This window comes from Geotrypetes seraphini, chromosome 2 (genome assembly GCF_902459505.1).
Source record: "Geotrypetes seraphini chromosome 2, aGeoSer1.1, whole genome shotgun sequence".
NCBI lineage: Eukaryota > Metazoa > Chordata > Amphibia > Gymnophiona > Dermophiidae > Geotrypetes > Geotrypetes seraphini.
In genome coordinates, this window is record NC_047085.1 from 403,175,181 (window position 1) to 403,247,269 (window position 72,089).

At 43.2% G+C, this 72,089-nt stretch overlaps 1 protein-coding gene and 1 long non-coding RNA gene across 2 annotated transcripts; one reads left to right on the top strand and one right to left on the bottom strand.

Moving 5' to 3' along the window:
- Positions 1 to 8,011: 8,011 nt before the first annotated feature.
- Positions 8,012 to 56,297, top strand: AGR3 (anterior gradient 3, protein disulphide isomerase family member). Its single transcript, XM_033930958.1, has 8 exons — positions 8,012 to 8,160; positions 21,853 to 21,996; positions 26,127 to 26,190; positions 28,164 to 28,216; positions 43,051 to 43,127; positions 47,688 to 47,751; positions 48,768 to 48,851; positions 53,935 to 56,297. The coding sequence occupies exons 2-8, from the start codon at positions 21,891 to 21,893 to the stop codon at positions 53,982 to 53,984; spliced, it is 498 nt and encodes a 165-aa protein (XP_033786849.1). The 5' UTR covers positions 8,012 to 8,160; positions 21,853 to 21,890; the 3' UTR covers positions 53,985 to 56,297.
- LOC117354096 lies at positions 12,517 to 28,059 on the bottom strand. The gene is made up of 3 exons (XR_004538115.1): positions 28,008 to 28,059; positions 20,471 to 20,525; positions 12,517 to 12,922 (listed from the first exon to the last, which is right to left on the bottom strand). It is a non-coding gene; the product is annotated as an uncharacterized LOC117354096 (long non-coding RNA).
- Positions 56,298 to 72,089: the final 15,792 nt, after the last annotated feature.

Genomic DNA, 72,089 nt, shown 5'->3' on the forward strand with positions numbered 1-72,089 from the left:
ATAGTTGAAAAAGGAGTGTGATTTATTGCAGATAAGTGCAGTGGCGTAGTAAGGGTGAGTTTGGTGCCCGGGGCACCCTCCCCGCCCTCTTCCCAGCCCCCCCTGGTACATGTGTGTCCCCCTTCCTTTCTCTTGTACCTTTTTAATTACTCTGGTGTGAGTAGCATGTCCACATCAGTGTTGACTCGCCCTCTGACATCACTTCCTAGGTGTGGGTCCTGGAAGTGTCATCCGAGAGAGTGCTGATGCCAACATGGGCAATAACCTCATGGTTGGGAAGTAAAAAAGGTACAGGGGAAGGCAAAGGGCATGCACACGTGGCAAAGAGAGGAGCGGGGGAAGCAGAGGAGGAGGGATGGCACACCCTTAGGAAGACTGCACCTGGGGCAGACTGCACCCCCCCAGACACCCCTTTTTTAAAAATTCTTTATTGATTTTTCAAACTACAAATGCGCAATAAATGATTCACATATTTTCACATTACATAATAAGCGCAACAAAACTTATAAATACTACTGCATAATGAAATTTCCCCCATCCTCCCAGCTAATAAACAAATATAATAAAACCTTCCTGAAATTATTCATAAAATCCTTGAATCAATTCCAATTCTATTCCCTTCCAATACCCCCCCCCCCCAGGATGTGTATATTTACTTGACTATATAATTAAATTACAGTGGTACCTCGGAATCCAAATGCCCCAGAACTTGAACAACTTGGAATCTGAACTAATTTTTAGAGTAAATTTTGCCCCAGAATCCGAACGCTGCTTTGGAATCCGAACATACGCCCCGGACAAAGAGGAAAAAGACTGGAAAATTTAACGTGCCAAGCACCCCTCTTCACATGTATTTGGGGGCCGGTCCCATTCCCTCCCCTGTGATCCCTGCCATCTCTTCAGCCCTCCCCAGCCCGGTGTTATCTCCCTTCACTTCCGCGATACGGTACCACTTACTCACACTCCTTCTTCCGTCCTACTTTCATGCTCTTGTGTGTAGTCATCTGCCACTGGCGTCCCGCCCCCTTTGACACGACTTCTTTCTCAGCCACGTTCACTTCTGCCGGAAACAGGAAATGTGTCAGGTTCATGCATACGCAAGAGAAGGCGACTTTATGAGTGAAAGATGCTGGATGGTGGCTGGATCTTTGGACTCATTCGTTATCAAGGTTCACTTTACCTTTCTTTTACAGTACTGTATTTGAGAGTGTTCTGAATTAAAAAAAAAAATCCAGTGTATTTAGTATTAAAATTATTTGAAAATCTGAGTTTGTGGGACCAAGGAACGGATTAATCCTGTTTCTATTATTTTCAATGGGAAAAAATTTCTTGGAATTCAAATGTTTTGGAACTCGAACGGGGTTCTGGAATGGATTAATTTTAGATTCCAAGGTATCACTGTAATTATTCCTCTTTACAGTATTTAGCCAATGGCTCCCAAACATCCATAAAATGCTTAAAACATCCCTGTTGTATGGCCATGCAATGTTCCATTTTATAAGTATAACACAGGGATTCCCACCAGAATGTGTAGTTCAACCTATCCCAGTTTTTCCAATTTCTTAAAATAAGCTGCATGGTAACCCTTGTCATTACAAAAAGTACACTGAAAAGGTTCTGGTTCCAATACTGCCTCACACGCTCTGTCATTTGTAAGTCAGATGCATCTGGGGGCAGTCTCTTTAGGAAGAAAGGACGCACAGGCTCAGGTTTGTCCCAAAGAAATTGTCCATTTATGAGTCCTTCATTCATTTATATAGCATTATACATGGGTCAGTTTTCTTAGCATTTGACTGTAAGAAAGACCATATTTGGTAACAGGATACATTAGAAAGAGGTAGCAAACATAAGGGGGGATTTTAGTGAGAAGTTTCCATCTAAGATCTAGCAATGTTTCTTATCTCTCTAAAGCACAAGATGTAAGACCACAGCGCTCAGAACACAAAGAGAAAATAGCCTTGTGATTTCTTGGCACATACAACCTGTTTTCAGCAGTTCAAATACAAAACTTACAAGGAATATATGTGCCCCTTCATACACCACTGGTGGTTGAATAGAAATGGACTGAATTTTCCTGTGCACTCCTTGTGGTTGCTTGTTTGCTTGCATGGATACATTGTTAAATGAGTATTTAGTAGAATTTAGTTTAGTAGATTTCATTTTTTTATGCCGATGATTATGCTTGAAGCAGTGGAAATTCAATTTAGATAACTGCCACTTTAGGCTGAGGTTTATTTTCTTCATCTTTCCAGATTTCAGGGTGTACTTACTCTAATGTTCCATGCAAGAAACAAGACACACTAGCTATATGATTTATTTAATTAACAGCAGTGATATTTGTGGAGGTTTTTTTCTATAATTGTCTGCTGTGACCCATAATTTTGGATTAAGCGAGGCAGACGGGGTGGACCATGTGGGTCTTTATCTGCCATCATATACTATGTTACTATGTTGATTGAACATACGAGGGGCCGCTGGAAAGTTCTCAGCCCAACCAAGAAGAGAATGTTGTGGAACCATGAAACATTCAAGTTATTCCACACTTTCTGCTTCAATGATATGAAATGAAATGAAAAGTGTCAAGAAAAATATGGAATAACTTATATGTTTCATGGTTCCACATTATTCTCTTCTTGGTTAGACTAAGAATTTTTCAGCAGCCCCTCATATGCACATGTAATTGATGCTTATACAGTGGTACCTTGGTTTACGAGCATAATTCATTCCAGAAGCATGCTCGTAAACCAAAATACTCGTATATCAAAGCGAGTTTCCCCACAGGAAATAATGAAAACTCGCTTTGATACGTTCCCACCCCCCGAGGCCAGTGGCGCTGCTCTATCCCCCCCCTCACGAGAACCGGCATTGCTCCCCCTGAAGGCCCTCCTGTGATCCGGCACCCTCCCCCCTGCGATCCGGCACTCCCCTCCCTCCGCGATTCGGCCCCCCCCCCCCCCGCCACAATCTGAAGTCCCCCAGACCCACCCGAACCCGCTTCTTACTGTCATCTTGGCCTCAGCATCGGCGCTGGCATGTCCTGTGCATTGGTGCCGGTGCCCGAAGATCGGCCTCCTCTTCTTGCTGGGCCTTGAGCATCTGCGCATGCTCAAGGCCTGCGAGTTCATGCTCTCTCCGAGGACATGCCGGTGCCGAGGCCCAGATGACAGTAAGAAGCGGGTTCGGGTGGGTCTGGGGGACTTCAGATTGCGGCGGGGGGGGTGCCGAATCGCGGGGGGGGATGCTCACAAATCGAGGCACACTCGGTTTCCGAGGCACCGATTTTGCGAATGTTTTGCTCTTCTTGCAAAACACTCGCAAATGGTGCACCAGTAAACCGAGGTACCACTGTATATGCATATCCTTATACTGTAAAATGTGCACATAATCTGTTCAGTGAGTCTGATACATGTCACAGTAAAGGAGAGCTTGTCTGAGGAAAGCCATTTTCAGCCAAGGTGATGAAGAGACACTATGATGCACTACATGGGGCTGCTAGGGCCAAAGACAGGGCAAAGCACAAGATATCTATCTGAAGTGGCATATGCCAGTGCCTCAACACCATTTGCTAACAAAACTGCAATGTTGAGTCCCTGAATTAACAATGAAGAGCCCTGCTTGGCCATGCCCACAAGAAGCAGGCTGCTTGACATCAAAAAGGCATGGGGCCTTCTCCCTGTACCCATGGCGACCTTTTTTTTGCCACTGTTTCAGCAGGTTACCCGCGATTAGCCACTGGTAACAGCCACCATGTCATTCTCTAATGCATATCCCTCCCCTCCCAGATACAAAATATGTACTTGTATATAACATGTAAACTGCTTTGATTGTAACCACAGAAAGACAATATATCAAATCTTATCCCTTTTCCCTTTAGAGCTTCTTCCAATCTTTAAAGACTCTTGATTTTCTTATACTCCCACTGGCAATAGATCACAGCTTATGCAAGATCACCAGGCATGTAGAGCTAATATCTAGGGTTCCCAGGAATGGACAGCTATGACGAAAGCTCTAAAACAGATACAAAGAACAAAGAGAAACAAAGAAATGCCACTTTGTCTAAAATCATTTCGTCAGGGCATCTGGAACATTATGTTGTTGAACAAGTCAAACTGGAGCTGAAAGTTATACTCTAGCTCTTCTTTAGGGAATATCTTCAAAATGGTTTAGATGAGTTGGAGTGAGCTTTGAACGAGACTCCAGAAGATGCACAATACTGGGCAGAGCTCTGGGTTTCTGGCCCATAAATATCTAAGAAAAAGAACAATTTAAATTAAATCATTAAATTATACAGAGTGTATGTTTGGGTAGACAGGATGGACCATTCAGGTCTTTATCTGCTTTCATTTACTATGTTACTATGCCAGAGAATGTTTGGATGAAACTTGTGCACTATATGTCAATCTAAGTAGCACTTCATTTTCATTGTAGTATTTTCTCTGAGCGCCTGACAATCCATATATACTTCTCCTTCCTTATTTGCAGTTTCGGCACCCGTGGTTTCGACTATTCACGGTTTTTGGTGCCAGGACCCCCTCCCCTCCCCTAGTGAATCGATCTTACCTTGTGGTCTAGCGGTGACACGGGGCAGGATCTCACGAGACTACAACAGGAAACTCATGGCAGCCATTTTTGATGATGGCTCAGCACGGGGAGGAGTGTAGGAAGATCGCTCCTGCCCTGCATCACTGCAAGGTGGTTTTATGGTTATAGTATGTGTTTTAATTAATTTTTTTCTTTATCATATTTACTGATGAATTCTTATTAATATTAGAGTATGTTTAGATTAATAATTAATACATTTATTATACATATATGATTTTATCTGTCTTCTGATGAATTCTTATTGATATTGAAGTATGTTTTAGTTTTACAATTAATGCATTTATAATACATATATGATTATATTTGTCTTCTAGTTTATGAATATATATTTTGTCTCAATGTTTTATGTATTTATTAAATTTGATGTTATTTATTCTTTCTGTATATGTTTTTATATGTACTTATAGACTCCTGGGGCAGGCCTGTGGGCCGAAACATGTACATGTCGAGTCATTGAGTCGTTGGATGTATTATTGTGTTATTGGAGTAATAAAGATTTCCATATTCTCAGATGAGTTGGAGGACACTTTGATTAGTGCACATCATTCTGATCTGGACAATTCCATTCTGTTTTTTGCATCTTCTTTCACTATTACATCCCACTCAAAGGAAATTGTGGCAGAGGAAAGGACTTTGTGGGGACAGCCAGAGGAAGCTTGTTTTCATCATTGCTGTGAAACACCATGAGTTTGGAAGACCATAGTTGGCTGGAGGGGGGGGAGGGTTGAAAGTGATGCTGGACCTGCAGAAGGAGCAGAGAGGAAGGGAGAAATGTCAGTACTGCATGGGAGCAGGAGATAGAGAGACAGCAGACCTGTGAGATATGTTCCCTCTAACGTGAGTAATTGTTCATAGTTATTGTGAGCATTGCTCACAGATTTCAAATTTTTGGTCATATGCGGGGCTGCTCTGCTCTTGTACCTTTCAGCTCTGCTTGTCCTCTGCTGTAGCTACTGCTAATGTTTCTTTCAAAATGGCTGCCCAGACTTCATGCAGCAGCCTTGCAAGATTTGCAGAAGTATTGCAAGGCTGCTGTAAGAAGTCTCAGCAGCCATTTTGAAAGCAACATTAGCATTGGATAAAACAGAGGACCGAAGGGTAGAGCGGGCACTTACCACCAAGGGGTCAGGGAGAAAGAGCAGGGTCAGACACTGATGGATGGGAGGAGAGAGAGGGACAGATTCACTAGAAGCAGAGAGAAGGGAGAGGGAGGCAGATGCTGATGGAGGTGAGGAGAAGAGAAAAGAAAGAGGCAGATGCTGATGGAGGTGGGGAGAATAAAGAGGGGGCAGACTCACTGAAAGCAGAGAGAAGAGAGAGGGAGACAGGGAGAAGAGGCAAGGAGAAGAGAGAGAGGGACAGAAGCACTGGAAGTAGAAAGAAGAGAGAGGGAGGCAAGTGCTGATGGAGGTGATGAGAAGAGAGAGGGGGGGGTAGACACACTGGAAGCAGAAAGAAGAGAGAGGGAAGCAGATGCTGATGGAAGTGAGGAGAAAAGAGAGAAGGAGGCCGATGCTGATAGAAATAGGGATAAAAGAGAGAGGGAGGTATGTATAGCATATATAGAATACACATCTGTAAACTCTCTCATGTGAAAACCTTCAACAGTCTTCCATATTCAAAAAATATATATAATGAACAGACTTAGCTTGAAATTGCTTCAGGGTTCTGACATGGACAACGTTTTGATTCCTGCGTCAGGGAACTTGAATCGAGATTTGAATGTATTCAATCTGTAGGTCTCTGTAAGTCATAAATAGTCTTTTCAAAAAGTTGCAGCAAATGAAAAATATCTCATCAATGATCATTTGTACTGACTTGAGGCTAAACTGGGGTACCTGTTTATTTTAGGTATCTTCATTGCTTGAATTCTAAGTTGGAAAAACAAACAACTCCATGGTGTCTACTATTAAATAACCTCTGTCATCACATAAAAAACGCGATGATGTCAAACCTGTCAAAAAAAGGGCCAATGAGAACCGAACTAAAAAATATGCACTACGCCAAAAATGCCCTCCATTCGGTTTCACTGTTGAAACCATACGGATGAACTGTCTTCAGCTTGTATATCCAACACTGTTCTCTTTTCCATAATAGTTCTGCCACGTTGCCATCTTGAGAGAATGTAGGTGCCTCCAATACCGAGAAACACAAATCCTCCATCACATGTTGATGTTCAGTCCAAGGTTGAACTAGGGGGGCATCCAACGTACAGGTGTTAATTTTACTCAAATGTTCCACAACACGTATCATAATGGTTCTAGATGTGTATTCTACATATAGTAAAGGGCATGGACACTGTACTATGTCCACCACTCCACACTTATTACAATGAGTATCTGCCAATTCACTTCTTTACCCAATTAGTTCAGAGTGATACAAAACTGACAATCCCTGCAATTACTAAAACCTTAGCAGAGATTAAAGGCTACACTATTGTCTAAACTGACTTTGCTAAATAAGCAGAGTAATTAAACAAACAAACAAACAAAAAGACAGATTATCTACTGAACCCCAAGTTTACCTTTTCCCAAGTCTGAATGCCAGCAAGTAATGATACTCCAATTAAGTTTTCTTTTCCTCAGTAGGTCCTCACTCATAACCTCTTCAGGACTCCAGAAGTTTGTTTTTTTTAAAGGCAAGTAAGTACATATGTTACCTTCATACACTAGATACAGCATATGTGCCTAGGTGCCTTCATAGCTTAGGTAGCCTATTATAAAAATAATCAGATATTTTTTAGGGAGGGGGTTAAGGCATATAGGGGTCATTTTATTAAGGCGCGCTAACCGATTTAGCGCATTATATTCTATGGGAGCCTTAGCATTTATCGCGCCCAATCTTTAGCATGCACTAAATCAGTTAGCGCACCTTAATAAAAGGACCCCATAGATTTTTTTTTCTTACACTGTTATTTTCATGTGTGGTTATTCCAACATTTCTCTTTTAATTACTAGATTAAAACGGTGTATAAGACTCCGAGTTGTTTTCTGTTTGCTTTATTTTATTTAGTTGTATTCAAATAGCATTTTTGTTCTTTGTGTTTATTTTTTGAGGAAAAATTACAACTCTGTTAATGACATATTTCCCCTAAAAATAAATACAAAGTAATCTTTATGCTTTTCTATCAATCTGAATTCAGGCATAGATGTGAAACAAGAAGAGTACACAATTCCAATTTCCAGTGGAGGTTTCACTTTTCACTGAACATAAACCAGGCCTAAACTCCCTGAAAAAACGCATGCACAGGCCATGCCCCCTCCCTTTCCAGTGACTTTTCCCTTCTTAATTCAATGACATCTGATACAAGTGAAGATGGAGAGAAAGAAGAGCATTCAATGGGAACTTGGCTCTTGTGATTATGGGAATTCAATAAGGGCTGACTAAAAAAGGGGGGAAAAAAGTTGGTCTGTGACTGCTTCTCACAGGTGACTAATTCCTTGTTGCCATGGAGACAGAGATAGGCAGGTCGAGTGTTTTGTGTGACTATATATCACGCCTTTTTCAACTAACAACTTTCAGAACAGGAAGGACAGTTTCAACAAAGCCCCATCTCATGTGAGTACAAGATTTTAAACTTTTTAAATGTTTGAGTGAAATAAAAGCCAAATCAGTCTTTTCACAATAAGATCAGTCCCTTGGAAACTGTGCTTGAAAGAATTATCTAAAATGTTTACAGGTTTATCTAGATTAATTTCTATTTACTTAATATAATGTTGATTATAATGTTTTGTACTAACAATACATATATTGTAGGACTTATATTCCTAAATTATACATAGCACCACAAATTTTTATGGTCTGATTCACAAATGCTGATGATAAGAAATGTACATACAACAGGGTGTTACTAGGTTGTAAAGGAATGAAACTTGAACACTTTTAGAGTTAAAGGTCTGTGTAATTGCAGCTGTGGTGTTTCCTGAAGGCATGTTATTTCTGCTATAATACCTATTAGATTTTACTTTCTCTCTTTTTCTATTCATTTGTGGCGTAGTGATTAAAGTTACAGCCTCAGCACCCTTAGGTTGTGGGTTCAAACCCACGTTGCTCCTTGTGACCCTGAGCAAGTCACTTAATCCCCCCATTGCCCCAGGTACACTAGATAGATTGTGAGCCCTCCAGGAAAGACAGGGAAAAATGCATGAGTACCTGAATATATTCATGTAAACTGATCTAAGCTTCCTTGTGAGAACAGTATAAAAAAATAAATAAATTTCTTATTGAAATTATTTTTAGCATTTTATAAAGTATGGAAAAATGCAATTACCAATTTGTTGACTAGAGCATACATGTCCTAGGAATGTGCAGCTCCTTAATGTTTATTTGGTTTAATGTTGTGTCCTTTACAAGAATTTTCTTCTTTTTTTTTTGGTAATTATTTTCATTTCCAGAGCAATATTGTTAGTGGTGTGCATTGTTCCAAAAGTATGTTCTCTCTTTACCAATAATGTACATGCATGCAGAAGATTCTGCACTACTTATGACACGGGGAAAAAGAATGAAATTTCAGGCTGGACCAAAAAAAAAAAAATCATAAAATACCATTTTCCAATATCTAGGAATATTTTTAAGAGGGGGTGCTGAAAAGTTCTCAGCCCAACCAAGAAGAGAATGATTTGGATATTGTTCAATCGGCGAACTGAAACAATGTCAAAACATAGAATTTCATTTCTACATATTAGCACATAACAAAATAAGATAGCACTCTTTTCAGCTGCACTGGCAAAATAACACTCAGAATTTAGGAACTTTTTAGCAGCCCCTTGTAGAGTGTGAACTGTTATTCAGTATAGCTTGTAAATAATTTTCCTACACAATATAAATAAAATCTGTTAACAATTCGGCTAAAAGACCATTCCCCCCCCCCACCTTCTTTTTTTACAAAAAATATGCTAGCGTTTTTAGTGCGGGTCACAGCGATTACAGCGCCGATGCTCATATAATTCCTACGAGTGCTTAGTATATCCAACCAAAAAGGTATCGTGCTGCCACTCAGTGAGGGAGTGTTACATTTTTTTAACAGAAACTTTTAAAACTATACATAAGGGGATTACATTATGTCCATTTATCAGATTGGTAAAGCTTTTTTTGGAAAGAGGACCCATATATGGATTATTCTAAACAAAAAAACACATTGTTTCCTAGTACATTAGGTACCAAGTATAAGAAGGCTGTTTTCAAAGGAACAATGGGTTCCTTTCAACCAATCCAACCATACAATAGCAATAATGAAATATGTTCATATTATGTAATAATATTGGATTATTGTAACTTGAGTGCTGAAACCTTTATAATTTTTACTGAAAATTCATAAACCCAATCATTTAATCTGACGTCACTTTCAAGCATTCAAACAGCAATCGTTAAAAAAATCACAAGAATACAGGAATCCAGATATTCCAAATATCCCTATTTAGAGATGTAATTTAAGATGGATTATTTTAACTGCATATAAGTCACACTGTTTTATTATAGGTTCCATTTATGTAATGAGATATAGTTACTAATAACGGGGCTAACAGTAAAAAAAAAAACTCCACATTTTAGCAGTAGCCCATATTGATAACTTCCCCCTTAATGCTGTTTGAGACAACTCAGAATGCATGGCATTCTAAAAACCCAAGAACAAATATATTTAATTTAAAAAATTTTAAGTGGTGTATATATCAGTGTTTTGTTGTTGGTTTTTTTTTTATTATTATTATTTATTAGTCTCCTTGAAAAGTGATAGTATTGTGAACTTTCACTATATTAAAAGTCCTTAATTCAGTGAAGACTCTTCTGGTTTTTATTTTCATTCAGAAATTGTATAGTGCAATTTTCTCTGCCCACGCCCTGTGCATTTGTTTGATCTGTTTTTGAAACTTGGCATTTGTTTCCTCAGTCTACTCTGACATGTTATTCCCCACCAACAATTTAATTGTGCGGTTCACAACTTAAGAGTCTGAGACAATCTCAGGAATTACAACAGAATGAAAGATTGTTAAATCCTAGTCTTGTATTACAAAAATTTATCGAATAGATAAGTTTTCTGAAATGTTTATATGATACAGCATTGTATATTAACCAACTATGGCCTAGATTCACTAAACGGATCTACCGATCCGATCCGGATCTGATACAGGTTCGGGGGGCTGATTCACGACACATCCTCATGCAAATGAGGATGCTCGGAATCACACCCTCAACCGACTGCAGGGATCGCTGAATAGCGATCCCCATGCATGCGCAGACCATCTGTAGATGGTCTGCGGATGCTTACAGAGCAGTGACCTTTTATTTTTTACTTTTTTTTACTTTTCTTTTTCTTCATGAGCCCGTGGTTTTAACCTGTTTTAACCCCACAGGTTAAAACTACGGGCTCGCAGTGCGGGGAAAGGAAGGAGAGTCGGATTGGCGAAAGGAAGAGATATGGGGCGGCAGGAGAGATTCGGGGTAAGAGCAGGTGGCAGGAGAGATTCGGGGCAGCAGGAGAGATTCGGGGCGGCAGGAGAGATTCGGGGTAAGAGCAGGTGGCAGGAGAGATTCGGGGCAGCAGGAGAGATTCAGGGCGGCAGGAGAGATTCGGGGTAAGAGCAGGTGGCAGGAGAGATTCGGGGCAGCAGGAGAGATTCGGGGCAGCAGGAGAGATTCGGGGTAAGAGCAGGTGGCAGGAGAGATTCGGGGCAGCAGGAGAGATTCGGGGCGGCAGGAGAGATTCGGGGTAAGAGCAGGTGGTAGGAGAGATTCGGGGCAGCAGGAGAGATTCGGGGCGGCAGGAGAGATTTGGGGTAAGAGCAGGTGGCAGGAGAGATTCGGGGCAGCAGGAGAGATTCGGGGCGGCAGGAGAGATTCGGGGTAAGAGCAGGTGGCAGGAGAGATTCGGGGCAGCAGGAGAGATTCGGGGCGGCAGGAGAGATTTGGGGCAAAAGCAGGGCGTCAGAAGAGATTCAGGGCAGAGAGGAGGGCGGCAAGAGGAGAGTCGGGGCAAGAGAGCAGGAGAATCCAGGCAGAGAACAGGAGATGCAGTCAGAAAGCAGTCAGCGACTGGTCCTCAGCAGTCGCTTCTTTTGTTGATCGGCCAGCCCAGTCAGTGTTCCAGATTTGTTTAGTAAATCGCTGCCTGCCTACATTTGAATGCCATTCCCTCTCATTTGCATGCGCAGATCGGAGGATGATCGGGACACAGGTTAGTGAATCGGGTCGGAGGAAAATCGGGTCGCAAAGGGATCGCTAAGTGGGCGGGGCTTGATTGGTGGACTTAGTGAATCCAGCCCTAAATTCCTTGTATCTGATTGGGTCACCTGGCCAAGTTCTGTGTGATTAATGAGCTTAATTGGTGTGATAATTATTAAAAAATTAAAAAAAAAATTAAAGAGTTCTGCATGGAACTTGGAGCAGTGCCTACTAGCCCTAACAATACCTACCTTAAAGTGGACATGGTTAGGAGCAGCGAACAGGTGTGATTTGACTTAGGCACTCGTATGTGCCTGTGATAAGTGCTGGCAAATTAGGCCAGGAAACTCCTGGCCTAATATACTTTCGCCTAACATTATGACACCTAGTGCTGCCTAGGCAGACACAATTCTGTAAACGGCACCTAGTGGCTGATTGAAAGCCACGTCAAGAAGTGCCTAGAAGATAGGTGCTGCTAGGTACCATTTATAGAATGAACCCCTGAGTGTCCACCACAAGTCAAGTTATGATCCTTAAATTATGGTACAAAAAACAGCAAAGGGGTAAAAACCACCACAAGAGAAAATAGTCCAAAACAAAATAGTGGTGAATGTGCAGAATAAGGATGACCCAGGAAGTAAAAGTATAAAACTATAAAAGTTTAATAAAAATCTAATCTAATCAGTATTTCTTAATCAAACATATCCAGTACAGGTTCAAGGTGATTTACAAGAATTAGAAACCCTTGCAGTATCAAAGGGAAAAGGCATTACATTGTAGAGGAAGACTAGTAGTACACTAGTGAGTAGACTACACAAGTACAGTAAGGGAAAAAGTTACAACATATTGTAGAGGAAGGTACATTTTTGCAAGTGAGGAAAGTAAATACTACATGTTAAGGATGACTGCTACATTGTCATGAAGAGAGGGTGGAGTCACTGAGCTGAAAGGAATTTATCAAATAGGAGCATTTTCAGTCTTTTTCTGAAGGTGTGGTAGTTCTGTTCTGTTCATTGGAAGAGCGCTCCAGGTTCTTGCTGCGCCGTACGTGAAAAGGGTGTTGAATATTCGCTTATACTTCACTCCCTTGGATGAGGGGATGATCAGTTGGTAGGTGTTGGTAGGCGAAGATAGAGTTGGATTTGGAGAACAGGTGGATTATCTGCTGAGGTGAGTTGGTGCTTAGTGCATGGTGTACAATGCAGGAGATTTTAAACATGATTCCGGCATTTATAAGCAGCTAGTGTAGTATGAGGTAGTATGCAGAGACATGGCAGTACCTTTTTAGGCCGAAAACCAGCCTGATTGCAGTGTTCTGAATCAATTGGAGTTTGTAAATTTGGGAAGAGGTTATGCCCACGTAGAGGGAATTGCAATAGTCAAGTTGCGCTAGGACTAGCATTTGAAACCAGAATTGCAAAGTGGTTGTTGTAGAAAATAGTCTAAAACAAAACAGTGGTGAATGTGCATTATAAGGATGACCCAGGAAATTAATATACTGTATATATCTATATATTGTCACAAGGCTGCCCCTCTTTCTAGCGAGGAAGCCTTGCCAGAAAAGGGAAATAAGGTTAAAACCCTTGAAAGTATTCCTAAGCCTGCTAAGGAGAGTCTCAAAGCAGCTTCTAGGAATACTTACAAACCAAGTCTTCCAGCAAAGAAACCTCCTAAAGCCCTGTCTAAAGCAGGCAGATCTGGTTTAGCTTTACCTAAGCCAGTTATAAGAAAACCAATGGAAAGACTACAGGAGGCATAGATCCAGGGAACGGAAAGAGCAGGGCTGGAATACAAGCCACTGCCAAACAGGCTCAAACTGGTTTGAGCCAGGTGAGAAGCTCTCTGAGAGTAGGTTACCCTAACACACCTGCAGGGAGGACTAATCAGATTCCTGCAGTGAAAGAAGAGGGAGTAGTTTTCTCAAAGGAGTGGAACCAGCTCCAGAAGCAGTTGGAGGGCCAGCCTCAGAGTACACACCTGCTCCCAGCCCAGCAAGCCAGTTAGCCAGTTGCAAGCCCAGAGAATCAGGAAGCCACAATCTACCTCCTGGCTACCAGCCAAGGCAGAGGTTAGTGAGATAGAAGCCCCAGAGAACGGTGAGTCTTTGTTTGGGCAAGACAATGAGATGGCTGAGGACCTTGCTTATAATATGGAGATAGAAGAAACAGAGTTGCCCATTATAGAAGGAATGGACATAAGCTAATCTTTTCCTGTTAAAAAAGAGCTGGGATAAAATTTGGACTGTTTACTAGATTAAGAGAAGGCTGAAAATTTTGTTTGAAGAAAACTTTACAGTTGGGACAAGGTTTTTTTTTTCTCTCTTTTGAGCAATTGTTTGTGTTTGAATGCTGCAATGATATACCAGGTGATACAAACCTGGAAAAGCCTGTTTGAAAGTTTGCTTTTGATCAATAAATTATACCAGGAAATTGCACCTCTGTCATTGGACATGTTTTTTTTTATTATTCCAATACCAAGCTACCAACAGAACCTCACATAACCGCTCAGCTGAGGTTTTGTGTGCACTGGGTAAGGCCACTTGTTGAGCCCAGCTTGGCCATGCCCGGTCACAATATATACCAGGACTCGACAAGGTCCGTGTTTCAGCAAATAATGCCTTCATCAAGAGTTGAGTTGTCCTCACTGCATCATATAAATAAATTGCTACTTTAAAAAAACTGAAGGGTGAAGACATAGAAACATGATAGCAGATAAAGGCCAAATTGCCCATCCAGTCTACCCATCCACAGTAACCATTATCTCTTCCTCTCTCTAGAGATCTCACTGACTATCCCAGGCTTTCTTGACTATCCCAGGCTTTCTTGAAATCAGACACAATCTGAATCTCCTAGCAGCTACAAGTGAATGAGTGCAAAAGAGCATTGGGTTGCTAAGCTATGGTCTGATGCTTATGGGATATCTCTTAAAGGGTCAGCACCTGTATTAATAGCCCCCACACCCTCTAATAATGCCCAGGTGTGCCTTCCTATTACAAAAAGTGCCCCAAAAATCAGAAAGACTTCATACCTTCCCATGACCCTCCCATACCTGTACCATAAAATATCTATGGTGATCTAGGGCAGTGGTTCCCAGTCCTGGAGGACCACCAGCCAGTTGGGTTTTTGGGATAGCCCTAATGAATTATCATGAGAGAGATTTGCAGATAATGGAGGTGACAGACATGCAAATTTGCTCCATGCATATTCATTAGGGCTAACCTGAAAACCTGACTGGCTGGTGTTCCTCCAGGACAGGGTTGGGAACCACTGATCTAGGGGGCAGGAAGTAGCAATCCCCAGTCACTCCTGCCCTGCCAATGCTGGAATCCAAAATGGCACTGGTTACCCCTAGTGTTTCTTGCAGTACTACAGGTAGGGGATAATTTTTTCATTTAAGGACTTCTTTGGAAAGATGACTTCTAGAGGTATTGCCATGACACTGCTGCTAGGGGCCATTGGCACCATTTTGTATGATAGCACCAACCCAGGCAGCAGCAAAGGGAATTGATGTTGCCCAGGATCCCGTTGTTACTCGTTGATCACCAAGTAAGTTACAGAGGTGAAGGAGTAGCCTAATGGTTAGTGTAGTGGACTGAGGTTCTGGGGAACCAGGTTCAATCCCTACTGCAGCTCTTTCTGATTCTGGGCAAGTCACCTAAGCCTCCTGTAATATGCTAGCCCAGTGGTTCCCAACCCTGTCCTGGAGGACCACCAGCCAGTCAGGTTTTCAGGGTAGCCCTAATGAATATGTATAGAGCAGATTTGCATGCCTGTCACCTCCATTATATGCAAATCTCTCTCATGCATATTCATTAGGGTTATCCCAAAAACCCGACTGGCTGGTGGTCCTCCAGGACAGGGTTGGGAACCACTGTACTAGCCTGTACACTCAGGAAAGGTTGGGGCCAAACACCAGTTCATAACAAAACACTTTTTATTCTTTTAGTTTGCCTCACACTTTACAAACAGTTAGCTTGGCTTATCTCAGCCAAGCAGTTACAGGCATCAGTCCTTTCCCCTCAGCTCTGCTCTCAGCTAATGTCTAGGGAAAAATCAGGAGTTCTTCTCCCTCACTCAGGGACCTCCCTGAACTGATCCCAGGTTCAGGTATACTGTATATTCTCCTCCCTGCCTGAGGACTGCCCCAGTGACTCAGCAAGACTGCTGACCCAGTGCATGCTGGGATCTGTAGTTTCTGCACCACTGGGCCAGCACCCTCTGTTGCCCAGTGATATAATGACATCATTACTGAGGGAGAATCCCTAACTCTTTTATACCTCCATTGCTCCAGGTACAAAACTTAAATTGTGAGCCTATGAGGGAGAGAGAAAGTAGAGTACCTACATATAATATGTACAGTACTGCATACATCTAAAGTGATTTCTTCTTTTTTTATCTCTTCGTCAAATTCGTTCTATTCTTTCATTTCTCCAACCTTTTTCCATCCAAATTATTATTCATTCCTTAGTTCTTTCAAAGCTTGACTATTGCAATTCTATTTTAATTGGTTTATCATATCATCAACTTCATCAGTTACAGTTAGTTCAAAATACTGCAGATCAGTTACTCTATCATTGTTCAAAATTTGATCATGTTACTCCTTTCTTAAAGGCTGAGCACATTCTTCCTGTCTCTTATCGGATTGCATTTAAGTACAATATTCTTACTTTTCAAATTCTTTACAGTGGTCTTCTTTCTTTTTTTTAATTTGGTTATTTAGTTCAATACTCTCTCCAGAGAACCCTTTGGGGTCCTTTTTACTATGCTGCGATCGCAGAATTGCCCCACGCGCTAAACCCACGCTAAGTAGCTAGAACTAATGTCAGCTCAATGCTGGCGTTAGCGTCTAGCACATGTGGTGATTCTGCGTGCGCTAAGCGCGCACTAAAAACGCTATTGCAGCTTAGTAAAAGGAGCCCTTTGTTCTTCATCTCAATCATTACTGAATGTTACATCATTTAGGCTGTTCACAGAAACTCTGCCTTTTCAGTTATGGCTCCTACTCTTTGCAATTCCCTTCCCCTATACCTCCATATCAGTGGTCTCAAACGCGCGGCCCGCCAGATACTATTTTGCAGCCCGCAGTCTGTACTAGAGCTGCCCGCTCTTTGCAGCATCCTCCAGCTTCCCCCTGGCCTCCTGCTCTTACCTTCAGATAATTACCACAGCCTGCAGAGAGGATTGCCGATGCTGTAGCGATCCTTACAGGCTGCTATCGTCCTCAGCAGAACATTCCCTCTACCGTGATCCTGCCCCTGACATCAGAAGAGGGGCGGGACCGCATCAGAGGGAACATGCTATGGAGGTCGATGGCAGCCTGCAAGGAATTCTACAGCACCGACGATCCTCTCTGCAGGCTGCGGTAATTAGCTGAAACTAAGACCGGGAAGCTAGGGGGAAGCTGGAGGACGCTGCAAAGAAGGGGGGAACATGCAGGCCTTTGGGGGGGAGGGGGAGGCTTATAAACTATAAAGAGTTTTACCTCGTGCAAAATTGTCATTTCTGTAATAAGACATTAACTTTTTTTTTCTGCGGCCCTCCATGTACCTACAAATCCAAAATGTGGCCCTGCAAAGGGTTTGAGTTTGAGACCACTGCTCCATATGGAAAGGTCTTTTAAAAGCTCTGCTAAAAGCCTACTATTTCTCACAAGCCTTTAATATATACAGTAGTTTGTTTTTTTTCTGATGAAGATTATTATTTTATCCCGTAACCTCAAGTTACTGCATTTCTCTTTTCTCTTTCAAAAATTATAATTTTTACACTTTGCTTTGTTCCTTATGTTTCCAGTCTTGCTTGATAGTATTTTGATTTTTTTAGTTTGTGTTTTTCCTCCCTTGCCTCAATTTTTATTGCTTAGATTTTAACCTTGGTGGTACATCAAATAAATTGAACTTGAACTAGTAGTGCTATAGAAATTAGTAGGGGGAGGGCCGAGCACTGGCAGGGGGGCAGGGTGGTATAGTGTAAGAGATAGAGTTTAAGGAAAAAGGCTGGCTTTATTGGTGCCCAATTTGATCAGGGATCAGCCTGTCAAGCAGGAGGATCGGGTGCTGCATTAGGGGGTGATGTTGATTTAGGGTTGGGAGGAGGATTGAGTGCCACATTAGGGATCTGGAGGCTGTTGGGGAATGAAGGGATTTTGTCAGGGAGATAAGTTGGTGTTGGGAGGAGGATCAGGTGCTGCATGGGGGGAACAAAATATGGTTTTGCCACCCCCAACTAGCTGTGACAGTTAGGCACTGATTCTGCAAAATGCCTAAGTTCCGGAAGAACATCCAAAGAGTGCCTAAGTTCATTCCATAGAACTCCGACCTATTTGAAGCCCAAACTAAGCTCAAAGCTAGATCTGGTTTTCATTCACCTACAATATAGGCATGATATGGACAATCTAGATCACTCAGTTTTATGTAAATGAATTAAAGGTTGCCCAATCTGAGTCATTGCCCAAACCCACACCCATTCCACACCCATGCTTGTTGAGTGTAGGAATCCCTACTGTTGAGTTAGGCGCGAGTTTTAAACATGGGCGTCTATGAAATTGTGGCTGCATCTACAAAGTAGCATCTCTGTCCTTTGGACAAAGTACCAATTATAGCTTGTTAGACACTTAATTGGCTCATTAACTACTTAGATTGGACACCTAAAGCATATCTAACTTTAGGCATGACATAGGCGCCCTTTATAGAATCGGGGCCTTAGTGCCTAGAACTGCATTACATGCTTAGACCCATATTGTGGAGGGTCTATGCTAAGGGTCCAAGCATATAACGCACTGTCCATACACTAATTGTGCCCTGTGTGGTAAATGCAGGTAAATTGGTGAATGGGAGGTGAAAGATTGATATGCACAGATGGGGAGAGGGTCCTTTGGGTTATAGTATCTGAGGGTTTGAAGACAACAAAACAGTGTGGCAAGGTGGTGGCTGTAGCCAGAAGGATGCTAGGCTGTATAGAGAGAGGCATAATAGCAGAAAAAAGGAGGTGTTGATGCCCCTGTACAGGTCATTGGTGAAGCCCCACTTGGAGTATTGTGTTCAGTTTTGGAGGCCATTATCTGGCTAAAGATATAAGAAGACTTGAAGCAGTCCAGAGGAAAGCAACAAAAATGGTAGGTGTTTGCGCCAAAAGACATACAAGAAGAGACTGGAAGACCTGAATAGGTATACTCTAGAAGACGGGAAAGACAGGGGAGATATGATAAAGACATTTAAATACTTGAAATGCATTAATATAGAAACAAACCTTTTCCAGAGAAAGGAAAATGGTAAAACTAGAGGGCATAAATAGAGGTTATAGAATGGTAGACTTAGGAGTAACGTTAGGAAATTATTTTTCACCAAGAGCGTAGATGCTTGGAATGCTCTCCCAAGGGAGACGGTAGAGAGGCAAATGATGACGAAATTCCAAAAAAGTGCGGGATGAACATAGAGGATCTCTAATTAGAAAACGAATGGTACAAACTGAAGAACTAAGGACGCTAATGGGCAGACTTGCACGGTCTGCAGTGGCATTGTAAGGGAGGTAGTGCCCGGGACAGTGGCACCCTGCATCGCTGCACTGAGACCCAACTCTTCCCTACCACATGAGCACCCCCCACACTCTTCCCATGTTGAGCACTCCCCACCCTGCGTATCTCATGAAATATTTGCAGGTGCGAGCAGCATCTTCCACATGCTGCTCGCACCGGCCTTGGCTCCCTTCTGATGTCACATCCTGTTCTGTGACCAGGAAGTAACATCAGAATGGAGCTGAGGCCGGGTGCAAGCAGCAAGTGGAAGATGCTGCTCGTGCTGGTGAACATTTAAAGAGGTACGCGGGGGCAGAGAGTAGGAGAGGTGCCAGTATCCGCTGTAAAGATGAAGACTGTGGCAGTCCGGCCCCCTCCCCTTACTATGCCAGTGATGGTCTGTGTCCTATATATGGAAATTCAATTTAGGATGGACTGGGGAGGGCTTTGACAGGAACTCCAGTAATTTGGAAATGAGAATGGTACTAGGGTAAACTTTTACGGTCTGTATCCCACAAACAACGAGATGGATTTGGATAGGCTGGAGTGAGCTTCAACAGCAGCCCCAATAGTTGGAACCTAAGGCTAATAACAGGCAGACTTTACGGCCCAGAAATATCAAAGAAAAAAACAATTTAATTTAATAATGAATTTATAAAGTGTGTAACTATTGGGCAGACTGGATAGACTGTTTAGGTCTTTATCTGCTGTCATTTACTATGTTACTATATGGGCATGTCCTACTACTACTATGTACTACTATTTATCATTTCTATAGCGCTGAAAAGTGTACGCAGTGCTGTACATTTAATATTCAATAGACAGTCCCTACTCAGAAGAGCTTACAATCGAATTTGAACAGACAGACAGGACATCTCAGGGTTGGGGAATTTCTGGCAGAAGGAATGATGCAATGGGTATAGGTATCTGAGAGTGAGTGGGAGATAAGAGTTGAAAGCAGATTCAAAGGATGCCCTCTGCATTTACCACACAAGTTTTGCACTTATCACATGTTAATTTTTGCAGTACATGTGAGGCAAGTGCAAAACTTAAGGCACTTTTGAAAAAAAAAAAAAAGAAGCTTTAAGTAATCGCCATTATCCTAACCTGTATCTCATCACCTGCCAAATGTTTTCCTCTACAAACCTCTAGGGAATCATTCATCCTGCAGTACTCCAAGAAATCTTAGAAATAAACCTACCTTACCAGCTGAGGAACATTTTCAATTCTGTGTCTCCCAGGAAAACAATCTTGCCCTGCAGGTTACCAGTAAGGACAAGGGGGGGGGGGGGGAGAACAAATAAATTTTAATTTTGGAACAGAAATTCCAAACCCAACTAAACTAAAAAATATCCTGTTTAAGTTTAGACAGATTTACAGAATCTAGACTGTTGAATAGCAATGACCAACTCAGTCTTCTAGAGAATATTTATTTATTTCCAACATTTAATATACCGTATCATCTGCAATGCTCAGTGGTTTACAATCAAAAACATACAAAGTCATTTCATACAATAAACAACAAACAAATATTATTACAACTTCATTCTTAATAGTTCCAGCAGGTCTTTCCTTCCCTCTTTCAGGGCTGTGATGTTTCTTTTTGTATATGTTAAGGCACCAGATCAGGGGTAGGAAATTCCAGTCCTCGAGCCAATCTATTTTACAGCCATAATTAGTGCCACCCAGTCTCAAACTGGAACCTCATTTAATTTTCATTGGGATTCTTATTTTGATTAATTTCACACAATCATGAATGGAAAGTGATTGCTTCTGTGTTAATTCATAGGCTAATAGACATTAAATCAATTTTGCACAAATTAGGGTATCGTTTTATTAAGCTGTAGTAAACGGTCATACACAAGGGATGGGAGGAAGGGAACTGCCGGCGAATCCTGGGACTAGGGCTTATTTTTGGAGTAGGGCTTATATTAAGATATCATGATATGGCCCTGCTCTGGTGGAAAGTTTCCTGTGGATAGTCGGAAGTTAACCCACATTAACATGTTGGCTTTGAAGTATCGGGGCAGTTTTCATAACATTTGGGGGGCAGGTGTCCAGTCTGCAGAAGGAGTTGGTATATTTGTTGTAGTATTTGCTGAAGGTTTGCCAGTCGATAGTTGTGAATTGGTTCCAGCTTAGGTCTGTTCTGGACCCTAGGTCTTGCTGCACAAGGGATGGGAGGGAAGGGAAGCTGGGCAGGGGTCCTGCTGCACGAGGGATGGGAGGGAGAGAAGGAAAGATTCTGCAAATGTGGGGGAGAGAAAGAAGAAGAATTGGGGTGAAGGAGAGGAAGGGAGAGATGATCATGTACATACCCCGAAAATAAGACCTAGTGCCTTTTTTTCGGGAAAACACAGTATCAACTTAGCCAGCTATGTCTTGGCCAGTCATAAAAGACCTGGAAATTCAATGCCGGTTGCCAGATATGGTGTTGGAATTGAATTTTCAGGTTTAATGTGAATGTAGGAGACAGCTATCTCCTGCAGTCTGAATATCAAGCAGAATATGATGGAATATTAACTTAGACTATAGGCACAAATGACCTAAGGACTAACAGAGTTGTTTTGCTTTGTTTTCTAGCCTACAGCTGCTTCTAAGACACTTTCTTGGAGAAAAAAATGCTGCAATCAACTTTGGCTCTCGTTTTCGTTTTGATTGCTGTCTCTTCCAACCTGGCTATGGCTATCAATAAGGAAAAGAAATTACCAGAAACACTATCAAGAGGTCTTACATTTTTTATTTTGTCTTTTATTTCCACATTATTCTTAAACTTTTTCCACCGGCAAAAGTTTCAAGTATACCGAATGTTTACACCTTAATATTCCAATGTATACGGTGTTTTTCCAAATCATTTCAAATTATTATTTTACCTCATCTTCTAAATTTATATCAATCACAATTAACTAAAGGTTGTATTTCAGGTACTATGGCAGAGTCTTTAATCATTGTTTTGTCGAAGCCAAATGAAGACCCCCTTTTAGTTTCGAACTACAGGCCTTAGTTCTTTAATTAATGTGGATTTTAAACTCCTGGCTAAGCTACTGGGTCTAAGATTAACCAAGGCTCTTCCTTATATGATTGGTATGCACCAAACTGGTTTCGTTGCTCAAAGACATTCTTCAAATAATACTAGATTGGCATTTCATATGCTAAATTTATCAGAAACAATGACTGATCTGGCTTTCTCTGTTTCTTTGGATGCAGAGAAGACCTTTGATCGTGTGGAATGGACTTTCATATATCAAGCAGTACAGGATCTGGATTTATTCAAATGATTCAAATCTTGTATAGTTCCCCCTCAGCCAGGCTACATATTAATAATACATTTTCTGAGTGTTTTTGTCTGAAGAGGGGAGTTAGACAAGGATGTCCCTTGTCTTCTTTGCTCTTTGATATTGTTCTGGAACCCTTGTTGTTGGTGATACAGCAGGCAAAAGAGATACAGGGGATTCATTATGCAGGTCGGGAAATAAGATCTCTGTTTATGCAGATGATATTTTGCTTCATTTGAAGAATCCCGAATCCACCGTTCCGCATTTACTGGAATTGATTGATATGTTTGATAAATTCTCTGAATACAAAATAAATTGGAGCAAATCAGAGGTTCTTCCATTAAACATACATTGTGCAAAATGATTATTTGATCCATTCACTTTCCTTTGGAAGGAAGAGGGTATAAAATATTTAGGTATTATGATTCAGAAAACATTGGAAGACATAATGATAGTAAATGAAAAATCTTTATTGCTGAAAGTCAAAGAAATGTGTGAGCATTTACATCTTTCTTGGTGGGGGAGAGTCCAAACTGTCAAAATGATGATTTTGCCTGTAGTTTGCTACCAAATGAGTATGTTGCCAGTTTATTTTCAAGGGTCCTTCTATAAAAAAATTAAATGGTATTCTTACTAAATTTATTTGGCTAGGTAAAACTGCTAGAATAGCTTTAGTATCTTTGTAAAAACCAATTGCGGTGGGTGGGGTAAATTTTCCAAATTTTTATAGATACCATCAAGCATTTATTCTGCGTCAGGATATGTACTGGATCCTTCCTGAAGTCTTGGAGCATCTTCCAGATTGGCTTTATTTAGAATGGCATCTCATGTCCCCATTACGACTATGTTATGTGTTGAGTATCAAATTGCCCAGAATTTATAAGGACAATAGCATCCTTTTTACCACCTGGAAAACCTTAAAATTTATTGATAATTTAACATCCGTACCAGTACAAAAATCCACGTGTCAATCCTTATGGTTGAACTCCAAGATTCAAATTGGCAAGTCTAAAATCCTCTGGAAGCATTGGCTGCAGGCAGGCATACACACTGTGGCCGGGCCCGTACCCGAGTAGGTGGGAAACTCCGGCCCGGACCACAAGCAAGAATTTTAGGACGCCTTTTATATGGTGGTGAAAGGAAGACCCGGATACCGGATTCCTTGGAAAATAGTACCAGGTTTATTAGTGTCCCAAAGTACAAAGAAAAGAAAACAGAAGCAAAAAGAAAACATTCACCTTGGTTTGTTAGAGTCCTTTGGGTGCATCCTGCACGCTATTATATTACAGTCCAGGTGAGTCTCAGGTGTTTTACTGAGGAGCTGGATTGCCCCTCCTTATCAAAAGGAAAAATACTATAACATCAAAATATTATATCAGTTCAATGCCTTCCTTGGCTCGTATCCCCACTGGGATTTATTGATCTCTCTGGACCTCAACACCTTATGGCTTTATAGCTGAGCACGGCTTGTGTCAAGCCTTTTCCCCTCTCAGCTCCCTTTATCTTCTTGACACGTTTTTCTCACCTAATTAGCTCTGCCAGCAATGCTCTGGCTTCCGGTGAACTTGGAGAAGTTCTTCATGAGATTAGCTGAGGACTTTCACATACGTATCCCCCCAGGTCCATGTCCTCTTCATTTACATTATCACTCAGGACACTGCACATTTCCCATTCACCCTCATGGGAACTCTGGCTTAACATTTCCTCATTTCTCCCAGTATGTGCATCCCATCCCCCTCTCTGCAAGTCTGCCAAAATGCCTGCAGCCTTTCCTTGGGGATAATTTCCCAGCCCTTCTCTCTGGGGTTTAAGCTGCCAGTCACTGTACCTCCCAAGTGCTGTACCACCTTTCCTTAGGTGCTGGCTTCCTGCCATACGCTCATACTGGGGCTTAGCACCCTCTGTGACCTGGAACCTCCTTGAATGGTTTGGCTTCTCTCATCAGAGTCAGCTGTGTCCTCCTTTCTCCACCCCAACTGACTTTGCCTATAAGGCAAACTCCCGGGTCGGACTCCACCCCTCTCCAAATTGGTCTCAGGTTTCTCCCTGACTTGGGGAAAGGAGTGATAGGGGAAATTAGTGGTTTTCAGAGCCTTCCCTAACTGGCTCTTCAGCTGTGCTGGGACCTGCCTTGGCTTGCATTCTTTTGGCTGAGCCAGCTGTCCTGGCTCCATGCCGGGTTTTACAGAGCCCTGTGCTGCATTCTGGGGAGTTTTAGCCGTAGTTTTCACTGTGACAGGAGCTTCCCTGTCACAACACATTAGATGATGTAATATCAAATGGGAAAATGCTTGATTTTTCACAACTGCAACAATCATTCGGTATCTCAAAGTCCCAAGCATATAAGTGGTTGCAGCTGAAGGAGGCCATTCAGAAAGGGTTCACTGATTGGCGGAATTTAAAAGATCAGTATAGTTTACTGGGCCTATGCTTCCAGACAGATTTCCTAGGTCATCAGGCCACCAAGTGGTATAAATTAATATCGGAATATTTGAACAAAAACCCAAAAACTAGTCTGAGAGACATTTGGAGCATTGAGATTAAGCAGCAGATTTCTGCTTCTCAATGGCCACAGATATGGACTTGGAGGATGAGATGTACAGCGTCAGCATCTATGAGACAAACATGGTTTATTCTGTTACATAGATGTTTCTTGACCCCTGTTCCTTTGCAAAAATTAGATAGTTCTAAATCTAATAGATGCTGGCACTGTCATCTAGACATAGGGACACTGGATCATTTGTTGTTCTATTGTCCTTTGATACTCAACTTTTGGAGGTCAATAAGGGGACAGATTAATACCATACTGGAGTCATCGATTCCATTAACATATGATGTAGTCATATGTGGGATGATATTGCATCTTAAACCCCCATTGGACAGATATTGGCTTTTCTGGGATAGACATTCAAATGGTTACTCGCAATTGGAAAAATTGGGATCGCCTTAGTTTTACTTTTTGGTGGGCGAATTTATGCTTATGTTATAAGTATGAGAAGTTGAATGCTGGGGCATAATAAGTTATTCAAATTAGTTTGGGGGTCCATTGACGTCTTTTGTGGCTTCATTATAGTTGTCTTATCTTTATTTTCCGTTATTTTAGCACACACACTATCTCTTTTGCTTGGTTTTATTCCCATGATGGAAAATGTTGGTTGGGAGAGGGTTTTTTTTAAATTTTTTTTTGGTATTGATACTGATTGATTATTAGTGCTTATTATGATTATTAATATATGTGTGTTATTGTTTTGCACTTTTTGTTAGCTTTGAAAACTTAATAAAGATTTTTTAAAAATATATATATATATTCCAATGCATAATCACTGTGCATGTCAAGAATCTAATTTTTTTTTTTACTTCACTAGCTCTGTAAGTTTTAGCTCATTCTTCCAAATGACACTGGGATGTCAATATAGGCCTAATCACAGAGTGGGAACAAAGTCTTTAATTAAATTAGGCCTCAGGTTTGTTGTTATTTTTTTCATTGTTTATGTAGTTTTTGATCGCAACATTTTTGTCACATTACTTAATTTGCAGAATCACAGTAATCCACTAACTGATAATATTTTTTTTGTACTGTAGGTTGGGGTGATGAAATCCCTTGGATGCAGACCTATGAGGAAGGACTCTTCCATGCACAACAAACGTAGGTAAAGAAATTGTTACAAGAGTAATTGAATGTTGGTGCTGAGATATACACTATCACTAGACCAGTGTTTCCCATGTCGGTCCTGGAGTACCTCCCTTGCCAGCCAGGTTTTCAGGATATCCACAATGAATATGCATGAAAGAGATTTGCATACAATGGAGGGAGTGCACTAGACCACAAGACTTTGGTATGCAATCTGCCTTCAGTAGGTGAACAGCAGACATGTCAACCCCATTTATGATAGCGGAGGAGTAGAACCTCAAATTTATTTGCAGTTCAATGTCTTTACAGACTCTTAAATACACATTCAGAAAGGCTTCTGTAAAGATGTGGTGCACTTGTCCTTGTACTCCATTTGGAGCCTTGCTCTGCCATTGCTTCAAATTATTATTTTATAGATCTATTAAACACCTAGAATTGCCCAAAGTGGTTTACAATTCATTGAAGAAGAAGAAGGTACTCTTAAGTATTTTTCCTATCTGTCCCAGCAGGCTTACAATCTAACTGTCGTACCTGAGACAATGGAGTGTTAAGTGACATGCCCTGAGTACATGGAGAAGTTTGGAATTGAGCTTGCAAGCAACATCAGGGTGCTGAGGCAGTAGTTCTAACCACTAAGCCACCTCATGCGCTCTATGGGCCTGATTCTGTAGAGGACGCTTAGTCTCAGCAGCCGCCAAAGACATGCATAATTGCTTCTGTCTGTAACCCTGTCTAATCCCACCTAACCCCGGCTAACCACCCCTGATGTAGTCACCGCAGGCCATATAAAACGGCCAGGTGGGCTGGATTCGGCCCACGGGCCTTGTGTTTGACATATGTGATCTAGACCTGTTGTTAACTGAGTCTATGACCCTGATTGGCTCAGTCAAACCAATAAGGGCCTTAAACTCCTCCCGCTTGTATACAGGGGAAGGGCCTTTGGTGGCTAGCCCTCCCCATACAGGCCTCAGAGGAGGAGTTACGGAGCATCCCTTCTGCTCCCAACTTCCTTGAAAGGTATGGGGGTATTCGGGGGACCTCCAGTGGCAGGAGAGAGTGAGCATGTAACACACACAGCATCTGTGCACTTAAAAAAAAAAAAAAAGTTTCATGCCCTGAACAGCTGAGTGGCAGGAGGCTGCTTTTAGGGCTTCCCCTGCCAACTTTGCATATGTGTGAGAGTTGTTCTCACAGCGATCAATTGGACAGCAGAGTTGGGGATTACAACGAGCCTCCGCATGAATCGTTTGCATGCAAACTTTTTAGTTCATGGAATAGCTCTTTTTGAATCAGCCAAAAATCAGATCAGAGCAGACCCACATAGTCCTGCCGATCCTCTATAGTGCATCTAGCCCTTGATAGGTGCATCCTATAAAGTTGTGCACATCAGTTCTAATGTATAAATCTTCAGAAAGTGGGTGCACTGTTTGCAAACAGAAAGCACTATTTCTGAATAGTTTGCCTTCGTCATGAATAGTATGTACTCATTTCCCAATAGCACCATCTGCATCTGTGTGCACTATTGGGATAGAGTTTGCACCCTTCTGAAAGACTGCACACTGTTCATGAAGAATCTGCACTACTGGGAGCCACACACTTCATAAATAGTGTGTATACGTTTGAAAGAGTGCAAACTCTTTCAGAAGATTGCTCACTATATGATGAAATAAAAAAATAAAGCATGAAAAATTTTGAAAATTCCCATGGAAACTAAAGAAAATGAGAAGTTTTGGGCTGCATACTTCTAACAGACAACACACAATAAGAAGGCACTTGGCTCAATAAACAAGACAACTATATCACTACTTAAAGTATAGCAAATGTATATGGACCTGAAAAGTCAGAGGTGTGATGCAATATTCACAAAGACCAACGTGATCTGAATATTAAAGGATTAAATATTTAAATAGGACATTGTATCAAATTAAAATACATGAATTTGACTTGATTTAGCATCAGCTAATTAAGACTTCTTATATTCTTTGCAGCAACAAACCACTGATGGTAATTCATTATTTGGAAACATGCGAGTATTGCCAAGGTACTTATAAATACATATATTTTTCAGAAGATACATGAAATCAAAATTTGGTTTTACTTTAATTTAATTGCTTACTTTTATTCTGCCTTTATCCAAAATGGAATACAAATAAACACACATAATATACATTGTAGGCACTGTTCTGCCCAGTTGTCAATCAGCTGCTAGGTGCCGCTTATAGAATCACACCTAGTGTGATTGGCTAGGTGTCGCTTGGCGTCTTAGAGGTAGGCACCAATACATTAGGCGGGGTTTTACTGGGCCTAATTTACCAGCACCTCACTTGGATGTCTAGTGATACCTAAGACAATGATGCCTATTCTCCATTCTTAACCACGCCTACTTTTCAGGTAGGCATCATTTGGCATCGCTGGGTACTGTGACTTAGGTATCACTAGGTTTCCTAAGAGTTCCTCACTGAACTCTTAATTGGTAATTTAATTTATTTTTTTGATTGGCTGAAAACTGACATGGTCAATTACCATGCTAATTAAGTCAACTAATAAAAAAGTTTACTCACATTATCCCAGGACAAGCAGGCAGCATATTCTTGACTGATGGGTGACGGCACCGACGGAGCCCCGGTACGGACAATTTTAGAGTGATTGCACTCTAAGAACTTGGAAAGTTCTAGTAGGCCGCACCGCGCACGCGTGAGTGCCTTCCCGCCCGACAGAGGCGCGCGATCCCCAGTTTCTTAGTTTCCGCGGAGCTAAGAAGACGCATGTTTCAACGGCTGTTGAAAACTTTTGTTCTTTTCGCCTTCCCGCTCGCGTAAACTTCGTTGGAAATATTGTTTCCTTCTTTTTCTTTTCTTTTCTTAAAAAAAACAACAAAAACTAATTGTGTTTTCTTTTCATTTTTTTCGATTTCGCCCCGGCGGGGCCTATTGCCACCATCGAGGCCGAGGCCTTCGATTTGGCAGAAGCCGTTTTTACCTTCATGCCCCCTCAACCCGGGTTTAAGAAGTGCCAGCGGTGCGCTCGACCAATTTCACTCACAGACCCGCACAACTGGTGTCTGCAGTGTCTTGGTCCTGACCATCGAGCGTCTACCTGCACCCGCTGTGCGACTTTAAAAAAGAGAACGCTTAAAAACCGCCAAATCCAACAGCGGTTATTATTTGGCGCCGAGATGTCTGATTCCGCAGCACCGGCACCGACATCGGCCCCATCTCAGTCGGCACCTACTTCATCGACACCGCGCGATACCGCGCCGGCGTCGCACCCTGCAGGTAAGCCGGCTAAGAAGCCTTCCCCGTTGGAGCGTCCTCCGGTCTCAGTAGCAACGAGTCCAGTCCTGCCGGCCTCGAGGCGCCCACGGAAGTGCTCCGCTCCTATCGAGGTGAGCCCCTCGACATCGGGTTCCTCATCCTCGGAGCGTAGAGCGGCACCACAGGTACCGCAGAAGAAAAAGGCGGTACCGGTGCCTTCGCTGGACGAGCAGATTGCTGCTGTCCTGCAAGTGCAACTTAAGGAGCAGTTACAACAACTCCTTCCTGCACTTTTGACACCGAACCTTCCAGTCCCGGTCCGGTCTGAGCCACCGGTACCGACAGTGGAGCGCCCTCTTTTATCGGCATCCACTTTGTCGGTACCGGTCCACACTGCTTCATCGACTTCGATGCCAATTTTAGCTCCGGAACCGAGAGCTCAGCACCAGGCGGTGCAGACTTCGATGCCAATGCAACATGTCACATCTCCCGGTACCATATCTATGAGGTCGGGTAAGTCGGCGCGCAAAACCCGACACCAGGAACCCTCCACTCCGGAATCTCGAGACCGTGGCTCTCATATTAGGGATCCTGATTTGTGGGGTGACTCTGAAGACCCTTTTCTGTCTGAGGGCGAGTGTTCCTCTGACGAAGAGGATCACCTTATTGTAGATCCCTCTTCTAAACAAGATTCCACATCCTTTACCTCTTTCTTAAAAGAGATGTGTGAATCTCTTTCTATTCCCTTGGAGGCTGAGTCTAAGAAATCCAAGGCATTCCTTGATGCTCTGGACTTTGACCAGCCTCCAAGGGAATTTCTCAAACTTCCTCTCCATGACATCTTACGAGAGACGTTTTATAAAAATCTAGAGACTCCCCTGACTGTACCAGGAGCTCCTCGTAAACTGGACTCCTTATACAGGGTTATATCCATTCCTGGTTTTGACAAACCTCAGCTCCCGCATGAGTCTCTTTTGGTGGAATCCACACTAAAGAAATCAGCGGGAGCTAGTGTGTATGCCTCAGTCCCTCCTGGCAGAGAAGGAAAGTCAATGGACAAATTTGGCAAACGTTTATATCAAAATGCCATGTTAGCCAATAGGTCAGGAAACTATGCTTTCCATTTTTCATTTTATTTAAAGCATCTCATTCAACACATGGCTGCTTTTGAAAAGTACCTCCCTGACCGCAAGAAATCTGCTTTTCATGCCTGCTCTTCCTCTCTTCTCCAGTTGCGTAAGTTCCTAGTTCGGTCAATTTATGACACTTTTGAATTGACTTCTAGGGCCACGGCTATGTCTGTTTCCATGCGTCGGTTGGCATGGCTCAGAGTCTCAGAGCTCGATGTAAATCATCAAGACCGCCTAGCGAATGCTCCCTGCTTAGGTGATGAGCTCTACGGAGAGTCCATGGATTCCACTACACAAAAGCTGTCTGCCCATGAGACTCAGTGGGACACTCTCCTGAAGACTAAGAAAAAGACTCCACCTGCTCGGCCTTTTCGCCAACAATCCGCCTACCAGCGCCGCTATGCTGCCCGTCCCTTGCCACCGGCTACTCAACAGCCTAGACTTCAGCGCCAGCAACAGCGACAACCACCTAGGCCAGCCCAGCAGCAACAGGTGAAACCTCCTCCACCACAAAAGTCTACTCAACCCTTTTGACGTGGTTCTCCAAAGCATAGCCAGTATTCCACCATCTGCTCTTCTCCCTCGACCCATAGGAGGACGTCTTTCGTGTTACATCAGCCGTTGGGAGAACATCACATCGGATCAGTGGGTCCTCAACATCATCCGCCACGGCTACTCTCTCAACTTTCAGACACGTCCTGCACAAAGTCTGCCAAGAGAGTCTGCTTTGAACACCTCTCCTTCTTCAGGAGGTTCAATCCCTCCTCCTCCTGAACGCCATAGAGGAAGTTCCTCTAGATCAGAAGGGGCAGGGATTCTACTCCCGTTATTTTCTGGTCCCCAAAAAAACAGGGGATCTCAGACCCATCCTAGATCTTCGCGATCTCAACAAATGCTTGGTCAAGGAGAAATTCAAGATGCTTTCTCTGGCAACTCTTTATCCTCTTCTCCATCAAGACGACTGGCTATGCTCCCTCGATCTCAAAGAGGCATACACTCATGTACCCGTCAATCTGGCCTCCAGACAGTACCTCCGCTTCATGATCAATCATTGTCATTACCAATACAAGGTGCTGCCCTTCGGTCTTGCCTCCTCTCCGAGAGTGTTCACCAAATGTCTGATTGTGGTGGCTGCCTTTCTACATTCCCACCACCTTCAGATGTTTCCTTATTTGGACGATTGGTTAATCAAGGCCAATTCATCTCAAACAGTACTCCTGGCCACCAACCAAACCATCCTGTTTCTACAACTTCTGGGGTTCGAGATCAATCTACCCAAATCTCATCTCATCCCCTCTCAGAGACTTCAGTTCATTGGAGCGGTGCTGGACACAGTCCTCATGAGAGCATTCCTGCCGTCCAACCATCTTCAAACTCTTCAATCTCTATGTCAGCAGGTACTTCCTCAACGTTCCATCTCTGCCAAGCAAATGATGATACTCTTGGGTCACATGGCCTCCACAGTCCATGTCACACCCTTCGCACGTCTTCACCTGCGCACTCCTCAATGGACCCTAGCTACCCAGTGGTCGCTCACGACACATATCTGTGACATCATCTCTTCGTCAGTCTCTACAATGGTGGTTGATATCCTCAAATCTCTCCAGAGGTCTTCTGTTCCATCTTCCTCCTCATCAACTTGTCATCACCACCGACGCCTCCCCTTATGCCTGGGGAGCTCATTTGAACGAATTCCAAACTCATGGACTTTGGACAACCCAGGAAATGAAACATCACATCAATTTCCTGGAACTCAGAGCGATGTTTTATGCCCTCAAGGCCTTCCAACATCTTCTCTTTCCTCAAGTCCTCCTGCTGTGCACAGACAATCAAGTTGCAATGTACTACATCAACAAGCAGGGGGGGACAGGCTCTCTCCTCTTGTGCCAGGAAGCCCAGAAGATTTGGGCTTGGGCGACAAATCACCAACTATTTCTGAAAGCTATCTACATTCAGGGAGAACAGAATTCCTTAGCGGACAAGCTCAGCAGAATTCTCCAGCCTCACGAGTGGACACTCGATCCTTTAACTCTACAGTCCATCTTCGCTCAATGGGGCACTCCTCAGATAGACCTCTTTGCAGCTCCCCACAATCACCAGCTGCCCCTCTTCTGCTCCAGACTCTACTCTCCTCGCAGTCTGGCAGCGGATGCATTTCTCCTCGATTGGTCCAATCTGTTCCTGTACGCTTTCCCTCCTCTGCCTCTCATGTTAAGAACCTTGTTCAAGCTCAAGAGGGAACGAGCCACCATGATTCTGATTGCTCCATGATGGCCCAGGCAACATTGGTTCTCCCTTCTACTTCAACTCAGTTCCAGGGAGCCTTTTCTTCTTCCACTGTTTCCTTCTCTGCTTACGCAACATCAGGAGACCCTTCTGCATCCCAACCTTCCGTCTCTGCACCTGACAGCTTGGTTTCTCTTGGGCTGACTTCTCATGATACTCTTTTGTCTCAGCCCGTTCGTTCCATTCTGGATGCATCCAGGAAACCGGCCACACTGCAATGTTACCATCAGAAGTGGACACGGTTTTCTTCCTGGTGTCTTCTTCATCATCATGATCCCACTTCCCTTGCAGTGGAGACCTTGTTAGATTATCTTCTTTCTTTGTCTGACTCTGGCCTCAAGTCTACTTCCATCAGAGTCCACCTCAGTGCTATTGCTGCTTTTCATGAGCCAGTCCATGGAAAAATTATCTCGGCTCATCCCTTGGTGTCCAGATTCATGTGGGGTCTTTTCAATATAAAACCACCTCTCAAAGCCCCTCCTGTGGTCTGGGATCTCAATGTGGTTCTTTCCGCTTTAATGAAGCCTCCATTTGAACCTTTGGCTACCGCTCCTTTCAAGTTTCTTACTTGGAAGGTACTTTTTCTTATTGCTCTTACCTCTGCCAGGAGGGTCAGTGAGCTACATGCACTAGTTGCTGATCCACCATTTACAGTCTTTCATCATGACAAGGTGGTTCTGCGTACACATCCAAAGTTTCTCCCTAAGGTTGTCTCTGAATTCCATCTCAACCAATCCATTGTTCTGCCTGTCTTCTTTCCGAAACCTCACTCTCATTCTGGAGAACAGGCTCTACATACTTTGGACTGTAAGAGGGCTCTAGCTTACTATTTAGAGCGTACTAACCCCACAGATCAGCTCCCCAACTCTTTCCGTCCTTTGATCCGAATAAATTGGGACGTCCTGTTTCTAAACGTACGTTGTCTAATTGGCTGGCAGCGTGCATTTCATTCTGTTATGCTCAGACTGGACTGACACTGGAAGGTTCTGTCACGGCCCATAGAGTTCGAGCTATAGCAGCATCTGTCGCTTTCCTCCGTTCCACTCCTATTGAGGAAATCTGCAAAGCTGCTACTTGGTCCTCAGTTCATACTTTTACATCTCACTATTGTCTGGATGCTTTCTCCAGACGGGATGGACACTTCGGCCAATCTGTTTTGCAAAATTTGTTTTCCTAATGGCCAACCTTTCCTCCATCCCTCTTTTTGTTAGCTTGGAGGTCACCCATCAGTCAAGAATATGCTGCCTGCTTGTCCTGGGATAAAGCACAGTTACTTACCGTAACAGGTGTTATCCAGGGACAGCAGGCAGATATTCTTGCGTCCCACCCTCCTCCCCGGGTTGGCTTCTTAGCTGGCTTATCCTAACTGGAGACCGCGCACCTCTGTCGGGCGGGAAGGCACTCGCGTGTGCGCGGTACGGCCTACTAGAACTTTCCAAGTTCTTAGAGTGCAATCACTCTAAAATTGTCCGTACCGGGGCTCCGTCGGTGCCGTCACCCATCAGTCAAGAATATCTGCCTGCTGTCCCTGGATAACACCTGTTACGGTAAGTAACTGTGCTTTACCCCTTTCCTCAAGTCATTTCATTGGCTTCCCATCCATTACCAATACAATTCATACTCTTTTCACTTATTTCCCCCTCATTAACTCTGTTCATTGGGCAAACCTTACTATCCATACCCTTCTCCTCCACTGCCAACTCCAGACTCTGTCCCTTTTGTCTTGCTGCACCGTATGCATGGAACAGAATGCCTGAATCATTACATCAGGCTCCAGCTCTAGCAACACCTAAGTCCACTTAGGAACCAGTAGGCATGATTCTATAAGCAGTGCCTAGCAGTTGACTGACAACTGGGCAGAGCAGTGCCTACAATTCTGAAGTTAGGTGTCATTAAGCATCCTTGATTAGGGTGTCTAGCGGCACCTAACATAGGCATCCTTTTTAGAATCTGGCTCTAGGTGCCTAACTGTTGTAGAATCACGCCTACCAAGTTAGGCACCTATTAATTTAACTCCAATTAGTGCCAATTAATAAGTGTTGAGTGCCAGGCACCAATTTAGCCTATTACTCAATTAAGTTAGGTGCCTACAGCGGCTGGGCACACTGATGTAGACATCTAACTTTAGGTCACTGGTCTCAAACTCAAACCCTTTGCAGGGCCACATTTTGGATTTGTAGGTACTTGGAGGGCCTCAGAAAAATTAGTTAATGTCTTATTAAAGTTTATAAATCTAGTTAATGTCTTATTAAAGTTTATAAATCTTTCCTTTTGGCTAAGTCTTAATAATAATATTGTAACTTATAGCTAGAAACAGATGATCAAGAAACTGTTTTATTTTACTTTTGTGATTACGATAAACATACCAAGGGCCTCAAAATAGTACCTGGTGGGCCACATGTTTGAGACCACTGCTTTAGGTATACTTTATAGAATTTGAGGTTAATTTGTGCCCTCTAGTACTATCCTAGTATTGAAACTCTTCCCCCACCCTAACCCTCAACATATGCTCGCACACAAACCAATAAAATTCTACCACTGCACCTCAGTCCTGTTCTGAACCAACTCCCTGTTATTCAAATACTGAGCCCAATTTATCAAGGTGACTGTAATACAAAGGATCCTAACTTGCAGTACCAGACCAGCTGCATTCCTCACCAATCCTCTGTAGCTATTTCACAGTACAACATTTCACTCTTGTAGATGTATCTATTGGTCCTGAACACTAGGGTCTTGTATCTGAACTAGCAAGCTGCTTGAAGAAAACTGTCAATCGTGTCTTCCAACTCCACCTCCTTTCCAGGGAGCTGCTCCTGCCCCCTCATTTTGTACAAAAGCAATCAAGTAGCAATGTAAGAAAAATTATAACAGGAAGGAGGGAAATGGGTGGAAAATCAGACACTACAGTTCTGTTCTGCTCTGTAGCAAGCACATTAATTAACATTATTTGTAGTATGTATAACCTCGGGAACACAGAACAAAAAATTGTAGAGGCTCGTTTTCAAAGCACATGGACTTACAATGCTACCATGGAACTTTGTAAGTTTATGTGCTTTGAAAATGAAAACCATAGCCTATCTAAAAACTGTTTTTCTCCTTGCAATCTTGCCAGGTACATGTGACCTGGGTTGGTCACTGCTGGAAACAGGATACTGGGCTTGATAAACCTTTGGTCTATCCCAGTATGGCAACTCTTAGAGATAAGAAAACGGGTGAAGAAAATGATTTCAAATATTTGAGACTCAAACACATGGAATACTGCAGCAGTTCTGATCATCACAGAAAATGTGTGTTCATTTCATGGAAAGCATACCATAGATGCCATGCTTGCAAATAGGCAGGGCCGGATTAATCACTAGTCCAAGTAGGCACGTGCCTAGGGCCTGAAACTGTGAGGGAGGCCTGCTGAAGGAGGGCGACTCACCTTGCTATTTTTCAACGGCAATGGGCCCCCCCAGGCAGTAACGGCAACAAACCGCCCGCCCGCAGCAACAGCAACAGCAATGTGGCCGGATGTGTTACTGGAATGTCCCGTGATGACTGCTTCTGCCAGTCCAGCCCCCTCCGACGTCACTTACATGCTCTGGAAGAAGTGACGTCAGAGGGGGCTGGACTGGCAGAAGCAATCATTGCGGAACTTTCCTGTAATACATTTGGCCGTGTTGGTGTTGCTGTTGCTGCGGGTGAGCGTTGGTGGGGGGGCCATTGCCGTTACTGGTAGTGGGGCCCATTGCCGTTACTGTGTGGAGGGGCCCGTTGCTGTTACTGTTTGGTGTGGCCCGTTATCGTTACTTCAGGGGGGCCGTTGCTGCGGGGGGTGCCATTGCCGCAGGGGGGCCCATTGCCGCGGGGGGGCCCATTGCCATTTCTGGGGGGGGCGTTGCTGTTGCTGCAGGGGAGAGGCCTTGCCGTGGGGGAGAGAGAAAGGAGGATGGAAGGGTGGTGGAGGAAGAGAAAGGGGGCAGGGTAGTATGGAGGGTAGTGGAAGGAGAGAAAGGGGCTGATGGAATTGGTGTGCAGGGGAAGGATACTGGATGGAATTGGGTTGAAGGGAGAGAAAGGGGGCAGATGCTGATGGAAGTGGGAGGAAGGGAGAGAAGAGAGTGAAATGCCCAACCATGGGGATGTGGTAGAGGGAAGGAGAGGAGAGATGCCAGACCATTGGAGGAGGGAAGAGAAGATGATGGATGCCACACCAATAGGGGGGGGGGGGAGAAGAAGAGATGGAAGGGAGAGGCAGACAATTTCTGGAAGAGGCACAGAAGGACAGAAGATGAAAAGAAGAGAGTGACATGAAGATGAGGAGAGCAGAAACCAGAGAAGACAAAGGTAGAAAAAAAATTTCTATTTATTTTTTTGCTTTAGGGGACATCGCTGTTGCTTTAGGGGACATCGCTGTTTCTGTGGTGTTGCATTGTATGCAGAGTCCAGCTTCTTTGTGGTTTTATTTAACCTTTGTCTACGTATTTATATTTTATCTCCCCTTTTACAAAACTGTAGAGCATTTTTTAGCACTGGCTGTGGCTAAAAACCATACTACAGTTTTGTAAAAGGGGGAGAGGTTAGTTTGTGATTACATATTCCATACTAGGCAAAGGTGTTCTCTGTGTTCTGTTTGTATGAAATATATGTTTTTTTGTTAGCGTTGACCAGCCTTGTTTGGCAAAATGCATCAGGCATGGTTCTTGGGAGCACCTTGAATTAACCTGATTTGAATCTCCTTATTTTTCTGTCAATCTTCTTTTATTTCATGTTGGATTCTTTGGTGGACTGCTTGCCTTGTTGTTTCATTGCAAGTTAACATACATGTAGTGGAACGTGCTAGAGGAGTTACAGATTTGGTTGTTTATACATAGTAACATAGTAGATGACGGCAGATATGGCTTTTGAAAAGCTGGGGAAATCTGGACGTCTGGTAACCCTACCCCTATGGACATAGAGCAGGCGGCAGCACTCATAGTATAGGTTGAGGCTTCTGGGTATATTATGGAACTAGGTCCTTGCTGGAGCATTTCTGGGAGTGGGGGATTGAGACATGAATCACTGTTATATTTAACACCTTAAAGTCCATTTAAGTGTCTCAGAATTTCAGCAAATTATCTCCAGCAGAATTCAGGCAGCCATGTAATAACATGGAAGAGGCCCAAAACTTTGAATGACTATTTACATACTAATCAGAGAGAACCTGTAGCAAACATTTTTACAGAGAACCACTTATCTCTCAAGCAAGTCCTATCCAGAGCTCTGGGGGACCTACCTACACTTATGAGAGAGATGAGACATTGTTGGGGGTTGAGAGGGGGCATAAGAACATAAGAATAGCCTTACTGGGTCAGACCAATGCTTCATCAAGCCCAGTAGCCCGTTCTTGTGGTGGCCAATCCAGGTTACTAGTAACTAGCCAAAACCCAAGGGATTCTTAACAAAAAAAAAAAAAGTAAAACTGCTTAACTTGCCTCCTGAAATTATGCCTATATATTCAAAGCCAGTGACTGGACATGACCCAGCATCGAAGACTGAGGCATAATTTAGCCGGCGATTGTAAGTAACATGGAGGGGCATAATCAAAAGAAACGTCTAAGTCCATTTTGGCCTAAGTCGCCCAAAGTCGGACACGAAAAAAGGTCTATTTTAGAAAAATACAACCAGTATATTTTTTTTTTGATCACCCAGACCGTTAAGGCATCCATTTTTATACCCATTTTGCGTCCAAAAATTTGTCCAAGTCACAAACGCCTAGAAAAAGACCTTTTGGGCACGGGAGGGGCCAGAAAAGTGATGGACTGGACAACCAGACATGGCACCAGAGTAGTGGGGTACCTTGCAGGGCACTGCTGTGAATTTCACAAAAAGGGTGCCACAGAAACATCTAGCTCCATTATAGGTCATGGTGAGCCCCACCAAACACACCCAGAACCTACCAGACCCAGATATCTACCACCCCAATAGCCTTTATGGCTGCAGGAGCCATTTATAAGCCAGTACAAAAGGGTTTTAGGGGGGGTGCACATTTTTCACCATGAATGCAGTGATTAGAGTGGCTTATGGGCCTGGGTCCTCCTCTCCATGATTCACTAATCCACCCCAAGACCACTTAAGCCACCTCTGTGCAGCTCTACTAGGCTTTCCTATGCCAGGCTGCCAGGTGCTGATGTTTTGGAGGCAAATATGTAAAGTTGTTGTTACGATTTTTATGGGGAGGGGGTCAGTGATCATTGGGGCAATGTGTGGGGGTCTGTACTTTGAGTCAACAGTGATTATCTGGTCACTTTGGATACCTTCTGTGGACTTAGATGATTAAGAAGAGTATAAGCACTGTAAAAATACTAGAGCAAGCACGGTCCCTTTTTAAGGACACAGTCACCAAGGCACAAAATCTGTATATACCATATATCAACAAAGGATCCAAGAGGAAAAAGAACATGGAACCGGAGTGGCTCACTGTAGCGGTGAAGTAAGCAATCGGAGACAAGAAGACTTTGTTTAAGAAATGGAAAAGGTCAAAAACGGACGAAAATTGGAAAAAGCACAAACAGCATCAAAGCAAGTGCCATAAGGCGGTAAGAGGGACCAAAAGAGACTATGAGGAAAAAATAGCCAAAGAGGAAAAAAAACTTCAAGCCGTTCTTTCGCTATATTAAGGGGAATCGACCTGCGAAGGAAGCGGTAGGGCCGTTGGATGACCATGGAATAAAGGGAGTGCTAAAGGAGGATAAAGCAATCGCCGACAAACTGAATACATTTTTTTGCATCTATATTTACTGAAGACGATATACACAACATACTGGAAACTGACAGGCTATATGCAGGAAACGAAGACGGGAAACTGACAGGGTTGACAGTCAGTCTAGAAGAGGTATACAGGCAGATTGATAGGCTTAAACGATAAATCCTCGGGACCGGATGGCATCCATCTGAGGGTAATCAAGGAACTGAAAGGAGCTATAGCTGAACTGCTTCAACTAATAGCCAATCTGTCGATCAAATCAGGAAGGATTCCAGAAGACTGGAAAGTGGCGAATGTTACACCGATCTTAAAGAAAGGTTCGAGGGGAGATCCGGGAAACTACAGACCGGTGAGTCTGACCTCGGTAACAGGAAAGATGGTAGAGGTGCTGATAAAGGACCGCATCACTGATCACCTTGACGGACACAATCTGATGAGGACCAGCCAGCACAGCTTCAGCAAGGGAAGGTCTTGCTTGACGAACTTGCTGCACATCTTTGAAGGAGTAAACAGGCAGATAGACAATGGCAAGCCAGTCGACATTGTATATCTGGATTTTCAGAAGGCGTTCGACAAGGCATGAACGACTACTTCGAAAAATTACGAGCCATGGAATCAAGGGTGAAATACTCATGTGGATAAAAAACTGGTTGGCAGATAGGAAACAGAGAGTGGGGGGTAAACTGACAATACTTTGACTCGAAAAGCATCATGAGTGGAGTGCCGCAGAGTTCGGTGCTTGGACCCGTGCTCTTCAACATATTTATAAATGACCTGGAAATTGGTACGACGAGCGAGGTGATTAAATTTGCGAATGATATGAAGCTATTCAGATTAGTGAAGACACAGAAGGATTGCAAAGACCTGCAACGGGACATAAACACGCTCGAGAAATGGGCCGTGACATGGCAAATGAGGTTTAACGTGGATAAGTGTAAGGCGATGCATGTTGGTAACAAAAATCATATACATGAATACTGGAGAGACCCCCGGGAAAGAGACTTGGGAGTACTGGTCGACAAGTCTATTAAGCCGTCCGTTCAATGCGCGGTGGTGGTGAAAAGGGCAAACAGTATGCTATGAATGATAAAGAAGGGGATCTTGAACAGATCGGAGAAGGTTATCATGCCGCTGTACTGGGTCATGGTACGCCCCCACCTGGAACACTGCATCTAGCACTGGTCGCCGTACATGAAGAAGGACACGGTAATACACAAAAGGGTCCAGAGAAGAGCGACTAAAATGGTTACGGGGCTGAAGAAGTTGCCGTACTGTGAGAGGTTAGAGAAACTAGGCCTCTTCTCCCTTGAAAAGAGGGGACATGATCGAAACATTCAAGATAATGAAGGGAATAGCAACAGGTTGTTCACCCTCTCCAAGGTAGAGAGAGGGAGAGGGCACTCTCTAAAGTTAAAAGGGGATAGATTTCCTACAAACATAAGGAAGTTCTTCTTCACCCAGAGAGTGGTGGAAAACTGAAATGCTCTTCCGGAGGCTGTTATAGCGGAAAACACCCTTCAGGGATTCAAGATAAAGTTAGACAAGTTCCTGCTGAACCAGAACGTATGTAGGACTGGTCCCAGTTAGGGCACTGGTCTTTGACCTAGGGGCTGCAGCAAGATTGGACTGCTGGGCACGATGGACCAAAGGTCTGACCCAGCAGTGGCAATTCTTATGTTCTTATGTTCTTAGTCTTGGTTTTAGATGGCCTAAGTCACAGCATCCAAGTTCTGTCTAGGCAGTGTTGTAAAACTTTTGGTTATACATGCAGTATGACTAAGTCTAAGAGTCCTCCACCCACAGTCTCACCAATAGAGGGTGCTGTTTTACTGTCACATTTTTCAATTGTGAGGGACAGGCAAGTTCTGCAGGACTCCAGGGAACATACCTGTCCTTAGCGACTGAAAATATTCCACCCCCTAGTGGTAGCAATGCAGCTGGAGGACACCTGCTCAGCTTAGAGGGAACACTGCCCACATCCCGCCCAAATACCACCTCACCACTCCTCCTAAAACGCCCCGTTTAACTCTGATCGTTCAGCAGCACTATGAAGGCCTAAGTCATTTTTAAATACATCTAAAATCCGGTTCGATTATCGGCACTTGGACGACTTTTGTTACTGATCGTCCAAGTGCCGATTTAGGCCAGTTTTTAGATGTTTTTCTGTTTCGACTATGAGCCCCATAGTAAATGACAGCAAATAAAGACCTGAATGGTCCATCTAGTCTGCCCTTTAATTATATGCATTACAATTTCATGATTAAAGTGGGTTTTTTCTTTGTTATTTCTGGACCATAGGCCTTAGAAGTTCGCACAGTACTGTCCTTGGGTTCCAACTACTGAAATTGCCATTGAAGCTCACTCCAGCCTATCCAAACTATCTCAAATTTTTGCAGGATTCAGATCGTGAAAGTCTGCCCAGCACTGTCCTCATGTTCTAAATTGCTGGGGCTACCAAAGCCCTCCCAAGCCCATCCTAAACCAAATTGCTAATTAGAGATCCTTTGTGTTCATCCCACACTTTCTTGAATTCTGTCACTGTTTTCCTCTCCATCACCTCCTTCATGAGAGCATTCCAGGCATCCACTACCCTCTCCATGAAAAAAGAATTTCCTAACATTACTCCTAAGTCTACCACCCCACAACCTCAATTTATGCCTCCCTTCTCCAGAAAAGGTTTGGTTCTATATTAATACATTTCAAGTATTTAAATGTCTGCATCATATCAGCACTGTCCCTTCTCTCCTCTAGCGTATACTTATTCAGGTATACAGTACATGTTTAGAAAAATGCTGACCGCCTCCAGCTGAATATCAGGGGAAATGTCTCTGATGCTTGATACCTTTAACTCCTTAACTCAGACAAAGTCTAACTCCTTAGCAGGAGATCAATATATTTCCTTTTGGCATTTACTTATAGTTCTAATATTAACTGTGAGGAGACTCAGAGGCTCTGAAACTCAGAAGCAAATCCAAATTGTATTGCATCTTCAAGAACCCTGTAGATTTTACATGGTAAATGTCCTTCAGCCATGTACTCAGATGTTCCTGGACCACTAGTCGATTGAATGAATATAAGGTTGCCTTGCTGAGAAAAATACACAAATAGCCCAGTCTCTCCTATCATCTCAGTATCTCAGAAGGCCGCCTGTTCCCTTAAACAACCAATAGGAAAGATGCTTAATTGGTTTCTGTTTCCCATATGCTCCTGGATTACTGTTTGACTTTAGTATAGCTACTAGGTTATACAATCTGTACAATTTCTGAGTTCTATAAAACCAGTACTGTAACTGACAAGGTGGGAACCCAGGGCAGAGCACCCCCCCCCCCTTCCAGACCCCGGAATAGGAAGTGGACATCAGAGGGGGTGGGCCAATAGAGGCAATGGCTGTGCATAGGTGGACCACAGCCCTTTGACTGCTCCAGCACCCCATTGATGTCCTCTAGAGATAATAAACATTACAATTACTCTTTTTCAGCACTGAAGAAAGTATTTTCAGAACATGCTGAGATACAAGAAATGGCACAAAATGACTTTATTATGCTGAATATTAGGGTAAGTGTATTAGCTGGTTCACCAATGCTGTATATTTCATGTCAAGTTTTATGTTTCCTTTATTATTTGATGCCCTGCCTGATGGAGACCATCTAGGTGGCATACAATAAAAAGTTAAAATTCATAAATATCTAAACTAAGGAGAAAATTTGAAATATGATTCAAATGGGAAAGAGAAAAAACAATGTGACTACAGATTCATAGCCCACACTGCATTGCTGAATAGACCCCCAAATGCCAGCCAAAAGAACTTGGCAGTAAGGTATAAATAAAAAAACCTAATCAGTTAAAGGCATAATGAAACAGTTAGGGCCTGCTTCTGCCAGCGGCAACATTGCCATAGTAAGGGGGCAGGGGTGGCCTTGGCAGGGATGTCAGCAGCTTTTTTCTCCTCCCCCCCCTTCTTCAAATTTTCACTGGCCACGAGCAGCACCTCTTACCTGCTGCTCACTCTGGCCCTATCCCTTCCTCTGATATCACTTCCTGTTCATGGGGACCAAGAAGTGATATCAGAGGGGAGGATGAGGCCAGCAGAGCAAAGATTTGAAGAGGTACAGGAGGAGGACGTGTGAGACTTAACTTAATTGTCCCCCAAGAACTCCAGCGCTGCTCAGATCAGATTCTGCTGTGGTGCGTTTGGAATCAAATTTTGTTGTTGAGCAAGATATCATCTAAAATACATGCATTCAGGTGAATCCTCGATACAGGCCCATTGACCGAAATGCTTCTAAAGGGTCAATATATTAGCTGTACCCAAGCATCGGGAGAATAATCTGAGCAGCGCTGGAGTTCTTAAGTCTCACACGTTGTTTACTGTCATTTTAGAGTTCATTGCAGTGAAAATCGATATTAAAGTTACTAAAGTTGAGTGAAGAAAGGGTAGGATGGTGGGGGGACAAACAAATGATTAAACAGATTTGAGACCAGTTAAGTGGGTACTGAAATAGCTGTGTGCTATAGGAGGCCCCATGATCCCGATCCAATTCAAGTTCTAATGTTTCTCTCCATCTTTGTTTCATCTCCTTTACATATAAATATACTTTTTGGATTTTGGGATGCTCTATAAGAAAATTTATTAAAAGAAATAGTTTGCAAAGGTGTTATAATAGAAAATAAAAGAATTAGAGGTTTCAGTACCAATTTTGTATAAGTCTCTCACCCACTAGCACAGGGGTGGGCAACTCTGGTCCTCGAGGGCTGGAATCCAGTCGGGTTTTCAGGATTTCCCCAATGAATATGCATTGAAAGCAGTGCATGCAAATAGATCACATATATATTCATTGGGGAAATCCTGAAAACCCAACTGGATTCCAGCCCTCGAGCATTGAAAGCAGTGCATGTAAATAGATCACATACATATTCATTGGGGAAATCCTGAAAACCCAACTGGATTCCAGCCCTCGAGGACCGGAATTGCCCACCTCTGCACTAGCACATACTACTCTCTTGGATTTCTGCACCCCAAGAACATCATTGTAGATCCCTTCTCATATTGTCCACACCCACCAAATCTTGGTGTCATCCACCAAAAGGCATTAATATAGAACCAAATCTTTTCCAGAGAAAAAAAAAATGGTAAAACTAGAGGGCATAATTTGAGGTTACAGGGCAGAAGACTTAGGAGCAATGTTAGGAAATTCTTCTTCACGGAGAGAGTGTTAGATGCCTGGAATGCCCTCCCGAGGGAAGTGGTGGAGAGGAAAACAGTGATGGAATTCAAAAAAGCGTGGGATAAAAATAGAGGATCTCTAATTAGAAAATGAAGGATATAAATAAAATAGCTAAGGCTAATTTAGTGTAGGATGGGCTGAGGTGGGCATCAATGTGCACTCCACTAATATGGAACATGAGGATGTTATTGGCCAGAATTTACGGTAGATGTCCTGCAAACAACGGGATGGTTGGATAGGCTGGAGTGAGCTTGGATGGCAACTTCAGCATTTGGAACCTAGGACAATACCAGACTTTACAGTCTGACCCAGAAATATCAATGAAAAGACAAGTTAATCAAATCATGTATTTTTTAAATTAGTATCACTTATGGGCAGACTACTGTCATTTACAATGTTACTATGTTCCTTCCTTCCTTCCTTTCAGTTACATAAGTGTTCTTCAACCTTTTTACACCTATGGACCGGCGGAAATAAAATAATAATTTTGTGGACCGGCAAACTAATAAGACTGAAATTTTTAAAAACTCCATTGCCGCCCCATCCCCGCGAGCTCGGTCCCATTAACCATCTGATCCCATCCGCACAAGCCTCAAATAGTTATGATTTTATATTGAACATATTTTATTAAAGTATAAAAAGAAACAATATTCTGTACAATTGTCATTTTATAAATATAAATAATACAGGGCAAGGATCAACAAAACCCTCGTCTCCCCTCCCCTTCACATATATCCTCTCTACTATCAAGAAAACTGAATAAGCCAAATTATTACAGAATGCTACACAAATATCATGCTAACAGAATACCACAGTCACACATGGCAGGAATGGTGTTAGGGGAGTGGAACTAGGGCAACTGCCTCCTGGTTAGAGAGAGCCCTAAGCCAGCTGGAAGCTAAAGACGCACTGCCTGGGCTTTGCACTCCCCAGTTATGTCTAACATCAGCTCTAGCAAGATACATATTTTAAATCTGATATATTCTAATCACAAGATAGAAATAAAATTATTTTTTTCTACCTTTTGTCGTCTCTGGTTTCTGCTTTCATCTTCTTTTCACTCTCTTCCATCCAGCGTCTGCCCTCTGTCTCTTCAATCCAGCATCTGCCTCTTCCACCCACTGTCTGCCCTCTACCCCTCCCCCTTCCATATGGTATCTGCGTTCTTTCTATGCCCCTCTCTCCTACACCAGATCTAGCATCTTTGTCCCTCTTTCCTTATTTTTCATCTGATCCCCCTTCCCAGCATCAATCTCTTTCTACTTTGTCATTCCTCTGTCTCTCCCCTTTCCCTCCTCTGATCTCTCCATTCCAACCTGACTCCTTCCCCTCCTCTAATCTCCCTGCTAGCTGTTTCCTTCCAATGTTCCTCCTCCCCTGTCCAGCAGTACCTTCTCCCTTTCTTCCTCCCCTTATCCAACAGTAATTCTCATCCCTTCCCCTTCTCCCCTGTCAGCAGTAGCCCCTTCCCCTCCCTTGTCCAGGAGTACCCCTTCTCCCTTTCCTCCTCCTCTTATCCAACAGTAACTCTCGTCCCTTCCCTTTCCCTTCTCCCCTGTCAGCAGTAGCCCCTTCCCCTCCCTTGTCCAGGAGTACCCCTTCTCCCTTTCCTCCTCCTCTTATCCAACAGTAACTCTCGTCCCTTCCCTTTCCCTTCTCCCCTGTCAGCAGTAGCCCTTTCCCCTCCCTTGTCTAGGAGCACCTCTACTCCCTTCCCTCCTTCCCTCTCCAGCAAATGTTTCCTCTATGTAGGCTAGCGGCAGCTCTGTGTGCTTTTAACTTCGGCACACAGCTGCCCCTAAGCAGTATTTTAGCCGCGGTTTCATGAGGCAGCCTCGGGGCCTTTGGTAGGTTGGCCCACTTTGATGATGCGATGTGGGCCGGCCTATCAAAGGCCCGAGGCTGCCTCATGAAACCGCAGCTAAAATACTGCTTAGGGGCAGCTGTGTGCTGAAGTTAAAAGCACACAAAGCTGCCCCTGCTTGTCTGGGGGTGCAGAGACATACGCGGCAGGAGTAGGAGGTGGAAGGCAGGAGTGTCGGCATAGCGACGGCAACAGGAAGTTGCACGTCAGCTGACGCTGGCACTTTTTGCTGTGGCTGGGGACCCGAATCCTTCGCGGATCGGCAACATTTTTTTGCGGACCGGCACCGGTCCACAGACCAGCGCTTGAAGAACTGTGAGTTACATTACTCGCAAATATGTTGAATAGGATCAGCCCCAGTACAGATCCCTGAGGCACGCTACTACTTATATTTCTAATTTCTGCGAAAACTTCATTAACTACCATAATAATAATAATAATTTTATTCTTATATACCTCCATACTGAAAAAGTTCTAGGTGGTTCACAACAAGTCTGCTCTACTTCAGTCCACTGAGTTTATTTATGAGCTGCCTTTGAGGGACTGCGTCATGTTTTGTTGTTCGCATTTGTTGTATTTTTACTGGATTGCATATTTGTTGACTGTGTTATTCCTGTTCTCTTGGTGACTCCTTAATAAACAAGGTATTTAAAAAAAGGAAACTCTCAACAGTCAGATTTTTCATATCTCAAACTTCTTTCCAAACTTTGGTTGGGCCCATCTTTTATAAGTAGTCTTTTGGGGGGAAAAAAAAGAAAGAAAGTAATCTGTCCATGATAGGGTTATTATTTCAATGCAATAGCCTTGTGTTCAAATATGTTGACCCCTTTGCAGAAGACCAAGTCTAATATATAGCCCATTTCATAGGTGAGTGTTTTGATTATCTAAATGAATTGTGTAAATGGGAAGCCTAGGGTTTTAAATGTAAATGTTTAAATTTGGTTATTATTACACCTGGCCCTCTGATTATTCATGCTTTCAAATCAAAGTAGAGTAAAAGTAATTTAATTTTCTCTTTTCTTCCAGCATGAAACCACAGATAAGAACTTGTACCCTGATGGCCAGTATGTGCCTCGAATAATGATGGTTGGTCAGTATTATCATGCCTTAGTCTCAATATTTGAATGAGTATAATTTTTTTTCTATGGGTGTTTTCTCTGAGGACTGCCAATGTCCCAAGGGCCTTGCATTGAAGAACACTATAGTGCAGGGGTGTCCAACCTGCGGCCCAAGGGCCGCATGCAGCCCTGTGAAGTATTTTGTGCAGCCCTGGTCAAGGGCGATGCAGTGTTTTCCTCTGCTGCCCCTGGGGGTTTGCCATCTTGCCAGCTCCCTCCTCTGTCTTGCTGCAACATTTGCGCATTTGTGCGGCCCCAAAAACCTTTTTTTTGACCAATGCGGCCCAGGGAAGCCAAAAGGTTGGACACGCCTGCTATAGTGGTTAGCGGTAGTAGGATCTTAAAATATTCTCTGGCATAGCTGGGAGGTGGGAGTTATAGATCATTTAGAATGAGCAGTAGGTAAGCGTGAATACATGCCATGCTAAAAGCAAAAGAATAATAATAACAATTTATTCTTATATACCGCCAGACCACGAATGGTTCTAGGCGGTTCACAGCAGATAATGCTGAACATCCAGCGAATATACAGTTCAAAAAGATACATCAATTTCTAGAATGTACATAATACATGTTGTGTTTTTTTTTTTTTAATCTCTTTATTGAGCAAATGGTGAATATTGTACAAAAAAAGCATTCAGAAACAGCATAGGAGTACGTTTCTACATATGACACCTGGGGCTCCTTTTACGAAGCCATGTTAGCGGTTTAATGCGCGCAATAGTCCGCGCTAAACTGCCGGCCACGCTAGCCGCTACTGCCTCCTCTTGAGCAGGTGATAGTTTTTTGGCTAGCGCGGGGGTTAGTGTGTGATTAAAAGTCACGCGTGCTAAAGCTGCTAACGCGGCTTCGTAAAAGGAGCCCCTGGATAGAGCAAAATAGGGGGGATAGTTACATTACCCACAGGGAGAGAGTAGAAAGTTAAAAAGTTCTTATTTGCCTGCCTCTACCATAGCAGTTGATAACATATTATTACTATTTGTTACAGATCCTTCTCTAACAGTAAGAGATGATCTTACTGGAAAATATTCTAATCGAAGATATACTTATCAGCCAGAAGACATAGACCTGTGTAAGAATTTATCCATATTTAGTACTTTATAGGACTGCAGGAAGATTACAAATTTTAATCATAGTTAATCATGTAATTAAATTTTTTTAAAATTATAGGCTCTCCCTCTCTTCCTCCTCTCTACCTCCTCTCCCACTGGCAGTGACAAATTAAAGGGGGGGGGTCAGGGGTCGGATCAGACCTGGGAATTGTGGAGGTCTTCAGCACCTCTCCTCCTCTCTGCCCCCACTTACCTTTTGAAATGTTCACTTGCGCGAACAGCTTCTTCCACTTGCTGCACATGCTGGCCTCAATTCCCTTTATGAAGTCACTTCCTGGTCACAGGACTAGAATATGACATCAGAAGGGAGCCGAGGCTGGTGCAAGCAGCAAGTGGAAGATGCTGCTTGCACCAGAAAAGATTTCAAGAGGTATGTGGGGAATCTCCAAGTGGCAGGGAAGAGTAGGAGGGCACAAGGCACGGCAATGTCGGACACCTTGCCCCAGCCACCAACCTTCTTTGCTATGCCACTGCCCCCTGATCCAACATTTCTCCTTCTCTCCTCCCTCACCCCTAAGGTCCAACATCTCTCCTCCTCTCTTTCCTCACCCCCCTGAGTCCAACATCTCTCCTCCCCTCCTCCCCTACTTTAAAATATAACAGTTATGCAATACCAACACAGACTCTTTAAATCTCAGCAAAGTGCCTATGTGCATGATTTATATGTGTATTGGGGTGGGGAAGTGAGTGTGTGTGTGTGATAGATAGTATAATGAGGTAGTTCATGACCCTACCAATAATGTACCCATTATAACATCAAGCATTGGAGATCTTTCAATATCACCTTTATGTTGAAAATTCCCAGATCTACCTCTCTACACCAGAAATCTCTACAATAATCCAGGCCCGAGCTTCCATCTACCTGTCCGACATCACTGCCTGGATGTCACGCTGACACTTAAAATTTATCCTTCCACCTAAACCTACCTCTCCTTTCCCCCCACTCTCTCTTTCGGCGGATAACACTCACATCCTCCCTGTCTCGCCAGCTCGCAACCTCAGGGTAATCTTTGACTCCTGTCTTTCTCTGCACATATCCAACAGACCACCAAAACCTGTTGTTTCTTTCTCTATAAAATCTCCAAAATCTGACACTTCCTCTCTGAGCATACTTCTAAAAACTTTATCCACACACTTATCACCTCTTGACTAGACTTCCACGTAACCATCTCTCTCCCCTTTAATCCGTTCAAAATTCTGCTGCATGATTTATATTCTGCCAGAGTTTCCATGCCCACATCTCCCCTCGCAAGTCACTTCATTGACTCCAAATCCATTTCCACATACAGTTCAAACTCCTCCTATTGACTTACAAGTGCATTCACTCTGCAGCTCCTCAATATTTCTCCTCTCTTATCTCTCCCTATACTCCTCCCCAGAAACTCCATTCATGGGGCAAGTCTCTCTTTTCTGTACCCTTCTCCTCTACTGCAAACTCCAGACTATGGGTTAGATTCTCAAAAACTTGTGTTAAAAACCGATGGGCCGCTGTTGCAGCTGTTATAGTAGCGATTTTAAAAAAGCGAGTTATTCTCCAAAAAATGCTTGTGGAAATGAGGTTGACGGAAAACCTTGGCTTCTAGTTTCTGCTTCCAGAAATTACCAAAAACTTTGACATTGGCCTCTGATAGCCACTGGAACCAGCAGGTCTGCAAGATGTAACAGTTCTCTTTGAAGTTCCCTGTTTTAGCAGGTGCAGAAAGCTTCAACAGGAAAAACATGAGCTCCATAGAGCAGCCTTAATTAGCTAGAGGTGCAGGTAGCTGAATTAGCTGGGAGCTGCAATAAAAAACCCACAGCACAGATAATGTAATTTCTTTTTTTTGCAAAGCTGTCACTTATCAGTGGATATGAGCTCATAGTTGGTAAACAGTGATAGGAAACATATGCACACAGAAATATAGTGCATATATTTCCATACTGTTACATGTATATAGAGTTGGAGTGTTTGGATGGTATGAGTTGTGTGTATGTATCTGAGCAGTGTGGGGCAAATTCAATAAACGGTGTCTCGATTTTAGACGGCTGACTGCTGTCTAACCACCAATCGGACACACGGTTAAAACAACAATCGTCCCGAGCAGAACGCATACATTTTAGGTGCCTCCATAAGCCTAGGGAGGTGTGTAGGGCTGCCTAAGCTTGCCTAAGGCTAAGTGTGGGCATGGTTTTGCCCGGAAGTGGCCTTAGATGAGCTTAGGTGGCCCTGGGTGCCTCCCTAAGCCCGTGATAGGCGCCTCAGCTGTTCGCAGCAAGGGATCTCCCTGCTGCGATAAGTTTAGCAGCCGCGGCATCCCGTCTTCCCCCTTCGTGAAGACTACCTGCTGAAATCCCCCATCTCCGCAAAGATCGCCGGCAGGAGGGATGCTCAATCGCTCCTGCTGGACATCCCCCTCCCCCGGGCAGATGCCTAAGCCTACCTAACGCCATGATTCTCTAACTGCCATCCATTTCACAGATGCTGGTTAGAGAAGCGTGTTGCTGCTGAGCTGATTGCAGCAAGAGAATCTCCCTGCTGCGATCAGTTTAGCAGCTGCGGCAACCCCTCCCCCCCCCCCCCGAAGACTACCATCAGTAGGGATGCCCAGTCCCTTTTGCTGGGACCCACCCCCACTCCCGCAAAGATCGCTGACAGGAGGGATGCCCAATCCCTCCTGCCGAAACCCACCACATACCCCCACCCCCGCAAAGTTTCCCGGCAGAAGGGATGCCTAGTCCCTCCTGCCAGACACTCCCCTACTCCACTGCAAAGATCACCAGCAGAAGGGATGCCCATGGGGGTGGCCTAAGGGATCTGGCCAATCAGAATCTAGCCAATCAGCTACTCCCAGTGCATCCCAGAATGCACTGCGAGAGAGGCCTAAGATTCCAGTTGGCCCAGGTGCCCTTGGGGGTACATGGGCCGCTTGTTAGGGATATGCAGCACGGCCGCCGCTGAGAGTATTCCTTGCCTATTTGTCCATTGAAGCTGCACTGCTGCTGCCACTGGGGATCCATCCTTACTGCCCGCCCCACCAACTGAAGCCGCTGCCGGGGATCTCCTGCCCACCCTCCCTTCCTCCCTCCCTCCCAAAGCTGACACACAGGGCTTCCCTCCAATGTCAGAACTGACTTCATAGGAAAGCCTTCTGGGTCAGCAGGGGGGGGGGAGGTTCCCAGTTACTTCCTGGCCGCACTCGCTCCTTCTGCTTTCAATGACTTTTTGTGGGGGATGCACAGCCGGCAGCGGTTCATATGCTGCACATAGGTGGCCCAGAAACCTTCTCTTCGACATCAGAGCTGACGTTGGAGGGATGGCATGTGGGTCAGCCACGTACAGCATGTGAATCGCTGCCTGCGCATCCCCCCAACAAGCCGCTAAAGGCAGATGGAGCGAGTACAGCTCAAACAAACAAGGGGACATGATCTTTCAGGAACAAAGAGTGAAAGGGGGAGGGGGAAGGAGCGCATTAGCCCATTGAGGGGGCATGATTTGAGGACAATGGCTGGAGGGCAGGGAGGGGACACAAATTCAACTCAGAAGGAAGGGAAGTGGCATGAACGTGGGACACAAGGGAGAGAGGAAGGGACCACTAACTTGGGACATAGGAGGGTGGGAATAGAAAGGGAGAATTGTTGAGTATGAGTGTGTGAGTGAGAGGGAAAGAGATGGTGGCACATGGGGAAAAGAAGAAAGGAAAATTGGGCATAGAGAGAGAGGAGAGAGAGGCAGAGATGCATAGTGAAGAGAAGGATGAGAAGGAGAAATGTTGGATATGGTGGTGGAGAGGGAACAGAGGAACAGATTGAAGGGGATGCAAGGGGAGGTATATTGGACATAGTGATGGAGGGAGAGATGTGGCATGGTGCTGGAGAGGAGTGATAGAAGGAGAAATGGGTATGGGGCTGGTGGGCAGTGATGAAAAATGCACATGATCCGGGGGATGAGAGAGAGTGAAATGTTGGACTCATGGAGGAACAGAGCGAGAGAGAGGTTGGTTGGGGAAGGGAATGAGGTCCAGAGGAGAGGAAGCGTGCAGGAGTCAGAAATAATGAAATATTGGATGCACAGTCAGAAAGAAGTGCAACCAGAAACTCATATAAAAACTAACCAATAAAGGTAGGAAAAATGATTTTATTTTCAATTTAGTAATCAAATTGTGTCCGTTTTGAGAATTTATATCTGCTGTCTAAATCTTGTACTATGTTTTTTTCTGTTTTTCTATAGTTGTCACTGAGATGACATTGCATATTTTAAAATCATCTGCTTTGACTTTTTTGGAAAAAAAAAAACCCTGAATATAAATGATAATTAACATTTTCTCTGCATACAGTGTACTTTGTTTTTTGTTTTTAATTTTGTGGTTACCATTATGTATTAATTAGATTATATTGTGTGCATATGAAAAATGGATGGAAGAAATTACATTACATTTAGTACAATTATTAGGTACACCAACAAATCCACGCAGGACAATTGCGCTCCGACAAATGCGCCCCAACAATTACACACACGGACAAGTGTGCATGACAATTACATTCCGTCAATTGTGCCCCGTGACTGAATCTGCCATATGTGGATATCTGGAAGGCCCTGATTTTCTCAGACTCCTCAGGCCCCATCCCCCTCCCCCTTCAAAAAAGAGGGTTACCGTCGGTGCGAATTTGACGGGTCACCTCCCATTCAGTGTGCGCATTTGTCATGTGCGCAATTGGCAGGGCGCATTTGTCAGGGCACTATTGTCATACGCGCATTTGACAGGTCACCCTATTATAATGGGGGTGGAATCTGGGGTGGAGCCTGGATGGGTCTGGGGGCAGAGCTTGAGCAGGGGTACTCAGTTGACATTTGTTAGACTTAGGGTTGAAGAAATTGAGAAACACTGTGCTAGATTTAGTAAATAAGCCCCTTTTCATATTGCAGTAATTGAGAAAAAATAGTGAGTAAAAAGCATTTAGGTCAAATTAGGCAGTAGTCTTTGTACAGAAGATATGATCAAACTCGCAAATGTTTCTGCTGGTAAATTAGCTTAACAGTTTTCCTTCCTTTCTTCCTTTCTCTAGTGAAAACTAACATGAAGAAGGCCCTACATCTCCTTCAGACTGAGCTATAAGTTGCAGTTCACACACCAACATAACCTCCAAGAGGTTACATGCTGCCAAGCAACTGTTAATTATCACAATATACTCCTTGGCAGTGTGTATTGGATTTCATATTGACAGACTACCATGTTGCCTTTTTTTATTGTATTAATGTAATACCCACAATTTGGAGAAAATTCATTTACTACAAACGTGAACCTTTTTTTTTTTAACATTTCTATTGATTTTATGTTGGTTATGAAAGAGATTATCATATACTCCGTAAAAAAATTCCATCATATCATTTTCATTCATAATGTACAAATAATATAAAACAAACATCAAATCTTACAAAATCATATGCTAAGAAAAACAGCCTTTCACACCTTTATAGCTACCATTCAGAAACACAGGACATTCATTCATACATATGCTCTCGACTTTGCTCTCTTACACACACACATTATGACCCCTCAACCTCATTAATTCAGGTAGGACATAGACACACACACACACACACACTGAAGCTGCTTTGCAACTAATATATCCTTTATATTTGTTTTAAAAAAAACCAAAAAACACCTATTCCAATTGCGAGTGTTTTGCAAGACGAGCAAAACATTTTCGCAAATCATAACTCACAAACCGAGCATTTACTCGATTTGCAAGTCCCCCCACCCACGAACCGGCATCGCCCCCTGCCCGCAAACGCTGCCCTGCAAACCGGCATCCCCCGCCCACCCAAACTGAAGGCTTACCCCCAATGTGGCACCGGCACGCAGCACCAACCCACAGGAGGTGCCAGTGCCCGAAGATCCTGCCTCTTCCCAGACTGGGGCCTTGAGCAATTGCGCATTCTCAAGGCCTTCTGGCTCCCGCCTCTCTCCGAGATTCTTGGATAGAATGAGAGCCAGAAGGCCTTGAGCATGCGCAGATGCCTCTGAGGCCTGAATTCAGGACTCAAAATAGACTAGACAATACAAAAACACAACGACAAAAGATTACATTAGTAACTAGGTCTCATTGCATAAAATGAAACCTGTGGTAAAATTGCACAAGTTAGTGATAAAATAACGTCTTAGCTCACATTGATAACTATACCCCTTAATAGATATATAACATTTGTACCAGTGTTTCTAAATCTCGTTTGCAAGGCCAACATAATGGTAAGGTACATAATATGCATTTTATATGGTATCATAAGAACATAAGAATAGCCATACTGAGTCAAACCAATGGGCCATCTAGTCCAGTATCCCATCTTTACAGTGATCAATCCAGGTCACAATTACCTGGCAAAATTAATCCTCCAATGCCCACTGCTTTGAATGCCAAAGCCACAAAAAGGCGGTATACAAGTCCCCATTCCCCTTCCCAAAATCCCAAATAGTAGCAACATTCCATTTGCCAATGATAGACAAAAAACAATATGTAATAATTTTTGAAGATTTGACTCTTTTTGACTGTGCACATCCCTGTCTAGACATTAAAGTCCATAGCTACTGTGTTTGTCCAGCTAACATTTGCAACTGTAGTTGCTTGGACAAACCTTGATGACTAGAATACCCTTCCCTGCTTAGCAGATACATTTTGTCTGCACAACTCATTGCTTGGTCTAAATTTATTTCCCTCCCCCCCCCCCCCAAAAAAAAAAAAAGGCAGGACTAGAAGTTTTTCTAGGATTTCTTTTCATTTTTGCTGATCAGCACTGATGGTCACTGTTGACTGGCAAAAAAAGAATGCAAGCTCAGTATAGGCAAATAGCAGGTCAATTTTGATTGGTCAGCTGTAGACTAGACATTCAATGAGAGCAGATGTGGGTTGCGAATCCAGAAAAAATTAACCAGAAAAATGTGCTTATTAATTTTTTTTTTTTTTTAATCTTTATTCATTTTTAAACTTTCAACAAGTACATAATAATAATACCCACACATAGCCAGCTGAATTGTAGCCTCATAGAAGATGCTGGCAGATAAAGACCCTGCTTCTGTCCCTTTATGCCTTCCTATCGTGATACCACAGGACTTAACACAGAGCACAGAGCTTATTGCCGATGGTCTTTCTCTCTTCTCCTGTAAGTGCAATGAATTATTTTAAGTTATACAAACCTAGCATGTAGGCATTCCCAGTACTACTGAGCAATAGTGCTGTTTGCTTTTTTGCCAACAAAAGTCTCTCTTCATCTTTCCTTCATTGTGGGCATCTGAAATTTGGTTTGGTGGGAGAAAATCTTTATTTCCTGATATCCTGGGCCATATTTCCCACTGTTAAGGTAAAAGAAGACTTCTGACTGCCCAAACTGAAATTAAGATCTAGTTCTTAAATGCACTGCACTGATGCTTATCTAGAATAATGTAATAAGGGTGCCTTAACCGCCTAGAACTTTTTCGGTATGGCGGTACATAAGAATAAAATTATTATTATTATTAAATCTATCCATAGTGTTGGGCAAGTAATATATTACTAAATAACATCTTATGGTTTATTATTATAATTTAATATGCTATCTTTCCTGAGGAAATAACAAAGCAATGAACAATATACAATAAAGCTAACTCAGAGGAAAGAATACCAATTGTCAAGTGAAAGGAAATAAATTGAAGGATAAATAAAAGTACCAGTAATATACTGTATTACTAGCATCATATCACTGGTAATACAGTATATTACTTTTAAAAGTAACAAGTAACCACTGTTGAGTAAGTCATTTTCCAAAAGTACTATAAAGCAGTCACTAGTTTCATTAGGAAACACAAATATGCTACAGTTACTGGTCTAGATAGGTTATCGTGATACATTACGCTCAACTCTATCTAGCCACTAGGTGTCACTTTATGTGATAAGTGGGACTCCCTGTTCAAGAGATAAATCTGATGTAGAAATTGAACCCAGGTCCTTCGCATGCCAGAGCTACTGGATTGATTCATAAGGCTTCCTACTGATATAAAACAAAACTTGGTGATTAGGTACGAGATATGAGGTTGATTCCCTCCCCCCCAAAATTGTTCTAAAACATTTACACGAGGTTTATAAAGGGCAATAGAAAAAAATCATAGTTAGACATCATTTATTAGTGCCTGGATGTAATGCTAAATTGGTTGTAATGCTTATGTCTTCTAGAAAGGAAAAGTAAATAACCCTTCTAATTTTGTGATGATGTTTTACAGCCACATTTTTTTGTTATTTTTTTAGACCCACTGTATGTGTTCTAAATATGTAGTAACTGAAAATGACATTGCACTGTATGTACAAGATAATTTTACAGAGCAGAAGTTTGTGATTGATTATACTTATGGTAAAAGGAAAATTTAGTTCATAATACTGCAACATTATCATATTAAAATCAATAAAGAGCATTTTTGTGATTACCTAGATAAAAAGAAGTTCAAATGCTGTGTTCAATTTTGTAGATGTTGTCTAGGTCGGAAAAAGGAAATCCAACTCCAGGCATTCACAATTTGCAATTGATTTTACAAAACGCTCACTGAATAGGAAGCCTTTTGTAAGATACAACTAAGGTTGGAGTATAAATATGTGTATTATGTCAGCATAATCAGAGAAATGATCCAATTTATAAAAAGACAAAAAAAGGAGTAGGGTTTAAAAATAAAGAGGGCAGCTGGAGGAGCTTATAGCCAAACCAATGTTCAAAACTGATGCCAAGAGATCATCCAAGCAGAAGTTCCAAATGGAATTAAGTCATTTCATTCTTCATATAATAATTTATTCTGAGGACTCAACACAGACTATGTTTCGATGATGCCTGCATCAGGAGTCCAGGATTCTGGTAAATATCTCCAAAAAAGACAATTACATGTAGGATAAATAAATGTGACAATCACTATTGTCACTAAAGGTGTGTGTCCTTTGCAGCACCAAACTGAATTTTGGTCCAGAAGCACCATGCAGATTATGCATGGTTGATCTCTTAGCATTCAAGAGCATCAGTTTGGCTATAAATTCCTCCAGCTCCCCTCTTTTTGGTTAACCCTACAGTTCTGCTGTTTTGCATTTCTATTTATATTTTTTTAAAAGTGTTCCTTACACTAGATTTTGCTTATACATGTAATTATCAGATTTTACAAAATTGGATATCCAAGGGAAGTCAATTAAGGAGCAAAGCCCCGAAATCCGAATGAATTTTTTCAGGCGGATTTAAACAGCTGAGAAATGAGGAAAAATCTCCTCTCAATCCTCCTCCAAAGTCCATGCCCAAACAAGCAATAGGCTGATATTTACAGGCATACTACATGTGTATTTTTAAGAGGTATTATCATGTCTTTCTGCAGGTAAATCTTGGTTTATTCTCAAAAAAGGGCTTTAATAAAATTATACCAGAGGTTACATATATATAAGTATACACAATGCCAAGAAGGGGCATGTTTTTACAGGAACTTGCATGTAGGTGTGTCCAGTAGCAGCCAAGCCGGAAGGAAGACAGACACGTGCTGCACAGGGAAGTGGGGTGGGGGAAGGAAATGCTGCTGCACAGGGAAATGGAGGGGGAGGGAATGCTTCTGCTGCACAGGGAAGTGGGGTGGGGGAAATGTTGCTGCACAGGGAAATGGAGGTGGAGGATAATGCTGCTACTGCATAGGGGTCAGGGAGAGAGACAGATAGAAAGAAAGACAGACAGCGGGAGGGAGGGAGAAAGAAAGAGACAGGGGTAGGGAGAGAGACAAAGAAAGAAAGACAGACAGACATATATTCTAGCACCCGTTAATGTAACGGGCTTAAAGACTAGTATAACATATTTGTCAATCTTTAGGACAGGCATTTACTGTATGTACTCCAATTTAACAAAATGTATTTACCTGAACAACACTGAATATTATCATCCTTAGAGTAGATGTCGCATACTTCTTTCCCCTACTCTTCTGAACAAATAAACTTTGTCCAATTCAATGCCAAACAAAATTCTTGTGGTCTGAAAGAGGAAAATTTAAAATTCTAAACCATGTCCAGGGTGGCTAAAAATCAATGATAAAAAAAAAAAAATTGGATTCTTTTGATTTAGATCAGATTTTTTTAAAATTTAGATTGGATTAAAAAAAAAACTTAAAATGCTTTTTTGAGGAAAAATCTATCTAAAGTTAGTTTTCTATTTAAGGTACAGTATGGTCCAAAACTTATTCAAAATGAAATAAGGATTACTTTTTAATTATGAGGCTGTATATTCATGTAATATTATAAAATTTTCAGTAAATAAATTCCATTAATCTATTCATAATGTCACAGACAATTTTTCTATCTAGAAGATATCACAGATTCTTGTTTTTACATTTCTCAAAACTGAATTTATGTCAAATCTAAGGCTTGGCTTTATATACCGAGACATCAATCCAAGAAAGCTCGACTCGGTTTACAATAGTTAACTTAACAAATAAAAACCATAAAGAATAAGACTAAGGGCCTGCAGCGCGGTAACAGCCCCGAAGCCCATAGAGATTTAAAGGGCTTCGGGGCTGTTGACATGCTGCAGCCGCTAGCGCGGCTTTGTAAAACAGGCCCTAAGTTTTGGAAGATTAATTTTCAAGGTGTTTAGCAAATAAAGTAGTTTTTAAAGATTTATGAAAAAATTGAAATGAGCCAGAACTCCTTAAAAGAAATGGAAGATCATTCCAAAGTTGAGAGAACGTAAAAATCAGAGATTGACTAAACATCTTGACTCCTTTAATCCCTTTTTTGGAAGGAAGAGATAATTTAAATTGTTGATTACCTCTTGCAAAGGAGAATCTGTAAACGTTCCAAGATAAAGGAAAGAGAGGAGTAAAAATACCATATAGGATTTTAAAAACAACACAAGAGCATTTAAATTGAACTCTAAAATAAACTGGAAGCCAATGGAGACTCTGGAGCAACAGAGTCGCATGATCAAATTTACGTTTCCCAAAGATCAATTTTGCAGCAGTATTTTGAATCAGTTGCAATCTATAAAGACAAGTTTTGGTAATACTGAGGTAGATGACATTGCAATAATCGAGACAAGATAATATAATAGACTGAACTAATATGGAAAAATGTCGGTGATGAAAGAGATGTCTAATCTTCCTCAATAAACGCAGGTTAAAAAAACATTTCTTGAACACAAAGTTAATTTGATCCTTAAAAGAGAGAGAGGAGTCAAGGAGGACTCCCAAAACCTTAGCAGAAAACCCAATCTGTAGAGAAGATCCAGAAATCAAAGCTACAGAAAGAGGAAGACAATCCAATTTTGGGCCTAATCATAATAATTTGGTTTTAGTTATATTAAGCTTCATCCGGACAGACTATGCCCAGGCTTGAAGTTTTGATATACAGAGATTTACTTTAGATACTAGGTCAATAGTATCCGGATCTATCTTAATCAGTATGAAAATGCATTCCACATAGGTGAATAAAGTTTCCCAGGATGACAACTTAAGGATATTCAGGGTCGTCATGTAAAGGTTGAATAAAATTGGAGAAAGTGGGGAACCCTGAGGAGCCCCACAGGGAGGCTGCCAGGAGTTAGAAGTATTACTTTCAAAGTTCACTGAATAAGAATGGTTCAAAAGAAATATAGAAAACCAGTCCAAAACTGCCTTGTGGAGGCCAATGTCTGAAAGCAACTGAAAAAAAATACCATGATGGACTACTGATAGTGAAACTACCGATGGCATAGCTTTCAGCTTCACAGATGCGCGCAAGCCCCAGTGGCACGACAAGCCCATGTACCACGATTGGAGCTTCCTGCAAATGGTCAAGCAAAGGTCCAGTGAAATTTTGTTCAAGATAAACTTGTCTATTTCTCAGTGAATCATCAAAAGTCATGATAACATAACTTTCAGATCAGAGGAGTAATAATATTTTTAAAGTGAGTTACAGTGATTGCCTTTGGTGTCATGAGCTATAAGAATGATTTCCAGATCATGGAACGCGCTGCCGGAGGATGTGATAGGCAGAAGTACGCTACAGGGCTTCAAAGAAGGTCTGGACAGGTACCTGGAGGACAAAGGGATTGAGGGGTTCAGATAGGAGTAGAGGTAAGGTAATAGGGACAGGATTAGAGGTAAATTACAAAATTAGTCAGAGACCACTATTCAGGCAGTGGGCCTGATGGGCCGCCGCAGGAGCGGACCGCTGGGCAGGATGGACCTCTGGTCTGCCCCAGCAGAGGCAACTTCTTATGTTCTTATCACTGCAGGTCATCCGAAACAATGACCATTCTGGCTATACTTCACTGACTCTCTGCCAGGCAGTAGTAATGCCTTGCAGAAAACTCTTGTAGGCTCTTTCCAAAGTTTTCCATAAACAAAATTTCTCACAGAATAGAAAGCAGAGATTGTGAGACTCTTATGAAAAATTAGTAACATATTAACTACAAACAGGCTGTTCAGGTTCAGGAAGAGGATTCTTAAGCTTCAGATAATAAGTATTTCCGGTGAAAAAGCTCAGCTCACAAAACAAGGACAGACACTAAACACAAGAAAAAGGTCACCAAGGCAACTACCCCAGCAATCATTTCAATGCATTGTTTCATCAGGTATCTGAAAGAACGAATACTTCATAGGGGCACATCCAGAAAAGCTGCTGAAGGGTCTTTCTGAATCCACTGTACATTCCTTTCCTTCAGATTTTTTTTGTATTTTGTTTTAAGGATAATTTTCAAAGCTGTTTACCTGCTAAATTACTATTTACTTAGTAAAGTAATTTGACTAAACCTGGCCTTCCTCTGTCTGGCCGAAGGTATCATGTGCTTTTACACATGTATTGGCAGGGTTTGAGGTATACCTAGGAGCTTGTTTCAGTAGGGAATATCAAACAGCAGGTATGCATGCATACTTGATATTTTTAAAAGTATGCCTACTATTTGATGCCATGCTGGACAAAGAATGTCATGTTATATTAATCGGGTTCTCTATTCCGTCATTACCTATTCAGGTCAAGGTCAGATTACATTACAAGAGGTTGGGTCCGCAGACATTCAATAGGGTTGCTAGTACAGGTAGATCAGTACAACAATTAATACAGTTAGGTCATAGTTTCATCTTTATAGTTACAAGTACAAGTAGGTCATTGTTGGTTCTTTGTTTTATCCTAAGGGTTCCATTAGACAATTGCTATTTCAGTTACTTCAGGATTGGCTCCATGTCTTGGTAAAGAAATGCTTATAGAAGTTTTCTGAACCTAAAGTAGTGGTCACAAGATCGCAGGGTAGTTGGTTCCAGCATTTTGCTAATTGATATTGGATGGATAGGGTAATTTGCCTGGTAGACTTTATATTGTTGCATGCTGGGAATTTTAAGTGGCATATCCGTTGAAGGCACCCTGGAGTAGGGTAGCCAACTCTGTTAGGTAGTCATGGACATTTCCACTTAGGATCTTAAAGGCAGTGATGGCCAATTTAAACTTGATCCTTGCCGTTATCGGCATCCAAAGTAGTTTCATATAGTAGGGCTGCAGGTGTTCCGATTTCCATAGTCTGCATATGAGTCTTACCACAGCATTTTGTGCTTTAAGCACATATATTTTATAGATGCTAATAAGTTTCAGAGAGGAAAATTAATTACTAAGTACATAAGCTAAAAGTACATGTCTATGTTGCAAACAAAGAGAGCTATTCAAAACTGGTTCCTTAAATGTTAGTGTTTTCCTTTTACCAATGCGCTCCGGAGACTGGAGGTCCTTTTTACTACAGTGCATTGCTAAATTTTGCAGTTATTGTGGCTTAACCAGGGGTATAGCAAGACATCATTTTGGGTGGGCCCAGAGTTAAAATGGATGACCCTTCTAACGCTCCCATCCCCCTCCACGTCCTTCATCTTTCTCCTTTTCCTCTACCCTCAGATTTAGTATTTGCCCTCCTCCCTGTGGCCTGGCACCTCCTCCCCCCTCCTCTCCCCCCCTGTACAGCAAAAATGCTCATCTACTGCCTCACCAACCTCACAGGCTTCCCTCTGCCACATCGTGCCAGAGAGAAAATAGAAAATTATGTCAGCGAGAGGATGTGGCAGAGGTATGGTTACCAGACCCCCCTAGACCCGCCCCCAAGCCCGCCCAGTTCCACTCAGTCCCACCCCAGCTCCGCCCTTATCTTCACCCCCAGCCCCACACCCTGCTGTCTGTTTGTCGGGCAGGAAGGCATCTGCACATGCGCGGATGCAATGTGATGATGTCACGCACATGCGCAGATGCCCCCTCCTGACGTGATTTCTTTTCAAAACCCGGACAAAGTGCTGGGTTTTGAAAAGGCGGACGTGTCCAGGGATATCCAGACATCTGGTTACCCTAGGCAGAGGAGAGCCAATGAGGCCAGTGCAGACAGTTGATGAGCATTGCTGCTGCCCTGGCAAAGATGCTGAGGTAGACATGGAAGAGATCTTGGGCCATGGGTGGGGTGGAATTCCGGATCTGGCAGCAATGGGGAGGAGAGCGACTTGGTCATCACTGAGCCAAGAATAGGTGAGCCTGTCTAAAACCAGACTCGCCCATAGCTATGCCACTGGTCTTAAAGCAGCAATGTAATGCACACTAGCTGCAAATCTAATGCGGCAATTGTTGAGGGCAGATCCAGCATTAATTCATCAGTTAGCAAAAGGTACCTGGGTGGAGAGTGAGATGCCTTTAGCACCTCCAATTTAAGAGCTAAGTGGACCCACATTAACTACAGAAGTAACAGCTCGCAATATGTGCCATTTGCTACACTGAGCGAGAGCCCTTCAACTGCAGGTTTGCCAGTGGGGGAGGGGGGTGGCGGTACTTCAATATTGTACTTTCAATTGCGAGAGACAGGCAGGTTTCCTGGAGTCCTGCAGAGCTGGTCTGTTCCGCACTATTGAAAACGTGATAGTGAAGCAGCACCCAACACTGACAGCACTGCAGGCGGAGGACTTCCGCTCAGCTTAGAGGGAACACCGGTGCAGTGCACTACCTGCAATGTGTCTACACCGATTCTCCGCCCACACCCTGCATGTTAATGCCCCTGACACAAAATGCACTTAGGCCCTGATTGTATATGACGCTTAAAGATAGGCACCTCGATCGGCACACATAGCCAGTCTAGATGCCTAATGTAATTTTCGTAATTGGCTTAAATGGCGCTGATAATTGAAAGCGCCATTAAAAAATGTTTATAATCAATTTTAAAAACTGAATTATCACATTATAAATTTAGAGGTAGGCCTCTATATCGAGGTGTCTACTACCAAGTAGGCATGGTCAGGGGTAGATTCGGGTGTATTTTGACTTAGTCGTTGGTAGGCACCTTCCTTAGGTGCATTCATTTAGGCCAAGAAAACCCTGGCCTAAATGGCAGTGCGCCTAAGTATTCAATGCCTAGTGGCACCTAAAAACACGTAGGCACTGATAGGCACAGTTCTATGAATGATTGACAACCACACTGATTGACAACAGCACTGAATGACATCTAAGAGTTAGATGCTGTTTATAGAATCAGGGCCTTAATCAGTGGCGTAGTAAGAGTAGGAGGTGCCCAGGGTGGCGCTGACCCCTGCATCCCCCATGTCCTCTTTTCCATGCCCATATTCCTTTGCCCCCCACACCTTCCTGTCCCCCATTCCACACTTGTACTCTCTTTATCTCCATACCTCTTAATCTTCGCCAGTGCAAGTGGTTTCTGCAAGCATGCTCCTCATACCAGTGTTAGATTCCCTCTGAAGTCACTTCCTGGCCCCATGACCTGGAAGTGATTCAGAGGGGAACCAGGCTGGTGTGAGCAACAAGCAGAAGTTGCTCGTGCTAGCGAAAATAATACAGAGTTACAGGGTGGGGGGAAGGATGGCGCCAGGGAGGCATGGTGTGGCAGGGCAGGGTGGAGAGTAGAGGTCTGCACGGGAACGGGGATCACGGGGATCCCACGGGTCCCGCGGGGATCCTGCGGGTTCCCCCCCTGGCCCACGGGACTCCCACGGGGATGCCCCCTGGCCCACTGGACTCCCACGGGGACGCCCCCTGGCCCACGGGACTCCCACAGGGATGAAAACAGCCTACCTAAATTCTGGCGATGCAGGCATGCAGCTTACAAGTCTGGCGTCGTGGCGGGAAATAGCCATGCTGAGCAGTGAGCTCAGCACGTACACAGATGAAAGCCTTGCTTGCTGATTGGTCTGGCGGCCCCGCCCCGCCGTGCCGCCGGACCAATCAGCAAGCAAGGCTTTCATCTGTGTACGTGCTGAGCTCACTGCTCAGCATGGCTATTTCCCGACGCGGGCAATAGGCTGTTTTTTGTCATTTCGGGTGGGGGGTGGCAGCGGCAGCAGCAGCCTGAAAAAGAAATCATCCTGGCCGGGTTCGGTGTCATGCTCCGGAGCTTCTACAGCCTTCTTATCTCCCTCTCCCTTCTACCTGCTTCCGGCACAACCCCTGCTCCGCGGCTCTCTTCGGCAACTCAGCAGCAGCGATCGACACAAGCTTCTGACGTCGGGGCCTACCCTCTGCGAGTCCCGCTTGTTTCAACTTCCTTTTTCCACAAAGGCGGGACTCGTAGAGGGAAGGCCTCGATGTCGGCAGCTTGTCTTGATCACCGCTGCTGACGAGTTGCTTAAGAGAGCCGCGGAGCAGGGGGGGTGTTGCCAGGTGCAGGTAGAAGGGAGAGGGCCAGATGCAGGACTTGTGGGTGAGAGAGGAGAAGAGAGATAGAAAGAGAGAGGGGAGGGGAGGGAAACAAAAGGAAATATTTCATACTGGGCTGGGCCAGAGTGGAGAGAGGGTGGAAAGATTCTGGCTACAGGGTGCAGTAACAAAGGAAAAGGGGGGAAAGCTGAAAATGGAGATAGTGACACAAAGAAGAGAAAGGGTAAGCAGGACCTACTGAATAAGGATAGAGATACAGAGGGGACATGAAGAGGAGGTGAAATAGAGACATAGAAGTAATGCTGAAAAAGTGTGTGTGTGGGGGGGGAGATAAAGACATTGAAAGGGCAAATGGTGAATATGGGGTAAAGACAAGGACAGAGACAAATGAAGATTCTGAAAAAGTGGTGAGATAGGGATATAGGTGAGATGGACACAAAGAAGGGTGATGCTGGAAAATAGGTGGAATGGTAATTCTGACAGACACAGAAGGGAAATGCTGGATCAAGGAGAGATGGGGCTCAGGCTGGATGAAATGAGGAGAAATGCCTTGTTGGCCCGGAACTTCATCTCCTACGTCAGAATTGATGTCAGGGAGCGGAATGCTGGTCAGCGCGATGCTTCTGCAGGGAAAGCTTGGGACAGCGGTGGCTTGGGGGCTATTTCCCGATGGCGGTGGCAGCAAACCGAGTGGCTTGGAGGAGGGCACGGAGAAAAAAAGAAAGGGGGCAGACAGAGAGACAGAAAGAAGGGGGAACAGGGAGACAGAAAGAAAAAGTTGGGGGAGAGAATGAGATCTGGAGGAGAGGAGACATACAGGAGGCTGAAAGAAAGGAAGAAAGATTGGATGCACAGTCAGAAGAAGAAAGTGCAACCAGAGACTCATGAAATCACCAAAAAGCAAAGATAGGAAAAATGATTTTATTTTCAATTTAGTGATCAAATTATGTCTGTTTTGAGAATTTATATCTGCTGTCTATATTTTGCACTATGGCTCCCTTTTACTAAACCGCAATATCGTTTTTTAGCGCAGGGAGCCTATGAGCATTGAGAGCAGCGCGAGGCATTCAGCGTAACCCCCTGTGCTAAAACCTACTATTGTGGTTTAGTAAAAAGGGAGGGGGTGTATTTGTCTATTTTTGTATTTTGTTACCGAGGTGACATTGCATAGAGTCATCTGCCTTGGGAAATGTATATGGCAGATATCTTTGTTTTGTGTTCAAAAGAAAAGGAAATGCATTTCTGGTTTTATTTCTACAGTGTTGAAGTACTTATTGGCCCTTGCTGTGACTGGTGGGGATCCCCAAGCACCGCCTGCAGAGAACCTCCTCTAGAGATGGTCAGAACTCCCCTCCACCAAGCGCAGCAGTCGCTGGCAGCATCCATGAACCACTGAGGTGCCAGCATCTGTGACTCAGGGACGCTACTGCTGCCTGCCAAGCTTGGCAAAAGGGACCCCAGGCCAACTGCAAAGGAAGTCCTCAGCTGACAGTTTGTGGGTTCTCATCAGCTGCGTATTTATATTTTATATTTACATTAGAGGTTCTGGTAGAAACCCATTTACAAAGTATGTATTCTTCCCAATTAATATTTCCAAATTAATAAAGTCTCTTTGCTTATTTGTAAATGGGTCTCTACCAGAGCCTTTAATTCAGTAGCATAATTAAATAAAATAACTATTTCTGAAGTTTATAGGGAAGGATGGTGACGGAGGGGATTCCTCGCGGGGACGGGTGGGGACGGAGGGATTCCTCACGGGGATGGGTGGGGACGGGTGGGATTTTGGCGGGGACGGGTGGGGATGGGTGGGATTTCTGTCCCCGCGCAACTCTCTAGTGGAGAGGTGACAGTGCCCCCACTGACTTGGCACCCGGGCAGTCCGTACCCCCCTTATTACGCTACTGGCCTTAATGAGCAGTTCAGTGCTCAGTAATGGTAGAAATAGCACAAAGCCAGTTACCGCACATATGTGCTGGCTGTAACCACATACAAAAACCATGAATTAACCCTCCAATTCTCTAAATGGCTCTTAAAGTTAGGCACTCAATTGCAAACCCAGTTATAGAATAGGGTCAGTCATGCATGTAACATAATTAGATAATAGGCACTAAATGGGCACTTAATTGGAGTTAAGTACTAATAATTGGCATTACCAAGCATTAATTGGCACTAATTAGCAATTGTATATGCAACTGACTTACACCCCTGTTCTGTAAACTGACCCCCAAATTCTGTACATGACGCCTTTTGTGCCCACAAATCAGTGCATACAGCCAATTTGCACATACAAGTGTTTAGTAAACCTAATCAGTGCTGATAATTTGTAATTAACACCTCAGAATTGATGTTAATGGGCACTACATAGGAATTATGCACACAACTCAGTAGGCACATTCTATAAAGTGCTGTGCATTAGTTTTAGTGCATGAATCTGAAAAGGAGGCAAGGCCAGGGGAGGAGCCACACTGTTATAGAATGCGCCTGAGCCACAAACAAGTTAGGGGCAGATATTTAGGCCTGGTTTTCCTTGGCCTACATGGGTGTGCTTAAAAGTTATGATGCACCCTGGTGCTTAGTGTGATTCTATAAGGTTCGCGAACTTTGTATTGAATTTTATTAAACACTGCTCTAGTCAATACTGATTTTATGAGCGCTATATATAAAATATGGCCCTCAGTTCCTAATTTCTCTTGCATGCAACTGCAAAGGAGGGCATTAACATGTCAGGGGTGTTCCAACTCATCATGCATGCACTTTATGGAATAGCTGCATTTATGCCACCAACTGCCACATTTAGGCACCATTTATGCCAGTTATAATCATGGCATAATTAATTGCATCTAAAGTTTGGCATGTAACTGCAGAATTAAGCTAGCATTCTATAACAAATTAGGCACTGTGTTGTTATGGAATACTACTGTAACTTAGAATGCAGTTTTTTGATATCCATATCCTTTAGTGACCTATAATAAATTAACCTCTAAGGGTTAGATTCACAAAGGGCATGGATCGGATCGGATCCGTGAGGGATCCGATCCGATCCATGTCCGGGGGGCTGATTCACGAATTGCCTTCATGCAAATGAGGGCGATCGGAATCACGCCCCGAACTGACCGCCGGGATTGCATGCGTCTAAGAGCCATGATTTTTTTTTTTTTTTTACTTTTACTAGCCCAGCGAGCCTGTGGTTTTAACCAGCTTTAAACTACGGGCTCGCACTGCGGGGGAAGGTCAGGGCAGCTCTTGGGGCAGAGAGCTGCGCACGAGATTCAAGGTAGAGCAGGGCGGCAAGAGAGGAGATTCATGGCGGGGCAGAGAAAAAGGCAGAGAGTAGGGGCTTAAGGAGCAGGAGAGCAGATTCGGGGGCAGAGAAAGAGTCAGAGGCTTAAGGTACAGGAGAGCAGATTCAGGGCAGAGCAGGGCGGCAGGAGAAAATTGCGGCAGAGAATCGGGGCAGAGAGAGCAGGAGAGTCGGGGGCAGAGAGCTGGAAAGTCAGGGTAGACAGCAGGCAGAGCAGGAGATGGCAGTCGGAAAGCAGTGAACGATTGGTCCCCCAGCAGTCGCTTGTTTGTGATCGACCAGCCCAGTCGGTGTTGCAGGGTTTTTGTTTGTGAATCGCTGCCTGCCATCATTTCAATGCTGCTCCCCCTCATTTGCATGCGCAGATCAGAGGATGATCGGGACACAGGTTAGTGAATCGGGTCGGAGGGAAATCGGGTCGCAAACCAATCGGTACACAGTGAATCTAGCCCTAAGTTCTTAATTGAAGATTAGGTTCTTATCTTTGCTAATCTTTTTCTTGTAAACAGGAATATCAGTCTTGACCAATGGGATTTACCCTCCTTTACTGCGAAGTCTGTAGAGAGCCTAATTTACATTTTCTTCTGCTCCTCCTCCTCTCTCTCACTGGATTTCCTCAGTCTGTATTAAAGCAGTTAGCCAACCCTAGGGTAATAAAGAGAAAGAGGACATGGGGATTCTTTCTAGGACCACACAAGTCTGTTCTGCTCTGCTCAACAAAAACAGCATTAATTAAAACATTTTGCAACACATAACGAGGTAACATGAAACTTGTGTACAATAGTGCTGCCTGATTCAGGGGAAAAAAATTCAATTTGATTCGCTATTCCTGCCCAATCAGGCCTTTTTTTTTTTTTTTCAAACATCCTGGCAGGCTATTTTGTAGCTTTTTCACCCCCCACCCGCTTTGTCCTCTCCAACCCCATACTTGTGCTGTGCTGTAAACAAAAAGGACTTTTTCTCTCTCTGTTAGATCCTAGCTCACGCTCACTAACACCAGCTTTGGCAGGATACACATTTCAAATCTGAAATATTGTAATCGCAAAATAGAAAATAAAATTATTTTTTCTACCTTTTATTGTCTGGTCAATTTATTATTCAAATCAAGGTGGCCCCAGGCTCTGGCTTCTTTTTGTCTTCTGTTAACTCCCTCACCAAGCCCATTAACACCTGCCCATTTGACGTTTTCTTCTTTCTCTGTGCTCACCATCCATCTTCCATCTCTGTACCTTCCCTTCCATTGCCATATTCAGCATTTCATTCCCACTGTCTACCATCTGTTTTCTCGTTTCCATGCAGAAGCCGGGGATTTCGAGGGCTGCATTGACTGACTTCAGATCCAGGATTGGTCTCTAGTCATCGGAGTCTGTTTTGGGATGGTAGCATGGAATGCTTTTGGGTTTTTGCCAGGTACTTGTGACTTGGATTGGCCTCCGTGAAGAAGGATACTGGGCTAGATGGACCATTAATCTGACCCAGTAAAGCTATTTTTATGTTCTTATAAGAATGAAAAGATTAAAAATTGTCATTTTCATGTTTTACCCCCTTTTATCAAGCTGGGCTACCAAGCAGTGTGAGCTAAATGCCAAACCACCCATTAGGAATAGAATGGGCGGCTCAGAATTTATCTCGCACTGCTCAGCAGCGCAGCTTGATAAAAGAGAAGGTTAAATAAGTAAATTGCAAAATTTGACTATCCTGGTCACAAAAGCAAAGTTTTGTGGAAATAATAGTCATTTTCTATACTTTTTAGGCATGATGGACCACTGGTCTGACCCAGCAGCGACAATTCTTATGTTCTTATGAGCAATTAGGAATTTATGCTTACTGCCCAGGAACAAAAATCATGTTACATAGGGCTCCTTTTACTAAGCTGCGTTAGAGCTTTAACGCGCAGAATAGTGCGTGCTACAATGCCTCATGCGCTAGACGCTAATGCCAGCATTGAGCTGGCGTTAGTTCTAGCCACGTAGCGTGGGGTTAGCACGCGATAATCTGCTGCATGCGCTAAAAACACTAGCGCACCTTAGTAAAAGGAGCCCATAGTGTGATTCATGCAAAAGGTAAAATGTGTATTGCCAACTCCTTTCAATTTTAGTGTAAGGGTTTAGCTTACAGGCACATCTTGATATTAATGAGTAACTTACCAAACTGTGTATTAAACTGTTGATCTCAGAAAGCAAACAAAACGTGAAACATTTACTGCCATTCCCAGGTATGCCATTCTGCATTACTTAACAATGTTCTTAGCATGGCAATCTTAAGAAAACTCTGCCCTTTCCAACGTCATCAGACTTCAATCTAGGAATCGCGAAACTGACGGAACAGGATACTCCCCATATCCGTCTCCTACCACATGGGTGTTGGCTCATTTAGCAGCTGGACGGTGTGGGGCTTGACAAGGTATTTGACTTCCCAGTTAGACACAAATATTTGCGCTGAAGACAAAAGGGAAATGCTTGGCTGAGTTTTGCAATGCAGTGCTTAGGCTTTGGGACACCTCAGCATTTAAGCAGTACCAGGAACGACATGAATAACCAGCAAACCTCCTTTAGTTTAGAGGGTTTGCCACAATTGTCTGCTTATAGAACATTCAAGAAGGAAAATCTCTAAATGCTGAGGTGTCCCAAAATCCAGTACTAAGTCTAAACAACAGCGATACACTTGTGGATTATTAGTGCACACAGTTCTATTTTATATGAATTGTTTATTTGTATGGACCTTCTGACTGCAACCGGGCACCAAGAACTGCCTCAGTTGCTTCACTCTTCGTCAGTCCAATCTTTATTAATTTTTATTCATTACTAGCTGATGCCCCGGCGTTGCACGGGTATTTAATTATAGCAATAACACTGTAAATGGATTCAAATAAAGATACTTTATAGTGGTGAATGAAAGTATTTTTTTACAGCTTAATAAAAAGTACAATATTCAAATTATAAAGTGAAATATTTGACAAAATGAATACAATACAACTAACGCAAAACGTGATTATAAACAACAATTTTAGTTTCACCTCCTGGAGCAAGAACATATAAATTCGTGGGTGAACCCACCCTTGAGCAAGCAAAATAGAGTTGTGGGCCGTGAGATCCCCAGAACATATCACCCCAGGTAGTGAGGGATCTGCATACCAAGTTTCGTCCAAATTGGTCACAGTGAGAATGGCAGCTTTTTACATTTTTTCCATTGACATGAATGGGTGAAATCTGATTTTCTGTTTGTAGCTCCGCCCATGTGTGCAGGTGGGCCGTGAGACTCCCAGAACATATCACCCCAGGTA

Excerpts from the sequence above, each read along its gene's own strand:
- AGR3 (XM_033930958.1), top strand. The coding sequence starts at position 21,891 with ATGCTGCAATCAACTTTGGCTCTCGTTTTCGTTTTGATTGCTGTCTCT. Across the intron at positions 21,997-26,126 it reads ACCAGAAACACTATCAAGAG|GTTGGGGTGATGAAATCCCT; the intron begins GTCTTACATTTT and ends TTTGTACTGTAG. Across the intron at positions 28,217-43,050 it reads AACATGCGAGTATTGCCAAG|CACTGAAGAAAGTATTTTCA; the intron begins GTACTTATAAAT and ends ACTCTTTTTCAG.